The sequence below is a fragment of the Tripterygium wilfordii genome, chromosome 9, assembly GCF_013401445.1.
Source record: "Tripterygium wilfordii isolate XIE 37 chromosome 9, ASM1340144v1, whole genome shotgun sequence".
Lineage (NCBI taxonomy): Eukaryota > Viridiplantae > Streptophyta > Magnoliopsida > Celastrales > Celastraceae > Tripterygium > Tripterygium wilfordii.
In genome coordinates this window covers 7727740-7799828 of record NC_052240.1, presented here as the reverse complement: position 1 = coordinate 7799828, position 72089 = coordinate 7727740, and positions in this window count along the sequence as shown.

Genomic DNA, 72089 nt, shown 5'->3' with positions numbered 1-72089 from the left:
CCAAAAGCTAAACTAGCAAGTTAAGACTTCTAAGAACACTAAATAGAGTATAACGGTCCAATTTGACGCCTTAGGAATGCTCAGTTCTATGCATAGACAAGTTTTTCTCGTTTCGTGTAATTTTATACTTAACTTGGCCTATTGGCTTCTTTACCTAACCAAACGTTGTCCAAAAGCTAAACTAGCAAGTTAAGACTTCTAAGAACACTAAATAGAGTATAACGGTCCAATTTTCAGCCTTAGGAATGCTCAATTCTACGCATAGACAACTTTTTCACGTTTCGTGCAATTTTGAACTTAACTTGGTCTATTGGCTTCTTTACCTAACGAAACGTTGTCGAAAAGCTAAACTAGCAACTTAAGACTTCAAAGAACACTAAATAGAGTATAACGGTCCAATTTGATGCCTTAGGAATGCTCAGTTCTATGCATAGACAAGTTTTTCTCGTTTCGTGCAATTTTAAACTTAACTTGGTCTATTGGCTTCTTTACCTAACGAAGTGTTGTCCAAAAGCTAAACTAGCAAGTTAAGACTTCTAAGAACACTAAGTAGAGTATAACGATCCATTTTGATGCCTTAGGAATGCTCAATTCGATGCATAGACAAGCTTTTCACGTTTCGTGCAATTTTGAACTTAACTTGGTCTATTGGCTTCTTTACCTAACGAAAAGTTGTCCAAAAGATAAACTTGCAAGTTAAGACTTCAAAGAACACTAAATAGAGTATAACGGTCGAATTTGCTGCCTTAGGAATGCTCAATTCTATGCATAGACAACTTTGTCACGTTTCGTGCAATTTTGAACTTAACTTGGTCTATTGGCTTCTTTACCTAACGAAACGTTGTCCAAAAGCTAAATTAGCAAGTTAGGACTTCTAAGAACACTAAATAGAGTATAACGGTCCAATTTGATGTCTTAGGAATGCTCAGTTCTATGCATAGATCAGTTTTTCTTGTTTCGTGCAATTTTAAACTTAACTTGGTCTATTGGCTTCTTTACCTAATGAAACGTTGTCCAAAAGCTAAACTATCAAGTTAAGACTTCTAAGAACACTAAGTTGAGTATAACGGTCCAATTTGATGCCTTAGGAATGCTCAATTCGATGCATAGACAAGCTTTTCACGTTTCGTGCAATTTTGAACTTAACTTGGTCTATTGGCTTCTTTACCTAACGAAACGTTGTCGAAAAGCTAAACTAGCAACTTAAGACTTCTAAGAACACTAAATAGAGTATAACTGTCCAATTTGATGCCTTAGGAATGCTCAATTCTATGCATAGGCAAATTTTTCACGTTTTGTGCAATTTTGAGCTTAACTTGGTCTATTGGCTTCTTTACCTATTGAAACGTTGTCCAAAAGCTAAACTAGCAAGTTAAGACTTCTAAGAATACTAAATAGAGTATAACGGACCAATTTCATGTCTTAAAAATGCTCAGTTCTATGCATAGGCAAGTTTTTCTCGTTTCGTGCAATTTCAAACTTAACTTGGTCTGTTGGCATCTTTACCTAACGAAACGTTGTACAAAAGCTAAAATAGCAAGTTAGGACTTCCAAGAACGCTAAATAGAGTGTAACAGTCCAATTTGACGCCTTAGGAATGCTCAGTTCTATGCATAGACAAGTTTTTCACGTTTCGTGTAATTTTAAACTTAACTTGGTCTATTGGCTTCTTTACCTAACGAAACGTTGTCCAAAAGCTAAACTATCAAGTTAAGACTTCTAAGAACACTAAGTAGAGTATAACGGTCCAATTTCATGCCTTAGGAATGCTCAATTCGATGCATAGACAAGCTTTTCACGTTTCGTGCAATTTTGAACTTAACTTGGTCTATTGGGTTTTTTACCTAACGAAACGTTGTCCAAAAGCTAAACTAGCAAGTTAAGAATTCAAACAACACTAAATAGAGTATAATGGCCCAATTTGACGCCTTAGGAATGCTTAGTTCTCTGCATACACAAGTTTTTCTCGTTTCGTGCAATTTTAAACTTAAGTTGGTCTATTGGCTTCTCTACCTAACGAAACGTTGTCCAAAAGCTAAACTAGCAAGTTAAGAATTCTAAGAACACTAAATAGAGTATAACGGCCCAATTTGACGCCTTAGTAATGCTCAGTTCTATGCATAGACAAGTTTTTCACGTTTCGTGCAATTTTGAACTTAACTTGGTCTATTGGCTTCTTTAACTAACAAAAAGTTGTCCAAAATCTAAACTAGCAAGTTAAGACTTCTAAGAACACTAAATAGAGTATAACGGTCTGATTTGCTGCCTTAGGAATGCTCAATTCTATGCATAGACAAGTTTTTCACGTTTCGTGCAATTTTGATCTTAACTTGGTCTATTGGCTTCTTTACCTAACGAAACATTGTCCAAAAGCTAAACTAGCAAGTTAGGACTTCTAAGAACACTAAATAGAGTATAACGGTCCATATTGTTGCCTTAGGAATGCTCAGTTCTATGCATAGACAAGTTTTTCACGTTTCGTGCAATTTTAAACTTAACTTGGTCTATTGGCTTCTTTACCTAACAAAACGTTGTCCAAAAGCTAAACTATCAAGTTAACACTTCCAAGAACACTAAGTAGAGTATAACGGTCCAATTTGATGCCTTAGGAATGCTCAATTCTATGCATAGACAAGTTTTTCACATTTCGTGCAATTTTGAACTTAACTTGGTCTATTGTCTTCTTTAACTAACAAAAAGTTGTCTAAAAGATAAACTAGCAAGTTAAGACTTCAAAGAACACTAAATAGACTATAACGGTCCAATTTGATGCCTTAGGAATGCTCAATTCGATGCATAGACAAGCTTTTAATGCTTCATGCAATTTTGAACTTAACTTGGTCTATTAGCTTCTTTACCTAACGAAACGTTGTCAAAAAGCTAAACTAGCAACATAGGACTTCTAAAAACACTAAATAGAGTACAACGGTCCAATTTGATGCCTTAGGAATGCTCAATTCTATGCATAGACAAGTTTTTCACGTTTCGTGCAATTTTGAGCTTAACTTGTTCTATTGGGTTCTTTACCTAACGAAACGTTGTCCAAAAGCTAAACTAGCAAGTTAAGACTTCTAAGAACACTAAATAGAGTATAACGGTCCAATTTGATGCCTTAGGAATGCTCAATTCTATGCATAGACAAGTTTTTCACGTTTCGTGCAATTTTGAACTTAACTTGGTCTATTGGCTTCTTTACCTAACGAAACGTTGTCCAAAAGCTAAACTAGCAAGTTAGGACTTCTAAGAACACTAAATAGAGTATAACGGTCCATATTGTTGCCTTAGGAATGCTCAGTTCTATGCATAGACAAGTTTTTCACGTTTCGTGCAATTTTAAACTTAACTTGGTCTATTGGCTTCTCTACCTAACGAAACGTTGTCCAAAAGCTAAACTAGCAAGTTAAGACTTCTAAGAACACTAAATAGAGTATAACGGTCCAATTTGATGCCTTAGGAATGCTCAATTCTATGCATAGACAAGTTTTTCACGTTTCGCGCAATTTTGAACTTAACTTTGTCTATTGGCTTCTTTACCTAACGAAACCTTGTCCAAAAGCTAAATTAGCAAGTAAAGACTTCTAAGAACACTAAATAGAGTATAACGGTCCAATTTGATGCCTTAAGATTGCTCAGTTCCATGCATAGGTAAGTTTTTCCCGTTTCGTGCAATTTTAAACTTAACTTGGTCTATGGGCTTCATTACCTAACGAAACATTGTCCAAAAGCTAAACTAGCAAGTTAGAACTTCTAAGAACACTAAATAGAGTATAACGGTCCAATTTGATGCCTTAAGAATGCTCAGTTCTATGCATAGGCAAGTTTTTCTCGTTTCGTGCAATTTTAAACTTAAGTTGGTCTATTGGCTTATTTACCTAACGAAACGTTGTCCAAAAGCTAAACTAGCAAGTTAGGACTTCTAAGAACACTAAATAGAGTATAACGGTCCATATTGTTGCCTTAGGAATGCTCAGTTCTATGCATAGACAAGTTTTTCACGTTTCGTGCAATTTTAAACTTAACTTGGTCTATTGGCTTCTCTACCTAACGAAACGTTGTCCAAAAGCTAAACTACCAAGTTAAGACTTCTAAGAACACTAAATAGAGTATAACGGTCCAATTTGACACCTTAGGAATGCTCAATTCTATGCATAGACAAGTTTTTCACGTTTCGTGCAATTTTGAACTTAACTTGGTCTATTGGCTTCTTTACCTAATGAAAAGTCGTCCAAAAGCTAAAATAGCAAGTTAAGACTTCTAAGAACACTAAATAGAGTATAACGGTCTAATTTGATGCCTTAGGAATGCTCAATTCTATGCATAGACAAGTTTTTCACGTTTCGTGCAATTTTAAACTTAACTTGGTCTATTGGCGTATTTACCTAACGAAACCTTGTCCAAAAGCAAAATTAGCTAGTTAAGACTTCTAAGAACACTAAATAGAGTATAACTGTCCAATTTGATGCCTTAAGAATGCTCAGTTCTATGCATAGGCAAGTTTTTCTCGTTTCGTGCAATTTTAAACTTAACTTGGTCTATTGGCTTATTTACCTAACGAAACGTTGTCCAAAAGCTAAACTAGCAAGTTAGGACTTCTAAGAACACTAAATAGAGTATAACGGTCCATATTGTTGCCTTAGGAATGCTCAGTTCTATGAATAGACAAGTTTTTCACGTTTCGTGCAATTTTAAACTTAACTTGGTCTATTGGCTTCTCTACCTAACGAAACGTTGTCCAAAAGCTAAACTACCAAGTTAAGACTTCTAAGAACACCAAATAGAGTATAACGGTCCAATTTGACACCTTAGGAATGCTCAATTCTATGCATAGACAAGTTTTTCACGTTTCGTGCAATTTTGAACTTAACTTGGTCTATTGGCTTCTTTACCTAACGAAAAGTCGTCCAAAAGCTAAAATAGCAAGTTAAGACTTCTAAGAACACTAAATAGAGTATAACGGTCCAATTTGATGCCTTAGGAATGCTCAATTCTATGCATAGACAAGTGTCGCAACCGGGGTCACGACGCGGGCCGACGTTGAAAGGATGAAAAATGTTTAGAGTCGCCACCAATTGATTTAAGGTGCAATTGGACACCGTAAAAAACCTGCGAACCAGAGAAAAGGGTACGGGGATCGATTGAGTGTGAGGAAGGTGTTAGGCACCCCACAACTCCCGTTTGAAAACAGTTACCCTAATTAATTTCATGGCTATCTTATGGATACTTGCTCTTTGCAAGATATAATTGTTAAAGTTTGAATTATTACTTTCAACACACTTTATCAATTTATGATAATGTTTGAAAAAAAAATAGCTTGGAATATTACTATCAATTTATGATAGTTTTTATTTGGAGACACACTATAACTTTTGGTTGGTTTAATTTTAAACACCAACTTATGGTGTTAATGATAAAATACCCTACCAACTTTTGGTAGGTTTAATTTTGAACACCAACTTATGGTGTAAATGATAAAATGTCCTACCAACTTTTGGTAGGTTTAATTTTAAATACCAACTTATGGTGTAAATGATAAAATGCCCTACCAACTTTTGATAGGTTTAATTTTGAACACCAACTTATGGTGTTAATGATAAAATGCCCTACCAACTTTTGATAGGTTTAATTTTAAATACCAACTTATGATGTAAATGATCATTTGGAAAAAGTTTCATTTATCGATTTAATCTTTTATTGCCAACTTATGGCAAATTCATAAGTGAAATCAAATAAGGTTCATAATCCAAATAAAGGAAATCAACTTATGATTTCCTTAATTGAAATGACCTATATTCAATTTTAAACTCATATACTTATAATAAATAAATAAAAAAAATCCAAATAATTAATGTTTAAGTTATACATGTTAATGTGAATGATGTACACAACATAAGGGCCAAATATACATATGAAAAATAAAACACAAAGAATAACTCAAACAAGATCCTAAAATTACTCAAACTCTCCTTGATCCCGACCCAAATAGAGTCCAACTCGATCCAAATGGAGTCAAGTCTAGTTTAAGTCCGAACCAAACCCAACCAGTGAAACATAAGAATGGAGTAAATGGATATCCAAACATAATAGCAAACCAAGCCCATATTTAAAGACTCACATACACATATAAACATATATGATAACATCATACACATATTCATCTCCAAACCATGATTACACACATATACAAATATAAACTCACAAACTTATGTACATATATACACATATACCAATGGGCGTCACACCATATATATATATACACACAAAACATATACAAACACATATGAACACATATAGATACAATCGAGTGGATCCATCATTACCCTAGATTAGTTCCTCATGCTAGATTTACACAACCAACAATTAATCTCACAAAATTCTAGAAAGAATATGTGAGAGAATTGTTGTAAAAAAGAAAATAAAAACTCAAGAACTCACTCTCTAATTCTTCTTCTCCTTTTGCCTCTTTCTCCTCTCCTTTAATGTTGTCTTGTGTCCTTCCCTCAATGTTATCTTGTGTTTTCTTCTTTTTTCCTCCTCTTTCCCCTAGCTCTCTATTTATAGGAAATTAGGAGCTATCCATCCATTGAATGGCCAACCATGACAAAATAAGTGGAGTCACCACCATTGAATAACCAATTTGCACTAAGTAAGTGGATTCACCACCATTGAATGTAAATGGATTCACCACCATTGAATTTAAGTGGAATCATCACCATTGAATTTAAGTGGAGTTGCACATCAATTTGCACTAAAATGATGGTGATGCATAGAATGATGTCAAGAGAGATATACATATATGTGCATATATGTATAGGTGGAAATAGTAATGGGTTTGACAAATCATGTGATGGGCTTTCAAATGATAATCAAGAAATTGGTCAAAATGGTAGTGGTCACAAGCAAATTAGTTCTTCATGAAATGGGCCAACAAATGTTGAATATAGGTTGGTATACATTGGGCTAAGATATGAGTATTTGTGGGCTTAAGGATCCAAGAAAGAGAATATTTATGGGCTTATAGGTACAACAAATGTGTTTTTTTGCATTTTTGTGTTTTTTTCATTTTTTGTATTTTTTGGTATTTTAGCCGGACGAAAATCGGGTACTACAGCTGCCCCCCTTTGTATGTCTTTTATGAAATAAAAGGCAAACAAAGGTATAGTCAACCGAGTTTCGTATGAGAATTAAAATGCACGGGATCACTATGGCCATTCCCGGCTTGGCCAAATATTTGTGCAAGAAAATAAAGGGGCACGGGATCACAAGGCCATTCCCGGCTTGGCCAAATATTGGTGCAGGAAAATAAAGGGGCACGGGATCACAAGGCCATTCCCGGCTTGGCCAAATATTTGTGCAAGAAAATAAAGGGGCACGGGATCACAAGGCCATTCCCGGCTTGGCCAAATATTTGTGCAAGAAAATAAAGGGGCACGGGATCACAAGGCCATTCCCGGCTTGGCCAAATATTGGTGCAGGAAAATAAAGCGGCACGGGATCACAAGGCCATTCCCGGCTTGGCCAAATATTGGTGCAGGAAAATAAAGGGGCACGGGATCACAAGGCCATTCCCGGCTTGGCCAAATATTTGTGCACGAAAATAAAGGGGCACGGGATCACAAGGCCATTCCCGGCTTGGCCAAATATTGGTGCAGGAAAATAAAGGGGCACGGGATCACAAGGCCATTCCCGGCTTGGCCAAATATTTGTGCACGAAAATAAAGGGGCACGGGATCACAAGGCCATTCCCGGCTTGGCCAAATATTTTTTTAATCTTTGACTTTTTTTTTTTTGGTGAAAAGGTGCTCGGGATCACTGTAGCCATTCCCGGCTTGGCTGAAAATTTTTTATTTTTGATTTTTTTTATTGTGAAAAAGGTGCTCGGGATCATTGTAGCCATTCCCGACTTGGCTGGAAAAGATTTTTTGATTTTTTTGATTTTTTGATTTTTTTGATTTTTTGATATTTTTTTTTTTTTTGAGAAAAAGATGCTTGGGATCATTATAGTCATTCCCGAATTGCCTGGAAAATTTTTATTTATGCAGCGATGATGCATGCACTGACCTATTTTGCTCAATTATGAATGTCTCATGAATGAATGAATGCATGTTTTCTCAAGGCTTTGCCATCCTCCAACAAGCGCACAATTACGAATTGCTAAACCAAATTTGTTTCTCTGTTAGGGTTGACCTTCTGACTCACTGAGCTTTCAATGTATCTTCTCTAATCTGATTAGTGAAGGCCTTTTTCCATTCTGGATTCTAGCTCTTGGGCTATCTCTTTTCCTTCTCCAATGTGCATTCCCATAATCAATTGATTTTCCCTGAAATTTGCATGTTCGTACGCATCTGAGTTCAAAGCTACCCATTTGTCTGAATTTCTTTATTCAATTTAATATATTTTTTTTTGCACGGCTTAGGAATGTGAGCTTCTCTTTCCTGCTAACACCTACTTCAGCTTCAGGCTTTTCACTCAGATCCTTTCCAGCTTAGGATGCCAAAATCCATCAACTTCCTATCAAAAGTATTGTCATGATGCACTCATTATATTTCCTGTCAAAACTTTGTCAGTGATAAATTCAAAAGTACAGCCATGCTTGTCAATTATTGAAAGCAAATGATAAATTTTTGGAGTATGAAATGAGAATTGAATTGGGATGTGGAAAAGGAGACAACAAGCAACAAAATTGAAGAAATGAATTTCCTCACAATTTGTTTCTTGGAGTATCAAATGAGAATTGAATTGAGATATGTAAAAGGAGACTACAAACCACAAAATTGAAGAAATGAATTTCCTCACAATTTTTATTGAAAAGGATGGGTGGTAATAAAATATTTTAGAATGAAATATGTACAAGAAATTAGGGAGGTCAAAGGCAAGAAGGACAAACCGAACTTATTCAAGATGAAATATGTGATAATTCAAAGATTGTACCAAAATTGCCCCAATTTTGGTGTGCACCCAATTAACAATAATCAAAATTGACTTGTATGAGGCTATCTCTGAATCTTCCATTTCTGCCAACAAACTTCTTCTTTCTATGTAACAGACTAACACCATAGCAAGGTAAAATATCTGATGGTATCAAGAGCACCCCAAAATCTACCCCAGTTTTGGGTGCATGTCCAATTAACTGATCTTCAACCCTTCAATTACGAAATTAATTTTGCACTCCCACCTATGTCAATGTGAGACAAGTTAACAGTCAACTCAGGCAATACTCATCAATTCAACAGATTCGTGATCCAACCATCTTGCAGCCCAAACTAAAATGCCCATAAGGGTTTTTTTTCACTTTAGCAGAATTCTTCTTTTTTTTTTCTTCCCTATTTTTGCCTAGAGCGCCCTTGCGGGTTTTCACTCTAGCGGGAATATTTTTTTTATTTTTTTTCTACCAATAAAACTTAACAACTTCCTTGTCCCGAATGTGCATTTTGAGGGGTTCAACTTCAACTAGCGTCTTCTCAACCTCTTGAACAAACTTTTCCAAGTTAATCATGTAACCTTTATCCTCACTTGGCTTGGCAATTATGTTATCCCCATGCACTTCAATCTCTTTATGCATCATATCATGAAACAGAATGACCTTGGTTTGCTGATAAGTATCTCCTGCATTTTTATACCAAATGGCATGACTTCATAGCAAAAGGTATCACATAAAGTGATGAAAGTAATTTCCTCTTTATCTTCTAGTGCCATCGTGATCTGATTACAATCATCCTTCTTCAGTACTGGTGCAATATTTCCATATCATTCGGGGTATTTTACTACAGCAAGACATCCCGCATCAAATTGCTTCTTTATTTCATCTCTAATCTTCCAAGTTTGCACCAATTCAAATTTCCAACCCCAAATTAACAACCTCATCCATTTGAATTATCTTTTCTTTTTGATTAAACTTGTCTCAACATTTCTGACTATATCTCAGATTCATCCTCAATGTTCAAGTCAAACTCGACATTGTTAATGGGTGCCCCAAAATCTGGTTCATTCGGTTCATCTTTTCATTATCATCAATTTCAATCCTGTTAAAATGGAATATGTGAGATTTGGAATTTTGGAGGTGATGGATGAAATGAAATGAATAGATGTGAGAATTATGAGCAACGATTTTTGTGTATGATAAGCATATCAGAATCATCAGAAACATGAGAACATGCAAAGGCCTTACTATGCGAATTCATCAAAAGATAAAGTAAAGACATGCTCATTACAAAAACCCAATCAGTGGCCATGAGCTGGGTCACAGATCATAGTGCACATGGATATTACTCTTGAAGGCTGTTGATAGAGACTGGCAATTCAAAACTGGTCCAGTTGTTGAGCTTAAAACCTGAAGGACATGGCAAGGCTTAACAGCAAAATTTTGATCATTCCCCATAATAGCAACATGGAATTCCTCAAACTGCTCACATAACTCCCCAAAATTTCTGACTGTTGGATTGCTATGTTTTCACTTCCGTATCATATCCATGACTGCTACCATCATGTGCTCCAGCCTGTGTTGTCCATCTTCTAGTGTTTGTAGCCCCATCTCTAGTCGGGCTATCGCTGCACGCATGCGATCTGATTGTGGAGATGCTGCAATTACTGATGAGGAATCACCAGGTGGTGATGCTGAGGGACCTTCTTGGGTCTGCTTCTTTCCAGCAGAAGTTGTTTTCAAATGGTTGATGCTCTGACGCCATGTCCTTCTTTCTAGCATGGTGACCTGATATCCCAAAGATGCTTGAGGCCGAGGAGGTCGAATGCTTTTGAACAAAAGCAACCTTGTGATAAGCCGTGGGAAAAATAACTTCCCCGCCTTTGTTGGCTTCGTCTCGACAAAATCCTTGGCTTTGAAGATAATGGCCAGATAGATCTTCCCAATATCAAACCACTGCCCTTTATACATAGAGTATAAGACTGACAAGAATTTTCCTCGTCGTTCTTGCTCATGGCTAATAGGGCACAGATTTTTCCTGACAGCATCATCCAGCAACCACATCTTTGAAGGCAAGTAAGCACGGCGTGTAGCGTTGCTGTGCCTATTCTTTTTTCCTCCACACATATCATCAACAATTTTCTGCTTTGACGCACAGATCGGTTGTCGAGATCCAGTGGGCTTATCATCTACTGGTGGATATCCCAAGCAGCAACACAGATCTGCTGTCGTGAATTGAACTTTTATACCATCTAGAATGACCTGATAAACCAGTTGATTCCTAGTCCGCTCACTTCGTGGTAGCTCGATGAGAGTGTGATAGAAGGAGCGAACGATCTGAGGATACACCAGTAAGTCATTTTCTGGATCTGGGTCTACTAGAAACAGCAAGGAATGCTCCCTCAAGTAGCGCATCGCCCATTTGTTGAGTGCTTCTCGCTGTATCGTTTCGTCGATTCTACACTCAGGAATAATTTCAGCTTTGTTGAACAACGCAAGCCTGGACTGTAATCTTGAGGCGATGGTGCGCGAGCCTCTCGGCATAGCTCTTGATCTTTGTGAGAGAACACACTTTTGTCAGGAATGATTGAGATGAAGATGGAGATGGAGATGGAGATGAAGATAGCTCAGAGAGAAAACACACTTTTGCAATTGAGATGGAGATGAAGACGGAAATGGCTCTACATATACGAAGACATTTGCGGTGCCTGTCACATCAGTACTTACTTGACTATCACCATCCACTGTTATTTTCCCGCTTGAGGACAACTCTTTTCTTCCTTCTTTTTTTCAACTAGATAATAATAAAAAACAAAACTGTCACACTCAACTGTTCATTTCCGGGTTGAGGACAAACTTTTTTCTTTCTCTTTTTTCTTTTCTCTTTTTTTTTCAACTTAAATAAAAATAAAACAGAATAATAATAATAAAAAAAAAACTTTCACACTCTCCAAGAAATTACGAATATTTGCACAGTGAGGCAGGGTACATAACAAACGATCAGGATTTAATCCCAGCAGGACCTTCTAAGCTGTCTGATAAGAGATTCCAACGGAGGTGGAGAACATGACTCTAATGGTGATGGTGGTAATGAAGGAGAAACTGACAGCGATGGGGGCGGAGAGCTAAGAGTGGAGGATGACGGTGACGGTGATGATGATGATGAACATAGATCACAAGTCCCCGGAAGCTTTCTTTTGTTTGTTGATGCATCTCTCTTGGTTTCCATCTCTGGTCATGTAACCTTTCAAGCGCTTCACATCTGACAACTTCACTGGCTTTACAATAAAATCCTTTGCTCCTTCTCTCAAGCATCTGTTGATCGAGTCACTACGTTCTCAGATGACATGATTACCACTGGAATCTCTCTCAAGGCAGACGATCTCTTGATTTTCTTCAGCAACTTGTATCTTGTCATTCCAGGAATACAGTAGTCGGTGATAATCAAATCCATCTTCAAACTATCAAACCTAACAGAACAATTATTCTCCTCGTGTAATCCCAGAAACTGAAGTACTATTTATTCCACTATCCACCGCAGTCATTTTACAGGAAGTAATCTTGAGCAACCTTTCAATGACCGTTCTATCAACAAGGTTGTCATCGATAGCCAAAACATGAACCTCCTCAGAATCAGACAAAGAATGATCCATTCCAACTCGATCAACAAGAAAATTAAGAGTCAATTTTCTCAAAACTGCCCCAGTATTTTTTGCTGTTCATTTTTCATTGTTTTATCAATTCACAACTGTAATCTTGTACTATAAGGATGGCAATGACATGAGTGAATTGGTATTTTTCTTTTTTCTTTCTTTTTTGTTTCTCATGCATGACTATGAACTTATTTAGTTTGACAATGACTGTGCCTACGTGAATGCATGAGAGAAGAAACCAATAATGGAAATTACAATTAAAAATGCGTAAAACAAAACATCAACGACAAATGAATAAATCACACAAAAATAGAATATGCCATTACACGGGGTAACCTAAATTTCTGGAGGTTTCGGACATGGATCTAGGGCTTTATAAAGTGCTTGGGTAAGTTTTTCTAACTATTCCGCGAGGTCCCAGATCATGTTGCTTTTAAAATCCCAACTATTGGGACAAAAGCTCCTCCCTTAACTTTTAAGGGAAGTCGATCCGGTGAGGATATCTTCCACTACCCATGCGGAGACGGAATCTCACGAGAATAGTGGTCAACCCTCTCTAATACTAAAGGTAGAGCCCAGCTGGTAGGCTACAGTGAGTGTAAATGTATGAGATGACAAATACTTTACCACAACAAAATAAATCAACATATCTGCCATATAAAGGAAACAAACAATTAATCATACAAAAAGAAGTAACCGTAGCCAATCAGTTTAATCATATGGGCTTGACCCTCTTAGGTTTAAAAACCTGGTGTCCCCAGCAGAGTCGCCAGTTGTCGCAACCGGGGTCACGACGCGGGCCGACGTTGAAAGGATGAAAAATGTTTAGAGTCGCCACCAATTGATTTAAGGTGCAATTGGACACCGTAAAAAACCTGCGAACCAGAGAAAAGGGTACGGGGATCGATTGAGTGTGAGGAAGGTGTTAGGCACCCCACAACTCCCGTTTGAAAACAGTTACCCTAATTAATTTCATGGCTATCTTATGGATACTTGCTCTTTGCAAGATATAATTGTTAAAGTTTGAATTATTACTTTCAACACACTTTATCAATTTATGATAATGTTTGAAAAAAAAATAGCTTGGAATATTACTATCAATTTATGATAGTTTTTATTTGGAGACACACTATAACTTTTGGTAGGTTTAATTTTAAACACCAACTTATGGTGTTAATGATAAAATACCCTACCAACTTTTGGTAGGTTTAATTTTGAACACCAACTTATGGTGTAAATGATAAAATGCCCTACCAACTTTTGGTAGGTTTAATTTTAAATACCAACTTATGGTGTAAATGATAAAATGCCCTACCAATTTTTGATAGGTTTAATTTTGAACACCAACTTATGGTGTTAATGATAAAATGCCCTACCAACTTTTGATAGGTTTAATTTTAAATACCAACTTATGATGTAAATGATCATTTGGAAAAAGTTTCATTTATCGATTTAATCTTTTATTGCCAACTTATGGCAAATTCATAAGTGAAATCAAATAAGGTTCATAATCCAAATAAAGGAAATCAACTTATGATTTCCTTAATTGAAATGACCTATATTCAATTTTAAACTCATATACTTATAATAAATAAATAAAAAAAAATCCAAATAATTAATGTTTAAGTTATACATGTTAATGTGAATGATGTACACAACATAAGGGCCAAATATACATATGAAAAATAAAACACAAAGAATAACTCAAACAAGATCCTAAAATTACTCAAACTCTCCTTGATCCCGACCCAAATAGAGTCCAACTCGATCCAAATGGAGTCAAGTCTAGTTTAAGTCCGAACCAAACCCAACCAGTGAAACATAAGAATGGAGTAAATGGATATCCAAACATAATAGCAAACCAAGCCCATATTTAAAGACTCACATACACATATAAACATATATGATAACATCATACACATATTCATCTCCAAACCATGATTACACACATATACAAATATAAACTCACAAACTTATGTACATATATACACATATACCAATGGGCGTCACACCATATATATATATACACACAAAACATATACAAACACATATGAACACATATAGATACAATCGAGTGGATCCATCATTACCCTAGATTAGTTCCTCATGCTAGATTTACACAACCAACAATTAATCTCACAAAATTCTAGAAAGAATATGTGAGAGAATTGTTGTAAAAAAGAAAATAAAAACTCAAGAACTCACTCTCTAATTCTTCTTCTCCTTTTGCCTCTTTCTCCTCTCCTTTAATGTTGTCTTGTGTCCTTCCCTCAATGTTATCTTGTGTTTTCTTCTTTTTTCCTCCTCTTTCCCCTAGCTCTCTATTTATAGGAAATTAGGAGCTATCCATCCATTGAATGGCCAACCATGACAAAATAAGTGGAGTCACCACCATTGAATAACCAATTTGCACTAAGTAAGTGGATTCACCACCATTGAATGTAAATGGATTCACCACCATTGAATTTAAGTGGAATCATCACCATTGAATTTAAGTGGAGTTGCACATCAATTTGCACTAAAATGATGGTGATGCATAGAATGATGTCAAGAGAGATATACATATATGTGCATATATGTATAGGTGGAAATAGTAATGGGTTTGACAAATCATGTGATGGGCTTTCAAATGATAATCAAGAAATTGGTCAAAATGGTAGTGGTCACAAGCAAATTAGTTCTTCATGAAATGGGCCAACAAATGTTGAATATAGGTTGGTATAAATTGGGCTAAGATATGAGTATTTGTGGGCTTAAGGATCCAAGAAAGAGAATATTTATGGGCTTATAGGTACAACAAATGTGTTTTTTTGCATTTTTGTGTTTTTTTCATTTTTTGTATTTTTTGGTATTTTAGCCGGACGAAAATCGGGTACTACAACAAGTTTTTCACGTTTCGTGCAATTTTAAACTTAACTTGGTCTATTGGCGTATTTACCTAACGAAACCTTGTCCAAAAGCAAAATTAGCAAGTTAAGACTTCTAAGAACACTAAATAGAGTATAACGGTCCAATTTGATGCCTTAAGATTGCTCAGTTCTATGCATAGGTAAGTTTTTCTCGTTTCACGCAATTTTAAACTTAACTTGTTCTATGGGCTTCTTTACCTAACGAAACATTGTCCAAAAGCTAAACTAGCAAGTTAGGACTTCTAAGAACACTAAATAGAGTATAACGGTCCAATTTGATGCCTTAGGAATGCTCAGTTCTATGCATAGACAAGTTTTTCACGTTTCGTGCAATTTTGAACTTAACTTGGTCTATTGGCTTCTTTACCTAACGAAAAGTTGTCCAAAATCTAAACTAGCAAGTTAAGACTTCTAAGAACACTAAATAGAGTATAACGGTCCAATTTTCTGCCTTAGGAATGCTCAATTCTATGCATGGACAAGTTTTTCACGTTTCGTGCAATTTTGAACTTAACTTTGTCTATTGGCTTCTTTACCTAACGAAACGTTGTCCAAAAGCTAAACTACCAAGTTAAGACTTCTAAGAACACTAAATAGAGTATAACGGTCCAATTTTCCACCTTAGAAATGCTCAGTTCTATGCATAGACAAGTTTTTCACGTTTCGTGTAATTTTGAACTTAGCTTGGTCTATTGGCTACTTTACCTAACGAAACGTAGTGCAAAAGCTAATATAGCAAGCTAAGACTTATAAGAACATTAAATAGAGTATAACGGTCCAATTTGATGCCTTAGGAATGCTCAGTTCTATGCATAGACAAGTTTTTCTCGTTTCGTGCAATTTTAAACTTAACTTGGTCTATTGGCTTCTTTACCTAACGAAACGTTGTCCAAAAGCTAAACTAGCATGTTAAGACTTCTAACAACACTAAATAGAGTATAACGGTCCTATTTGACGCCTTAGGAATGCTCAGTTCTATGCATAGACAAGTTTTTCACGTTTCGTGCAATTTTGAACTTAACTTGGTATATTGGCTTCTTTAACTAACAAAAAATTGTCCAAAAGCTAAACTAGCAATTTAAGACTTCTAAGAACACTAAATAGAGCATAACGGTCTGATTTGCTGCCTTAGGAATGCTCAATTCTATGCATAGACAAGTTTTTCACGTTTCGTGTAAATTTGAACTTAACTTGGTCTATTGGCTTCTTTACCTAACGAAACGTTGTCCAAAAGCTAAACTAGCAAGTTAGGACTTCTAAGAACACAAAATAGAGTATAACGGTCCATATTGTTGCCTTAGTAATGCTCAGTTCTATGCATAGACAAGTTTTTCACGTTTCGTACAATTTTAAACTTAACTTGGTCTATTGGCTTCTTTACCTAACAAAACGTTGTCCAAAAGCTAAAATATCAAGTTAACACTTCTAAGAACACTAAGTAGAGTATAACGGTCCAATTTGATGCCTTAGGAATGCTCAATTCTATGCAAAGACAAGTTTTGCACGTTTCGTGCAATTTTGAACTTAACTTGGTCTATTGTCTTCTTTAACTAACAAAAAGTTGTCTAAAAGCTAAACTAGCAAGTTAAGACTTCTAAGAACAATAAATAGACTATAACGGTCCGATTTGCTGCCTTAGGAATGCTCAATTCTATGCATAGACAAGTTTTTCACGTTTCGTGCAATTTTGAACTTAACTTGGTCTATTGGCTTCTTTACCTAACGAAACGTTGTCCAAAAGCTAAATTAGCAAGTTAAGACTTCCAAGAAAACTAAATAGAGTATAACGGTCCAATTTGATGCCTAAGGAATGCTCAGTTCTATGCATAGATCAGTTTTTCTCGTTTCGTGCAATTTTAAACTTAACTTGGTCTATTGGCTTCGTTACCTAACGAAACGTTGTCCAAAAGCTAAACTATCAAGTTAAGACTTCTAAGAACACTAAGTAGAGTATAACGGTCCAATTTGATGCCTTAGGAATGCTCAATTTGATGCATAAACAAGCTTTTCATGCTTCGTGCAATTTTGAACTTAACTTGGTCTATTGGCTTCTTTACCTAACGAAACGTTGTCGAAAAGCTAAACTAGGAAGTTAAGACTTCTAAGAACACTAAATAGAGTATAACGGTCCAATTTGATGCCTTAGGAATGCTCAATTCGATGCATGGACAAGCTTTTCACGTTTCGTGCAATTTTGAACTTAACTTGGTCTATTGGCTTCTTTACCTAACGAAAAGTTGTCCAAAAGCTAAACTAGCAAGTTAAGACTTCTAAGAACACTAAATAGAGTATAACGGTCCAATTTGATGCCTTAGGAATGCTCAATTCTATGCATAGACAAGTTTTTCACGTTTCGTGCAATTTTGAAATTAACTTGGTCTATTAGCTTCTTTACCTAACGAAACCTTGTACAAAAGCTAAATTAGCAAGTTAAGACTTCTAAGAACACTAAATAGAGTATAACGGTCCAATTTGATGCCTTAAGATTGCTCAGTTCTATGCATAGGTAAGTTTTTCTCGTTTCGTGCAATTTTAAACTTAACTTGGTCTATGGGCTTCTTTACCTAACGAAACATTGTCCAAAAGCTAAACTACCAAGTTAGGTCTTCTAAGAACACTAATTAGAGTATAACGGTCCAATTTGATGCCTTAGGAATGCTCAATTCTATGCATAGACAAGTTTTTCACGTTTCGTGCAATTTTGAACTTAACTTGGTCTATTGGCTTCTTTACCTAACGAAACGTTGTCGAAAAGCTAAACTAGCAACTTACGACTTCTAAGAACACTAAATAGAGTATAACGGTCCAATTTGATGCCTTAGGAATGCTCAATTCTATGCATAGACAAGTTTTTCACGTTTCGTGCAATTTTGAGCTTAACTTGGTATATTGGGTTTTTAACCTAACGAAACGTTGTCCAAAAGCTAAACCAGCAAGTTAAGACTTCTAAGAACACTAAATAGAGTATAACGGTCCAATTTGATGGCTTAAGAATGCTCAGTTCTATGCATAGGCAAGTTTTTCTCGTTTCGTGCAATTTTAAACTTAACTTGGTCTATTGGCTTCTTTACCTAACGAAACGTTGTCCAAAAGTTAAACTAGCAAGTTAGGACTTCTAAGAACACTAAATAGAGTATAACGGTCCATATTGTTGCCTTAGGAATGCTCAGTTCTATGCATAGACAAGTTTTTCACGTTTCGTGCAATTTTAAACTTAACTTGGTCTATTGGCTTCTCTACCTAACGAAACGTTGTCCAAAAGCTAAACTACCAATTTAAGACTTCTAAGAACACTAAATAGAGTATAACGGTCCAATTTGATACCTTAGGAATGCTCAGTTCTATGCATAGACAAGTTTTTCACGTTTCGTGCAATTTTGAACTTAACTTGGTCTATTGGCTTCTTTACCTAACGAAAAGTTGTCCAAAAGCTAAACTAGCAAGTTAAGACTTCTAAGAACATTAAAAAGAGTATAACGGTCCAATTTGATGCCTTAGGAATGGTCAGTTCTATGCATAGATAAGTTTTTCTCGTTTCGTGCAATATTAAACTTAACTTGGTCTATTGGCTTCTTTGCCTAACGAAACGTTGTCCAAAAGCTAAACTAGCAAGTTAAGACTTCTAAGAACACTAAATAGAGTATAACGGTCCAATTTGACGCCTTAGAAATGCTCAGTTCCATGCATAGACAAGTTTTTCTCGTTTCGTGCAATTTTAAACTTAACTTGGTCTATGGGCTTCTCTACCTAACGAAACGTTGTCCAAAAGCTAAACTAGCAAGTTATGACTTCTAAAAGCACTAAATAGAGTATAACGGTCCAATTTGACACCTTAGGAATGCTCAGTTCCATGCATAGACAAGTTTTTCACGTTTCGTGCAATTTTGAACTTAACTTGGTCTATTAGCTTCTTTACCTAACGAAAAGTTCTCCAAAAGGTAAACTAGCAAGTTATAACTTCTAAGAACACTAAATAGAGAATAACGGTCCAATTTGCTTCCTTAGGAATGCTCAATTCTATGCATAGACAAGTTTTTCACGTTTCGTGCAATTTTGAACTTAACTTGGTCTATTGGTTTCTTTACCAAACGAAACGTTATCCAAAAGCTAAACTACCAAGTTAAGACTTCTAAGAACACTAAATAGAGTATAACGGTCCAATTTGACACCATAAGAATGCTCAGTTCTATGCATAGACAAGTTTTTCACGTTCCGTGCAATTTTGAACTTAACTTGGTCTATTGGCTACTTTACCTAACGAAACGTTGTCCAAAAGCTAAACTAGCAAGTTAAGACTTCTGACAACATTAAATAGAGTATAACGGTCCAATTTGATGCCTTAGGAATGCTCAGTTCTATGCATAGACAAGTTTTTCTCGTTCCGTGCAATTTTAAACTTAACTTGGTCTATTGGCTTCTTTACCTAACGAAACGTTGTCCACAAGCTAAACTAGCAAGTTAAGACTTCTAAGAACACAAAATGGAGTATAACAGTCAAATTGGATACCTTAGGAATGCTCAGTTCTATGCGTAGACAAGTTTTTCTCGTTTCGTGCAATTTTAAACTTAACTTGGTCTATGGGCTTCTCTACCTAACGAAACGTTGTCCAAAAGCTAAACTAGCAAGTTATGACTTCTAAAAACACTAAATAGAGTATAACGGTCCAATTTGACGCCTTAGGAATGCTCAGTTCTATGCATAGACAAGTTTTTCACGTTTCGTGCAATTTTGAACTTAACTTAGTCTATTGGCTTCTTTAACTAACGAAAAGTTGTCCAAAAGCTAAACCAGCAAGTTAAGAATTCTAAGAACACTAAATAGAGTATAATAGTCGAATTTGATGCCTTAATAATGCTCAGTTCTATGCATAGATCAGTTTTTCTCGTTTCGTCCAATTTTAAACTTAACTTGGTCTATTGGCTTCTTTACCTAACGAAACGTTGTCCAAAAGCTAAACTAACAAGTTAAGACTTCTAAGAACACTAAATAGAGTATAACGATCCAATTTGACACCTTAGGAATGCTCAGTTCAATGCATAGACAAGTTTTTCACGTTTCGTGTAATTTTGAACTTAACTTGGTCTATTGGCTACTTTACCTAACGAAACGTTGTCCAAAAGCTAAACTAGCAAGTTAAGACTTCTAACAACATTAAATAGAGTATAACGGTCCAATTTGATGCCTTAGGAATGCTCAGTTCTATGCATAGAAGAGTTTTTCTCGTTCCGTGCAATTTTAAACATAACTTGGTCTATTGGCTTCTTTAGCTAACGAAACGTTGTCCACAAGCTAAACTAGCAAGTTAAGAATTCTAAGAACACTAAATAGAGTATAACAGTCAAATTGGATACCTTAGGAATGCTCAGTTCCATGCATAGACAAGTTTTTCTCGTTTCGTGCAATTTTAAACTTAACTTGGTCTATGGGCTTCTCTACCTAACGAAACGTTGTCCAAAAGCTAAACTAGCAAGTTATGACTTCTAAAAACACTAAATAGAGTATAACGGTCCAATTTGACACCATAGGAATGCTCAGTTCTATGCATAGACAAGTTTTTCACGTTTCGTACAATTTTGAACTTAACTTGGTCTATTAGCTTCTTTACCTAACGAAAAGTTCTCCAAAAGGTAAACTAGCAAGTTAAGACTTCTAAGAACACTAAATAGAGTATAACGGTCCAATTTGCTTCCTTAGGAATGCTCAATTCTATGCATAGACAAATTTTTCACGTTTCGTGCAATTTTTAACTTAACTTGGTCTATTGGCTTCTTTACCTAACGAAACGTTGTCCAAAAGCTAAACTACCAAGTTAAGACTTTTAAGAACACTAAATAGAGTATAACGGTCCAATTTGACACCTTAAGAATGCTCAGTTCTATGCATAGACAAGTTTTTCACGTTTCGTGCAATTTTGAACTTAACTTGGTCTATTGGCTACTTTACCTAAAGAAACGTTGTCCAAAAGCTAAACTAGCAAGTTAAGACTTCTGACAACATTAAATAGAGTATAACGGTCCAATTTGATGCCATAGGAATGCTCAGTTCTATGCATAGACAAGTTTTTCTCGTTCCGTACAATTTTAAACTTAACTTGGTCTATTGGCTTCTTTACCTAACGAAACGTTGTCCACAAGCTAAACTAGCAAGTTAAGACTTCTAAGAACACTAAATAGAGTATAACAGTCAAATTGGATACCTTAGTAATGCTCAGTTCTATGCATAGACAAGTTTTTCTCGTTTCGTGCAATTTTAAACTTAACTTGGTCTATTGGCTTCTCTACATAACGAAACGTTGTCCAAAAGCTAAACTAGCAAGTTATGACTTCTAAAAACACTAAATAGAGTATAACGGTCCAATTTGACGCCTTAGGAATGCTCAGTTCTATGCATAGACAAGTTTTTCACGTTTCGTGCAATTTTGAACGTAACTTAGTCTATTGGCTTCTTTAACTAACGAAAAGTTGTCCAAAAGCTAAACCAGCAAGTTAAGACTTCTAAGAACAGTAAATAGAGTATAACGGTCCGATTTGCTGCCTTAGAAATGCTCAATTCTATGTATAGACAAGTGTTTCACGTTTCGTGCAATTTTGAACTTAACTTGGTCTGTTAGCTACTTTACCTAACGAAACGTTGTCCAAAAGCTAAACTAGCAAGTTAAGACTTCTAAGAACATTAAATAGAGTATAACGGTTCAATTTGATGCATTAGGAATGCTCAGTTCAATGCATAGACAAGTGTTTCTCGTTTCGTGCAATTTTAAACTTCACTTGGTCTATTGGCTTTTTTACCTAACGAAACGTTGTCCAAAAGCTAAACTAGCAAGTTAAGACTTCTAAGAACACTAAATAGAGTATAACGGCCCAATTTGACGCCTTATGAATGCTCAGTTCTCTGCATAGACAAGTTTTTCTCGTTTCGTGCAATTTTAAACTTAACTTGGCGTATTGGCTTTTCTACCTAACGAAACGTTGTCCAAAAGCTAAACTAGCAAGTTAAGACTTCTAAAAACACTAAATAGAGTATAACGGTCCAATTTGACACCTTAGGAATGCTCAGTTCTATGCATAGACAAGGTTTTCACGTTTCGTGCAATTTTGAACTTAACTTGGTCTATTGGCTTCTTTAACTAACGAAAAGTTGTCCAAAAGCTAAACTAGCAAGTTAAGACTTCTAAGAACACTAAATAGAGTATAACGGTCCAATTTTCTGCCTTAGGAATGCTCAATTCTATGCATAGAAAAGTTTTTCACGTTTCGTGCAATTTTGAAGTTAACTTGGTCTATTGGCTTCTTTACCTAACGAAAAGTTCTCCAAAAGGTAAACTAGCAAGTTAAGACTTCTAAGAACACTAAATAGAGTATAACGGTCCAATTTGCTTCCTTAGGAATGCTCAATTCTATGCATAGACAAATTTTTCACGTTTCGTGCAATTTTTAACTTAACTTGGTCTATTGGCTTCTTTAGCTAACGAGAAGTTGTCCGAAAGCTAAACTAGCAAGTTAAGACTTATAAGAACACTAAATAGAGCATAACGGTTCGATTTGCTGCCTTAGTAATGCTCAATTCTATGCATAGACAAGTTTTTCACGTTTCGTGCAATTTTGAACTTAACTTGGTCTATTGGCTTCTTTACCTAACGAAACGTTGTCCAAAAGCTAAATTAGCAAGTTAAGACTTCTAAGAACACTAAATAGAGTATAACGGTCCAATTTGACGCCTTAGGAATGCTCAGTTCTATGCATAAACAAGGTTTTCACGTTTCGTGCAATTTTGAACTTAACTTGGTCTATTGGCTTCTTTAGCTAACGAAAAGTTGTCCAAAAGCTAAACTAGCTAGTTAAGACTTCTAAGAACACTAAATAGAGTATAACGGTCCATATTGTTGCCTTAGGAATGCTCAGTTCTATGCATAGACAAGGTTTTCAAGTTTCGTGCAATTTTCAACTTAACTTGGTCTATTGGCTTCTTTAACTAACGAAAAGTTGTCCAAAAGCTAAACTAGCAAGTTAAGACTTCTAAGAACACTAAATAGAGTATAACGGCCCAATTTGACGCCTTATGAATGCTCAGTTCTCTGCATAGACAAGTTTTTCTCGTTTCGTGCAATTTTAAACTTAACTTGGCCTATTGGCTTTTCTACCTAACGAAACGTTGTCCAAAAGCTAAACTAGCAAGTTAAGACTTCTAAAAACACTAAATAGAGTATAACGGTCCAATTTGACACCTTAGGAATGCTCAGTTCTATGCATAGACAAGGTTTTCACGTTTCGTGCAATTTTGAACTTAACTTGGTCTATTGGCTTCTTTAACTAACGAAAAGTTGTCCAAAAGCTAAACTAGCAAGTTAAGACTTCTAAGAACACTAAATAGAGTATAACAGTCCAATTTTCTGCCTTAGGAATGCTCAATTCTATGCATAGAAAAGTTTTTCACGTTTCGTGCAATTTTGAACTTAACTTGGTCTATTGGCTTCTTTACCTAACGAAACGTTGTCCAAAAGCTAAACTAGCAAGTTAGGACGTCTAAGAACACTAAATAGAGTATAACGGTCCATATTGTTGCCTTAGGAATGCTCAGTTCTATGCATAGACAAGGTTTTCACGTTTCGTGCAATTTTGAACTTAACTTGGTCTATTGGCTTCTTTAGCTAACGAGAAGTTGTCCGAAAGCTAAACTAGCAAGTTAAGACTTCTAAGAACACTAAATAGAGTATAACGGTTCGATTTGCTGCCTTAGTAATGCTCAATTCTATGCATAGACAAGTTTTTCACGTTTCGTGCAATTTTGAACTTAACTTGGTCTAATGGCTTCTTTACCTAACGAAACGTTGTCCAAAAGCTAAACTAGCAAGTTAAGACTTCTAAGAACACTAAATAGAGTATAACGGCCCAATTTGACGCCTTATGAATGCTCAGTTCTCTGGATAGACAAGTTTTTCTCGTTTCGGGCAATTTTAAACTTAACTTGGCCTATTGGCTTTTCTACCTAACGAAACGTTGTCCAAAAGCTAAACTAGCAAGTTAAGACTTCTAAAAACACTAAATAGAGTATAACGGTCCAATTTGACACCTTTGGAATGCTCAGTTCTATGCGTAAACAAGGTTTTCACGTTTCGTGCAATTTTGAACTTAACTTGGTCTATTGGCTTCTTTAACTAACGAAAAGTTGTCCAAAAGCTAAACTAGCAAGTTAAGACTTCTAAGAACACTAAATAGAGTATAACGGTCCAATTTTCTGCCTTAGGAATGCTCAATTCTATGCATAGAAAAGTTTTTCACGTTTCGTGCAATTTTGAACTTAACTTGGTCTATTGGCTTCTTTACCTAACGAAACGTTGTCCAAAAGCTAAACTAGCAAGTTAGGACGTCTAAGAACACTAAATAGAGTATAACGGTCCATATTGTTGCCTTAGGAATGCTCAGTTCTATGTATAGACAAGGTTTTCACGTTTCGTGCAATTTTGAACTTAACTTGGTCTATTGGCTTCTTTAGCTAACGAGAAGTTGTCCGAAAGCTAAACTAGCAAGTTAAGACTTCTAAGAACACTAAATAGAGTATAACGGTTCGATTTGCTGCCTTAGTAATGCTCAATTCTATGCATAGACAAGTTTTTCACGTTTCGTGCAATTTTGAACTTAACTTGGTCTATTGGCTTCTTTACCTAACGAAACGTTGTCCAAAAGCTAAATTAGCAAGTTAAGACTTCTAAGAACACTAAATAGAGTATAACGGTCCAATTTGACGCCTTAGGAATGCTCAGTTCTATGCATAAACAAGGTTTTCACGTTTCGTGCAATTTTGAACTTAACTTGGTCTATTGGCTTCTTTAACTAACGAAAAGTTGTCCAAAAGCTAAACTAGCAAGTTAAGACTTCTAAGAACACTAAATAGAGTATAACGGTCCAATTTGACGCCTTAGGAATGCTCAGTTCTATGCATAGACAAGGTTTTCACGTTTCGTGCAATTTTGAACTTAACTTGGTCTATTGGCTTCTTTAACTAACGAAAAGTTGTCCAAAAGCTAAACTAGCAAGTTAAGACTTCAAAGAACACTAAATAGAGTATAACGGTCCAATTTGACGCCTTAGGAATGCTCAGTTCTATGCATAAACAAGGTTTTCACGTTTCGTGCAATTTTGAACTTAACTTGGTCTATTGGCTTCTTTAGCTAACGAAAAGTTGTCCAAAAGCTAAACTAGCTAGTTAAGACTTCTAAGAACACTAAATAGAGTATAACGGTCAATATTGTTGCCTTAGGAATGCTCAGTTCTATGCATAGACAAGGTTTTCAAGTTTCGTACAATTTTCAACTTAACTTGGTCTATTGGCTTCTTTAACTAACGAGAAGTTGTCCAAAAGCTAAACTAGCAAGTTAAGACTTCTAAGAACACTAAATAGAGTATAACGGTCCGATTTGCTGCCTTAGGAATGCTCAATTCTATGCATAGACAAGTGTTTCACGTTTCGTGCAATTTTGAACTTAACTTGGTCTATTGGCTACTTTACCTAACGAAACGTTGTCCAAAAGCTAAACTAGCAAGTTAAGACTTCTAAGAACATTAAATAGAGTATAACGGTCCAATTTGATGCATTAGGAATGCTCAGTTCTATGCATAGAAAAGTTTTTCTCGTTTCGTGCAATTTTAAACTTCACTTGGTCTATTGGCTTCTTTACCTAATGAAACGTTGTCCAAAAGCTAAACTAGCAAGTTAAGACTTCTGAGAACACTAAATAGAGAATAACGGCCCAATTTGACGCCTTATGAATGCTCAGTTCTCTCCATAGACAAGTTTTTCTCGTTACGTGCAATTTTAAACTTAACTTGGTCTATTGGCTTGTTTACCTAACGAAACGTTGTCCACAAGCTAAACTAGCAAGTTAAGAATTCTAAGAACACTAAATAGAGTATAACAGTCAAATTGGATACCTTAGGAATGCTCAGTTACATGCATAGACAACTTTTTCTCGTTCCGTGCAATTTTAAACTTAACTTGGTCTATGGGCTTCTCTACCTAACGAAACGTTGTCCAAAAGCTAAACTAGCAAGTTATGACTTCTAAAAGCACTAAATAGAGTATAACGGTCCAATTTGACACCTTAGGAATGCTCAGTTCTATGCATAAACAAGTTTTTCACGTTGCGTGCAATTTTGAACTTAACTTGGTCTATTGGCTTCTTTACCTAACAAAAGGTTGTCCAAAAGGTAAACTAGCAAGTTAAGACTTCTAGGAACACTAAATAGAGAATAACGGTCCAATTTGCTTCCTTAGGAATGCTCAATTCTATGCAAAGACAAGTTTTTCACGTTTCGTGCAATTTTGAACTTAACTTGGTCTATTGGCTTCTTTACCTAACGAAACGTTGTCCAAAAGCTAAATTAGCAAGTTAAGACTTCTAAGAACACTAAATAGAGTATAACGGTCCAATTTGACGCCTTAGGAATGCTCAGTTCTATGCATAGACAACGTTTTCACGTTCCGTGCAATTTTCAACTTAACTTGGTCTATTGGCTTCTTTAGCTAACGAGAAGTTGTCCGAAAGCTAAACTAGCAAGTTAAGACTTCTAAGAACACTAAATAGAGTATAACGGTCCAATTTTCTGCCTTAGAAATGCTCAATTCTATGCATAGACAAGTTTTTCACGTTTCGTGCAATTTTGAACTTAACTTGGTCTATTGGCTTCTTTACCTAACGAAAAGTTGTCCAAAAGCTAAATAGCAAGTTAAGACTTCTAAGAACACTAAATAGAGTATAACGGTCCAATTTGACGCCTTAGGAATGCTCAGTTCTATGCATAAACAAGGTTTTCTCGTTCCGTGTAATTTTAAACTTAACTTGGTCTATTGGCTACTTTACCTAACGAAACGTTGTCCAAAAGCTAAACTAACACGTTAAGACTTCTAAGAACACTAAATAGAGTATAACGGTCCAATTTGATGCCTTAGGAATGCTCAGTTCTATGCATAGACAAGTTTTTCACGTTTCGTGTAATTTTGAACTTAACTTGGTCTATTGGCTACTTTACCTAACGAAACTTTGTCCAAAAGCTAAACTAGCAAGTTAAGACTTGTAAAAACATTAAATAGAGTATAACGGACCAATTTGATGCCTTAGGAATGCTCAGTTCTATGCGTAGACAAGTTTTTCTCGTTTCGTGCAATTTTAAACTTCACTTGGTCTATTGGCTTCTTTACCTAACAAAACGTTGTCCAAAAGCTAAACTAGCAAGTTAAGACTTCTAAAAACACTAAATAGAGTATAACGGCCCAATTTGACGCCTTAGGAATGCTCAGTTCTATGCATAGACAAGTTTTTCTCGTTTCGTGCAATTTTAAACTTAACTTGGTCTATTGGCTTCTCCACCTAACGAAACGTTGTCCAAAAGCTAAACTAGCAAGTTAAGACTTCTAAGAACACTAAATAGAGTATAACGGTCCAATTTGACACCTTAGGAATGCTCAGTTCTATGCATAGACAAGTTTTTCACGTTTCGTGCAATTTTGAACTTAACTTGGTCTATTGGCTACTTTACCTAACGAAACGTTGTCCAAAAGCTAAACTAACACGTTAAGACTTCTAAGAACACTAAATAGAGTATAACGGTCCAATTTGATGCCTTAGGAATGCTCAGTTCTATGCATAGACAAGTTTTTCACGTTTCGTGTAATTTTGAACTTAACTTGGTCTATTGGCTACTTTACCTAACGAAACTTTGTCCAAAAGCTAAACTAGCAAGTTAAGACTTCTAAAAACATTAAATAGAGTATAACGGACCAATTTGATGCCTTAGGAATGCTCAGTTCTATGCGTAGACAAGTTTTTCTCGTTTCGTGCAATTTTATACTTCACTTGGTCTATTGCCTTCTTTACCTAACAAAACGTTGTCCAAAAGCTAAACTAGCAAGTTAAGACTTCTAAGAACACTAAATAGAGTATAACGGTCCAATTTTCTGCCTTAGGAATGCTCAATTCTATGCATAGAAAAGTTTTTCACGTTTCGTGCAATTTTGAACTTAACTTGGTCTATTGGCTTCTTTACCTAACGAAACGTTGTCCAAAAGCTAAACTAGCAAGTTAGGACGTCTAAGAACACTAAATAGAGTATAACGGTCCATATTGTTGCCTTAGGAATGCTCAGTTCTATGCATAGACAAGGTTTTCACGTTTCGTGCAATTTTGAACTTAACTTGGTCTATTGGCTTCTTTAGCTAACGAGAAGTTGTCCGAAAGCTAAACTAGCAAGTTAAGACTTCTAAGAACACTAAATAGAGTATAACGGTTCGAATTTGCTGCCTTAGTAATGCTCAATTCTATGCATAGACAAGTTTTTCACGTTTCGTGCAATTTTGAACTTAACTTGGTCTATTGGCTTCTTTACCTAACGAAACGTTGTCCAAAAGCTAAATTAGCAAGTTAAGACTTCTAAGAACACTAAATAGAGTATAACGGTCCAATTTGACGCCTTAGGAATGCTCAGTTCTATGCATAAACAAGGTTTTCACGTTTCGTGCAATTTTGAACTTAACTTGGTCTATTGGCTTCTTTAACTAACGAAAAGTTGTCCAAAAGCTAAACTAGCAAGTTAAGACTTCTAAGAACACTAAATAGAGTATAACGGTCCAATTTGACGCCTTAGGAATGCTCAGTTCTATGCATAGACAAGGTTTTCACGTTTCGTGCAATTTTGAACTTAACTTGGTCTATTGGCTTCTTTAACTAACGAAAAGTTGTCCAAAAGCTAAACTAGCAAGTTATGACTTCTAAAAGCACTAAATAGAGTATAACGGTCCAATTTGACACCTTAGGAATGCTCAGTTCTATGCATAAACAAGTTTTTCACGTTGCGTGCAATTTTGAACTTAACTTGGTCTATTGGCTTCTTTACCTAACGAAAAGGTTGTCCAAAAGGTAAACTAGCAAGTTAAGACTTCTAGGAACACTAAATAGAGTATAACGGTCCAATTTGCTTCCTTAGGAATGCTCAATTCTATGCATAGACAAGTTTTTCACGTTTCGTGCAATTTTGAACTTAACTTGGTCTATTGGCTTCTTTACCTAACGAAACGTTGTCCAAAAGCTAAATTAGCAAGTTAAGACTTCTAAGAACACTAAATAGAGTATAACGGTCCAATTTGACGCCTTAGGAATGCTCAGTTCTATGCATAGACAACGTTTTCACGTTCCGTGCAATTTTCAACTTAACTTGGTCTATTGGCTTCTTTAGCTAACGAGAAGTTGTCCGAAAGCTAAACTAGCAAGTTAAGACTTCTAAGAACACTAAATAGAGTATAACGGTCCAATTTTCTGCCTTAGAAATGCTCAGTTCTATGCATAGACAAGTTTTTCACGTTTCGTGCAATTTTGAACTTAACTTGGTCTATTGGCTTCTTTACCTAACGAAAAGTTGTCCAAAAGCTAAATAGCAAGTTAAGACTTCTAAGAACACTAAATAGAGTATAACGGTCCAATTTGACGCCTTAGGAATGCTCAGTTCTATGCATAGACAAGTTTTTCTCGTTCCGTGTAATTTTAAACTTAACTTGGTCTATTGGCTACTTTACCTAACGAAACGTTGTCCAAAAGCTAAACTAACACGTTAAGACTTCTAAGAACACTAAATAGAGTATAACGGTCCAATTTGATGCCTTAGGAATGCTCAGTTCTATGCATAGACAAGTTTTTCACGTTTCGTGTAATTTTGAACTTAACTTGGTCTATTGGCTACTTTACCTAACGAAACGTTGTCCAAAAGCTAAACTAGCAAGTTAAGACTTGTAAAAACATTAAATAGAGTATAACGGACCAATTTGATGCCTTAGGAATGCTCAGTTCTATGCATAGACAAGTTTTTCTCGTTTCGTGCAATTTTAAACTTCACTTGGTCTATTGGCTTCTTTACCTAACGAAAACGTTGTCCAAAAGCTAAACTAGCAAGTTAAGACTTCTAAGAACACTAAATAGAGTATAACGGTCCCAATTTGACGCCTTAGGAATGCTCAGTTCTATGCATAGACAAGTTTTTCATCGTTTCGTGCAATTTTGAACTTAACTTGGTCTATTGGCTTACTCTACCTAACGAAACGTTGTCCAAAAGCTAAACTAGCAAGTTAAGACTTCTAAGAACACTAAATAGAGTATAACGGTCCAATTTGAGCCCTTAGGAATGCTCAGTTCTATGCAGTAGACAAGTTTTTCACGTTTCGTGCAATTTTGAACTTAACTTGGTCTATTGGCTACTTTACCTAACGAAACGTTGTCCAAAAGCTAAACTAGCACGTTAAGACTTCTAAGAACACTAAATAGAGTATAACGGTCCAATTTGATGCCTTAGGAATGCTCAGTTCTATGCATAGACAAGTTTTTCACGTTTCGTGTAATTTTGAACTTAACTTGGTCTATTGGCTACTTTACCTAACGAAACGTTGTCCAAAAGCTAAACTAGCAAGTTAAGACTTCTAAGAACACTTAAATAGAGTATAACGGTCCATATTGATGCCTTAGGAATGCTCAGTTCTATGCATAGACAAGGTTTTCATCGTTTCGTGCAATTTTGATACTTAACTTGGTCTATTGGCCTTCTTTAGCCTAACGAGAACGTTGTCCGAAAGCTAAACTAGCAAGTTAAGACTTCTAAGAACACTAAATAGAGTATAACGGTCCGATTTGCTGCCTTAGTAATGCTCAATTCTATGCATAGACAAGTTTTTCACGTTTCGTGCAATTTTGAACTTAACTTGGTCTATTGGCTTCTTTACCTAACGAAACGTTGTCCAAAAGCTAAACTAGCAAGTTAAGGACTTCTAAGAACACTAAATAGAGTATAACGGTCCATATTTGACGCCTTAGGAATGCTCAGTTCTATGCATAAACAAGGTTTTCACGTTTCGTGCAATTTTGAACTTAACTTGGTCTATTGGCTTCTTTAACTAACGAAAAGTTGTCCAAAAGCTAAACTAGCAAGTTAAGACTTCTAAGAACACTAAATAGAGTATAACGGTCCAATTTGACGCCTTAGGAATGCTCAGTTCTATGCATAGACAAGGTTTTCACGTTTCGTGCAAGTTTGAACTTAACTTGGTCTATTGGCTTCTTTAACTAACGAAAAGTTGTCCAAAAGCTAAACTAGCAAGTTAAGACTTCTAAGAACACTAAATAGAGTATAACGGTCCAATTTGACGCCTTAGGAATGCTCAGTTCTATGCATAAACAAGGTTTTCACGTTTCGTGCAATTTTGAACTTAACTTGGTCTATTGGCTTCTTTAGCTAACGAAAAGTTGTCCAAAAGCTAAACTAGCTAGTTAAGACTTCTAAGAACACTAAATAGAGTATAACGGTCAATATTGTTGCCTTAGGAATGCTCAGTTCTATGCATAGACAAGGTTTTCAAGTTTCGTGCAATTTTCAACTTAACTTGGTCTATTGGCTTCTTTAACTAACGAAAAGTTGTCCAAAAGCTAAACTAGCAAGTTAAGACTTCTAAGAACACTAAATAGAGTATAACGGTCCGATTTGCTGCCTTAGGAATGCTCAATTCTATGCATAGACAAGTGTTTCACGTTTCGTGCAATTTTGAACTTAACTTGGTCTATTGGCTACTTTACCTAACGAAACGTTGTCCAAAAGCTAAACTAGCAAGCTAAGACTTCTAAGAACATTAAATAGAGTATAACGGTCCAAATTGATGCATTAGGAATGCTCAGTTCTATGCATAGAAAAGTTTTTCTCGTTTCGTGCAATTTTAAACTTCACTTGGTCTATTGGCTTCTTTACCTAATGAAACGTTGTCCAAAAGCTAAACTAGCAAGTTAAGACTTCTGAGAACACTAAATAGAGAATAACGGCCCAATTTGACGCCTTATGAATGCTCAGTTCTCTCCATAGACAAGTTTTTCTCGTTACGTGCAATTTTAAACTTAACTTGGTCTATTGGCTTGTTTACCTAACGAAACGTTGTCCAAAAGCTAAACTAGCAAGTTAAGAATTCTAAGAACACTAAATAGAGTATAACAGTCAAATTGGACACCTTAGGAATGCTCAGTTACATGCATAGACAACTTTTTCTCGTTCCGTGCAATTTTAAACTTAACTTGGTCTATGGGCTTCTCTACCTAACGAAACGTTGTCCAAAAGCTAAACTAGCAAGTTATGACTTCTAAAAGCACTAAATAGAGTATAACGGTCCAATTTGACACCTTAGGAATGCTCAGTTCTATGCATAAACAAGTTTTTCTCGTTGCGTGCAATTTTGAACTTAACTTGGTCTATTGGCTTCTTTACCTAACAAAAGGTTGTCCAAAAGGTAAACTAGCAAGTTAAGACTTCTAAGAACACTAAATAGAGAATAACGGTCCAATTTGCTTCCTTAGGAATGCTCAATTCTATGCAAAGACAAGTTTTTCACGTTTCGTGCAATTTTGAACTTAACTTGGTCTATTGGCTTCTTTACCTAACGAAACGTTGTCCAAAAGCTAAATTAGCAAGTTAAGACTTCTAAGAACACTAAATAGAGTATAACGGTCCAATTTGACGCCTTAGGAATGCTCAGTTCTATGCATAGACAACGTTTTCACGTTCCGTGCAATTTTCAACTTAACTTGGTCTATTGGCTTCTTTAGCTAACGAGAAGTTGTCCGAAAGCTAAACTAGCAAGTTAAGACTTCTAAGAACACTAAATAGAGTATAACGGTCCAATTTTCTGCCTTAGAAATGCTCAATTCTATGCATAGACAAGTTTTTCACGTTTCGTGCAATTTTGCACTTAACTTGGTCTATTGGCTTCTTTACCTAACGAAAAGTTGTCCAAAAGCTAAATAGCAAGTTAAGACTTCTAAGAACACTAAATAGAGTATAACGGTCCAATTTGACGCCTTAGGAATGCTCAGTTCTATGCATAAACAAGGTTTTCTCGTTCCGTGTAATTTTAAACTTAACTTGGTCTATTGGCTACTTTACCTAACGAAACGTTGTCCAAAAGCTAAACTAACACGTTAAGACTTCTAAGAACACTAAATAGAGTATAACGGTCCAATTTGATGCCTTAGGAATGCTCAGTTCTATGCATAGACAAGTTTTTCACGTTTCGTGTAATTTTGAACTTAACTTGGTCTATTGGCTACTTTACCTAACGAAACTTTGTCCAAAAGCTAAACTAGCAAGTTAAGACTTCTAAAAACATTAAATAGAGTATAACGGACCAATTTGATGCCTTAGGAATGCTCAGTTCCATGCGTAGACAAGTTTTTCTCGTTTCGTGCAATTTTAAACTTCACTTGGTCTATTGGCTTCTTTACCTAACAAAACGTTGTCCAAAAGCTAAACTAGCAAGTTAAGACTTCTAAAAACACTAAATAGAGTATAACGGCCCAATTTGACGCCTTAGGAATGCTCAGTTCTATGCATAGACAAGTTTTTCTCGTTTCGTGCAATTTTAAACTTAACTTGGTCTATTGGCTTCTCCACCTAACGAAACGTTGTCCAAAAGCTAAACTAGCAAGTTAAGACTTCTAAGAACACTAAATAGAGTATAACGGTCCAATTTGACACCTTAGGAATGCTCAGTTCTATGCATAGACAAGTTTTTCACGTTTCGTGCAATTTTGAACTTAACTTGGTCTATTGGCTACTTTACCTAACGAAACGTTGTCTAAAAGCTAAACTAACACGTTAAGACTTCTAAGAACACTAAAAAGAGTATAACGGTCCAATTTGATGCCTTAGGAATGCTCAGTTCTATGCATAGACAAGTTTTTCACGTTTCGTGTAATTTTGAACTTAACTTGGTCTATTTTCTACTTTACCTAACGAAACTTTGTCCAAAAGCTAAACTAGCAAGTTAAGACTTCTAAAAACATTAAATAGAGTATAACGGACCAATTTGATGCCTTAGGAATGCTCAGTTCTATGCGTAGACAAGTTTTTCTCGTTTCGTGCAATTTTAAACTTCACTTGGTCTATTGGCTTCTTTACCTAACAAAACGTTGTCCAAAAGCTAAACTAGCAAGTTAAGACTTCTAAAAACACTAAATAGAGTATAACGGCCCAATTTGACGCCTTAGGAATGCTCAGTTCTCTGCATAGACAAGTTTTTCTCGTTTCGTGCAATTTTAAACTTAACTTGGTCTATTGGCTTCTCCACCTAACGAAACGTTGTCCAAAAGCTAAACTAGCAAGTTAAGACTTCTAAGAACACTAAATAGAGTATAACGGTCCAATTTGACACCTTAGGAATGCTCAGTTCTATGCATAGACAAGTTTTTCACGTTTCGTGCAATTTTGAACTTAACTTGGTCTATTGGCTTCTTTACCTAACGAAACGTTGTCCAAAAGCTAAATTAGCAAGTTAAGACTTCTAAGAACACTAAATAGAGTGTAACGGTCCAATTTGACGCCTTAGGAATGCTCAGTTCTATGCATAGACAAGTTTTTCACGTTTCGTGCAATTTTGAACTTAACTTGGTCTATTGGCTTATTTAGCTAAAAAAGAGTTGTCCAAAAGCTAAACTAGCTAGTTAAGACTTCAAAGAACACTAAATAGAGTATAACGGTCCATATTGTTGCCATAGGAATGCTCAGTTCTATGCATAGATAAGGTTTTCAAGTTTCGTGCAATTTTCAACTTTACTTGGTCTATTGGCTTCTTTAACTAACGAAAAGTTGTCCAAAAGCTAAACTAGCAAGTTAAGACTTCTAAGAACACTAAATAGAGTATAACGGTCCGATTTGCTGCCTTAGGAATGCTCAATTCTATGCATAGACAAGTGTTTCACGTTTCGTGCAATTTTGAACTTAACTTGGTCTATTGGCTACTTTACCTAACGAAACGTTGTCCAAAAGCTAAACTAGCAAGTTAAGACTTCTAAGAACATTAAATAGAGTATAACGGTCCAATTTGATGCATTAGGAATGCTCAGTTCTATGCATAGACAAGTTTTTCTCGTTTCGTGCAATTTTAAACTCCACTTGGTCTATTGGCTTCTTCACCTAACGAAACGTTGTCCAAAAGCTAAACTAGCAAGTTAAGACTTCTGATAACACTAAATAGAGTATAACGGCACAAGTTGACGCCTTATGAATGCTCAGTTCTCTCCATAGACAAGTTTTTCTCGTTACGTGCAATTTTAAACTTAACTTGGTCTATTGGCTTCTTTACCTAACGAAACGTTGTCCACAAGCTAAACTAGCAAGTTAAGAATTCTAAGAACACTAAATAGAGTATAACAGTCAATTTGACACCTTAGGAATGCTCAGTTCTATGCATAAACAAGTTTTTCACGTTTCGTGCAATTTTGAACTTAACTTGGTCTATTGGCTTCTTTACCTAACAAAAAGTTGTCCAAAAGGTAAACTAGCAAGTTCAAACTTCTAAGAACACTAAATAGAGAATAACGGTCCAATTTGCTTCCCTAGGAATGCTCAATTCTATGCATAGACAAGTTTTTCACGTTTCGTGCAATTTTGAACTTAACTTGGTCTATTGGCTTCTTTACCTAACGAAACGTTACCAAAAGCTAAATTTGCAAGTTAAGACTTCTAAGAACACTAAATAGAGTATAACGGTCCAATTTGACGCCTTAGGAATGCTCAGTTCTATGCATAGACAACGTTTTCACGTTTCGTGCAATTTTCAACTTAACTTGGTCTATTGGCTTCTTTAGCTAACGAGAAGTTGTCCGAAAGCTAAACTAGCAAGTTAAGACTTCTAAGAACACTAAATAGAGTATAACGGTCCGATTTTCTGCCTTAGAAATGCTCAATTCTATGCATAGACAAGTTTTTCACGTTTCGTGCAATTTTTAACTTAACTTGGTCTATTGGCTTCTTTACCTAACGAAATGTTGTACAAAAGCTAAATTAGCAAGTTAAGACTTCTAAGAAAACTAAATAGAGTATAACGGTCCAATTTGATGCCTTAGGAATGCTCAGTTCTATGCATAGATCAGTTTTTCTCGTTCCGTGTAATTTTAAACTTAACTTGGTCTATTGGCTTCTTTACCTAACGAAACGTTGTCGAAAAGCTAAACTAGGCCTTAGGAATGCTCAGTTCTATGCATAGATCAGTTTTTCTCGTTCCGTGTAATTTTAAACTTAACTTGGTCTATTGGCTTCTTTACCTAACGAAACGTTGTCGAAAAGCTAAACTAGCAAGTTAAGACTTCTGAGAACACTAAATAGAGTATAACGGTCCAATTTGATGACTTAAGAATGCTCAGTTCTATGCATAGGCAAGTTTTTCTCGTTTCGTGCAATTTTAAACTTACCTTGGTCTATTGGCTTCTTTACCTAACAAAACGTTGTCCAAAAGCTAAACTAGCAAGTTAGGACTTCTAAGAACACTAAATAGAGTATAACGGTCCATATTTTTACCTTAGGAATGCTCAGTTCTATGCATATACAACGTTTTCACGTTTCGTGCAATTTTCAACTTAACTTGGTCTATTGGCTTCTTTAACTAACGAAAAGTTGTCCAAAAGCTAAACTAGCAAGTTAAGACTTCTAAGAACACTAAATAGAGTATAACGGTCCGATTTGCTGCCTTAGGAATGCTCAATTCTATGCATAGATAAGTTTTTCACGTTTCGTGCAATTTTGAACTTAAATTGGTCTATTGGCTTCTTTACCTAACGAAATGTTGTCCAAAAGCTAAATTAGCAAGTTAAGACTTCTAAGAAAACTAAATAGAGTATAACGGTCCAATTTGATGCCTTAGGAATGCTCAGTTCTATGCATAGACAAGTTTTTCACGTTTCGTGTAATTTTAAACTTAACTTGGTCTATTGGCTACTTTACCTAACGAAACGTTGTCCAAAAGCTAAACTAGCAAGTTAAGACTTCTAAAAACATTAAATAGAGTATAACGGTCCAATTTGATGCCTTAGGAATGCTCAGTTCTATGGGTAGACAAGTTTTTCTCGTTTCGTGCAATTTTAAACTTCAGTTGGTCTATTGGCTTTTTTACCTAACGAAACGTTGTCCAAAAGCTAAACTAGCAAGTTAAGACTTCTAAAAACACTAAATAGAGTATAATGGCCCAATTTGACGCCTTAGGAATGCTCAGGTCTCTGCATAGACAAGTTTTTCTCGTTTCGTGCAATTTTAAACCTAACTTGGTCTATTGGCTTCTCCACCTAACGAAACGTTGTCCAAAAGCTAAACTAGCAAGTTAAGACTTCCAAGAACACTAAATAGAGCATAACGGTCCAATTTGACACCTTAGGAATGCTCAGTTCTATGCATAGACAAGTTTTTCACGTTTCGTGTAATTTTGAACTTAACTTGGTCTATTGGCTTCTTTACCTAACGAAAAGTTGTCCAAAAGGTAAACTAGCAAGTTAAGACTTCTAAGAACACTAAATAGAGAATAACGGTCCAATTTGCTTCCTTAGGAATGCTCAATTCTATGCATAGACAAGTTTTTCACGTTCCGTGCAATTTTGAACTTAACTTGGTCTATTGGCTTATTTACCTAACGAAACGTTGTCCAAAAGCTAAATTAGCAAGTTAAGACTTCTAAGAACACTAAATAGAGTATAACGGTCCAATTTGACGCGTTAGGAATGCTCAGTTCTATGCATAGACAAGGTTTTCACGTTTCGTGCAATTTTGAACTTAACTTGGTCTATTGGCTTATTTAGCTAACGAAGAGTTGTCCAAAAGCTAAACTAGCTAGTTAAGACTTCTAAGAACACTAAATAGAGTATAACGGTCCATATTGTTGCCTTAGGAATGCTCAGTTCTATGCATAGACAAGGTTTTCAAGTTTCGTGCAATTTTCAACTTTACTTGGTCTATTGGCTTCTTTAACTAACGAAAAGTTGTCCAAAAGCTAAACTAGCAAGTTAAGACTTCTAAGAACACTAAATAGAGTATAACGGTCCGATTTGCTGCCTTAGGAATGTTCAATTCTATGCATAGACAAGTGTTTCACGTTTCGTGCAATTTTGAACTTAACTTGGTCTATTGGCTACTTTACCTAACGAAACGTTGTCCAAAAGCTAAACTAGCAAGTTAAGACTTCTAAGAACACTAAATAGAGTATAACGGTCCAATTTGATGCATTAGGAATGCTCAGTTCTATGCATAGACAAGTTTTTCTCGTTTCGTGCAATTTTCAACTTAACTTGGTCTATTGGCTTCTTTAACTAACGAAAAGTTGTCCAAAAGCTAAACTAGCAAGTTAAGACTTCTAAGAACACTAAATAGAGTATAACGGTCCGATTTGCTGCCTTAGGAATGCTCAATTCTATGCATAGACAATTTTTCACGTTTCGTGCAATTTTGAACTTAAATTGGTCTATTGGCTTCTTTACCTAACAAAATGTTGTCCAAAAGCTAAATTAGCAAGTTAAGACTTCTAAGAAAACTAAATAGAGTATAACGGTCCAATTTGATGCCTTAGGAATGCTCAGTTCTATGCATAGACAAGTTTTTCACGTTTCGTGTAATTTTAAACTTAACTTGGTCTATTGGCTACTTTACCTAACGAAACGTTGTCCAAAAGCTAAACTAGCAAGTTAAGACTTCTAAAAACATTAAATAGAGTATAACGGTCCAATTTGATGCCTTAGGAATGCTCAGTTCTATGGGTAGACAAGTTTTTCTCGTTTCGTGCAATTTTAAACTTCAGTTGGTCTATTGGCTTTTTTACCTAACGAAACGTTGTCCAAAAGCTAAACTAGCAAGTTAAGACTTCTAAAAACACTAAATAGAGTATAATGGCCCAATTTGACGCCTTAGGAATGCTCAGGTCTCTGCATAGACAAGTTTTTCTCGTTTCGTGCAATTTTAAACCTAACTTGGTCTATTGGCTTCTCCACCTAACGAAACGTTGTCCAAAAGCTAAACTAGCAAGTTAAGACTTCTAAGAACACTAAATAGAGTATAACGGTCCAATTTGACACCTTAGGAATGCTCAGTTCTATGCATAGACAAGTTTTTCACGTTTCGTGTAATTTTGAACTTAACTTGGTCTATTGGCTTCTTTACCTAACGAAAAGTTGTTCAAAAGGTAAACTAGCAAGTTAAGACTTCTAAGAACACTAAATAGAGTATAACGGTCCAATTTGACACCTTAGGAATGCTCAGTTCTATGCATAGACAAGTTTTTCACGTTTCGTGTAATTTTGAACTTAACTTGGTCTATTGGCTTCTTTACCTAACGAAAAGTTGTCCAAAAGGTAAACTAGCAAGTTAAGACTTCTAAGAACACTAAATAGAGAATAACGGTCCAATTTGCTTCCTTAGGAATGCTCAATTCTATGCATAGACAAGTTTTTCACGTTTCGTGCAATTTTGAACTTAACTTGGTCTATTGGCTTATTTACCTAACGAAACGTTGTCCAAAAGCTAAATTAGCAAGTTAAGACTTCTAAGAACACTAAATAGAGTATAACGGTCCAATTTGACGCCTTAGGAATGCTCAGTTCTATGCATAGACAAGGTTTTCACGTTTCGTGCAATTTTGAACTTAACTTGGTCTATTGGCTTATTTAGCTAACGAAGAGTTGTCCAAAAGCTAAACTAGCTAGTTAAGACTTCTAAGAACACTAAATAGAGTATAACGGTCCATATTGTTGCCTTAGGAATGCTCAGTTCTATGCATAGACAAGGTTTTCAAGTTTCGTGCAATTTTCAACTTTACTTGGTCTATTGGCTTCTTTAACTAACGAAAAGTTGTCCAAAAGCTAAACTAGCAAGTTAAGACTTCTAAGAACACTAAATAGAGTATAACGGTCCGATTTGCTGCCTTAGGAATGCTCAATTCTATGCATAGACAAGTGTTTCACGTTTCGTGCAATTTTGAACTTAACTTGGTCTATTGGCTACTTTACCTAACGAAACGTTGTCCAAAAGCTAAACTAGCAAGTTAAGACTTATAAGAACACTAAATAGAGTATAACGGTCCAATTTGATGCATTAGGAATGCTCAGTTCTATGCATAGACAAGTTTTTCTCGTTTCATGCAATTTTATACTTCACTTGGTCTATTGGCTTCATTACCTAACGAAACGTTGTCCAAAAGCTAAACTAGCAAGTTAAGACTTCTGACAACACTAAATAGAGTATAACGGTCCAATTTGACACCTTAGGAATGCTCAGTTCTATGCATAGACAAGTTTTTCACGTTTCGTACAATTTTGAACTTAACTTGGTCTATTAGCTTCTTTACCTAACGAAAAGTTCTCCAAAAGGTAAACTAGCAAGTTAAGACTTCTAAGAACACTAAATAGAGAATAACGGTCCAATTTGCTTCCTTAGGAATGCTCAATTCTATGCATAGACAAGTTTTTCACGTTTCGTGCAATTTTGAACTTAACTTGGTCTATTGGCTTCTTTACCTAACAAAACGTTGTCCAAAAGCTAAACTACCAAGTTAAGACTTCTAAAAACACTAAATAGAGTATAACGGTCCAATTTGACACCTTAAGAATGCTCAGTTCTATGCATAGACAAGTTTTTCATGTTTCGTGCAATTTTGAACTTAACTTGGTCTATTGGCTACTTTACCTAACGAAACGTTGTCCAAAGAGCTAAACTAGCAAGTTAAGACTTCTAACAAAACTAAATAGAGTATAACGGTCCAATTTGATGCCTTAGGAATGCTCAGTTCTATGCATAGACAAGTTTTTCACGTTTCGTGTAATTTTGAACTTAACTTGGTCTATTGGCTACTTTACCTAACGAAACGTTGTCCAAAAGCTAAACTACCAAGTTAAGACTTCTAAAAACACTAAATAGAGTATAACGGTCCAATTTGACACCTTAAGAATGCTCAGTTCTATGCATAGACAAGTTTTTCATGTTTCGTGCAATTTTGAACTTAACTTGGTCTATTGGCTACTTTACCTAACGAAACGTTGTCCAAAGAGCTAAACTAGCAAGTTAAGACTTCTAACAAAACTAAATAGAGTATAACGGTCCAATTTGATGCCTTAGGAATGCTCAGTTCTATGCATAGACAAGTTTTTCACGTTTCGTGTAATTTTGAACTTAACTTGGTCTATTGGCTACTTTACCTAACGAAACGTTGTCCAAAAGCTAAACTAGCAAGTTAAGACTTCTAAAAACATTAAATAGAGTATAACGGTCCAATTTGATGCCTTAGGAATGCTCAGTTCTATGCGTAGACAGGTTTTTCTCGTTTCGTGCAATTTTCAACTTCACTTGGTCTATTAGCTTCTTTACCTAACGAAACGTTGTCCAAAAGCTAAACTAGCAAGTTAAGACTTCTAAAAACACTACATAGAGTATAACGGCCCAATGTGATGACTTAAGAATGCTCAGTTCTATGCATAGGCAAGTTTTTCTCGTTTCGTGCAATTTTAAACTTAACTTGGTCTATTGGCTTCTCCACCTAACGAAACGTTGTCCAAAAGCTAAACTAGCGAGTTAAGACTTCTAAGAACACTAAATAGAGTATAACGGTCCAATTTGACACCTTAGGAATGCTCAGTTCTATGCATAGACAAGTTTTTCACGTTTCGTACAATTTTGAACTTAACTTGGTCTATTAGCTTCTTTACCTAACGAAAAGTTCTCCAAAAGGTAAACTAGCAAGTTAAGACTTCTAAGAACACTAAATAGAGAATAACGGTCCAATTTGCTTCCTTAGGAATGCTCAATTCTATGCATAGACAAGTTTTTCACGTTTCGTGCAATTTTGAACTTAACTTGGTCTATTGGCTTCTTTACCTAACGAAACGTTGTCCAAAAGCAAAACTACCAACTTAAGACTTCTAAGAACACTAAATAGAGTATAACGGTCTAATTTGACACCTTAAGAATGCTCAGTTCTATGCATAGACAAGTTTTTCATGTTTCGTGCAATTTTGAACTTAACTTGGTCTATTGGCTTCTTTACCTAATGAAACGTTGTCCAAAGAGCTCAACTAGCAAGTTAAGACTTCTAAGAAAACTAAATAGAGTATAACGGTCCAATTTGATGCCTTAGGAATGCTCAGTTCTATGCATAGACAAGTTTTTCACGTTTCGTGTAATTTTGAACTTAACTTGGTCTATTGGCTACTTTACCTAACGAAACGTTGTCCAAAAGCTAAACTAGCGAGTTAAGACTTCTAAAAACATTAAATAGAGTATAACGGTCCAATTTGATGCCTTAGGAATGCTCAGTTCTATGCGTAGACAAGTTTTTCTCGTTTCGTGCAATTTTAAACTTCACTTGGTCTATTGGCTTCTTTACCTAACGAAACGTTGTCCAAAAGCTAAACTAGCAAGTTAAGACTTCTAAAAACACTAAATAGAGTATAACGGCCCAATTTGACGCCTTAGGAATGCTCAGTTCTCTGCATAGACAAGTTTTTCTCGTTTCGTGCAATTTTAAACTTAACTTGGTCTATTGGCTTATCCACCTAACGAAACGTTGTCCAAAAGCTAAACTAGCGAGTTAAGACTTCTAAGAACACTAAATAGAGTATAACGGTCCAATTTGACACCTTAGAAATGCTCAGTTCTATGCATAGACAAGTTTTTCACGTTTCTTGCAATTTTGAACTTAACTTGGTCTATTGGCTTCTTTACCTAACGAAATGTTGTACAAAAGCTAAATTAGCAAGTTAAGACTTCTGAGAACACTAAATAGAGTATAACGGTCCAATTTGATGACTTAAGAATGCTCAGTTCTATGCATAGGCAAGTTTTTCTCGTTTCGTGCAATTTTAAACTTAACTTGGTCTATTGGCTTCTTTACCTAACGAAACGTTGTCCAAAAGCTAAACTAGCAAGTTAGGACTTCTAAGAACACTAAATAGAGTATAACGGTCCAATTTGATGCCTTAGGAATGCTCAGTTCTATGCATAGATCAGTTTTTCTCGTTCCGTGTAATTTTAAACTTAACTTGGTCTATTGGCTTATTTACCTAACGAAACGTTGTCGAAAAGCTAAACTAGCAAGTTAAGACTTCTGAGAACACTAAATAGAGTATAACAATCCAATTTGATGACTGAAGAATGCTCAGTTCTATGCATAGGCAAGTTTTTCTCGTTTCGTGCAATTTTAAACTTAACTTGGTCTATTGGCTTCTCCACCTAACGAAACGTTGTCCAAAAGCTAAACTAGCGAGTTAGGACTTCTAAGAACACTAAATAGAGTATAACGGTCCAATTTGATGCCTTAGGAATGCTCAGTTCTATGCATAGATCAGTTTTTCTCGTTCCGTGTAATTTTAAATTTAACTTGGTCTATTGGCTTGTTTACCTAACGAAACGTTGTCGAAAAGCTAAACTAGCAAGTTAAGACTTCTGAGAACAGTAAATAGTGTATAACGGTCCAATTTGATGACTTAAGAATGCTCAGTTCTATGCATAGGCAAGTTTTTCTCGTTTCGTGCAATTTTAAACTTAACTTGGTCTATTGGCTTCTCCACCTAACGAAACGTTGTCCAAAAGCTAAACTAGTGAGTTAAGACTTCTAAGAACACTAAATAGAGTATAACGGTCCAATTTGACACCTTAGGAATGCTCAGTTCTATGCATAGACAAGTTTTTCACGTTTCGTACAATTTTGAACTTAACTTGGTCTATTAGCTTCTTTACCTAACGAAAAGTTCTCCAAAAGGTAAACTAGCAAGCTAAGACTTCTAAGAACACTAAATAGAGAATAACGGTCCAATTTGCTTCCTTAGGAATGCTCAATTCTATGCATAGACAAGTTTTTCACGTTTCGTGCAATTTTGAACTTAACTTGGTCTATTGGCTTCTTTACCTAACGAAACGTTGTCCAAAAGCTAAACTACCAAGTTAAGACTTCTAAGAACACTAAATAGAGTATAACGGTCCAATTTGACACCTTAAGAATGCTCAGTTCTATGCATAGACAAGTTTTTCATGTTTCGTGCAATTTTGAACTTAACTTGGTCTATTGGCTACTTTACCTAACCAAACGTTGTCCAAAGAGCTAAACTAGCAAGCTAAGACTTCTAAGAAAACTAAATAGAGTATAACGGTCCAATTTGATGCCTTAGGAATGCTCAGTTCTATGCATAGACAAGTTTTTCACGTTTCGTGTAATTTTGAACTTAACTTGGTCTATTGGCTACTTTACCTAATGAAACGTTGTCCAAAAGCTAAACTAGCAAGTTAAGACTTCAAAAAACATTAAATAGAGTATAACGGTCCAATTTGATGCCTTAGGAATGCTCAGTTCTATGCGTAGACAAGTTTTTCTCGTTTCGTGCAATTTTAAACTTCACTTGGTCTATTGGCTTCTTTACCTAACGAAACGTTGTCCAAAAGCTAAACTAGCATGTTAAGACTTCTAAAAACACTAAATAGAGTATAACGGCCCAATTTGACGCCTTAGGAATGCTTAGTTCTCTGCATAGACAAGTTTTTCTCGTTTCGTGCAATTTTAAACTTAACTTGGTCTATTGGCTTCTCCACCTAACGAAACGTTGTCCAAAAGCTAAACTAGCGAGTTAAGACTTCTAAGAACACTAAATAGAGTATAACGGTCCAATTTGACACCTTAGGAATGCTCAGTTCTATGCATAGACAAGTTTTTCACGTTTCTTGCAATTTTGAACTTAACTTGGTCTGTTGGCTTCTTTACCTAACGAAATGTTGTACAAAAGCTAAATTAGCAAGTTAAGACTTCTGAGAACATTAAATAGAGTATAACGGTCCAATTTGATGACTTAAGAATGCTCAGTTCTATGCATAGGCAAGTTTTTCTCGTTTCGTGCAATTTTAAACTTAACTTGGTCTATTGGCTTCTTTACCTAACGAAACGTTGTCCAAAAGCTAAACTAGCAAGTTAGGACTTCTAAGAACACTAAATAGAGTATAACGGTCCAATTTGATGCCTTAGGAATGCTCAGTTCTATTCATAGATCAGTTTTTCTCGTTCCGTGTAATTTTAAACTTAACTTGGTCTATTGGCTTCTTTACCTAACGAAACGTTGTCGAAAAGCTAAACTAGCAAGTTAAGACTTCTGAGAACACTAAATAGAGTATAACGGTCCAATTTGATGACTTAAGAATGCTCAGTTCTATGCATAGGCAAGTTTTTCTCGTTTCGTGCAATTTTAAACTTAACTTGGTCTATTGGCTTCTCCACCTAACGAAACGTTGTCCAAATGCTAAACTAGCGAGTTAAGACTTCTAAGAACACTAAATAGAGTATAACGGTCCAATTTGACACCTTAGGAATGCTCAGTTCTATGCATAGACAAGTTTTTCACGTTTCGTACAATTTTGAACTTAACTTGGTCTATTAGCTTTTTTACCTAACGAAAAGTTCTCCAAAAGGTAAACTAGCAAGTTAAGACTTCTAAGAACACTAAATAGAGAATAACGGTCCAATTTGCTTCCTTAGGAATGCTCAATTCTATGCATAGACAAGTTTTTCACGTTTCGTGCAATTTTGAACTTAACTTGGTCTATTGGCTTCTTTACCTAACGAAACGTTGTCCAAAAGCTAAACTACCAAGTTAAGACTTCTAAGAACACTAAATAGAGTATAACGGTCCAATTTGACACCTTAAGAATGCTCAGTTCTATGCATAGACAAGTTTTTCATGTTTCGTGCAATTTTGAACTTAACTTGGTCTATTGGCTACTTTACCTAACCAAACGTTGTCCAAAGAGCTAAACTAGCAAGCTAAGACTTCTAAGAAAACTAAATAGAGTATAACGGTCCAATTTGATGACTTAAGAATGCTCAGTTCTATGCATAGGCAAGTTTTTCTCGTTTCGTGCAATTTTAAACTTAACTTGGTCTATTGGCTTCTTTACCTAACGAAACGTTGTCCAAAAGCTAAACTAGCAAGTTAGGACTTCTAAGAACACTAAATAGAGTATAACGGTCCAATTTGATGCCTTAGGAATGCTCAGTTCTATTCATAGATCAGTTTTTCTCGTTCCGTGTAATTTTAAACTTAACTTGGTCTATTGGCTTCTTTACCTAACGAAACGTTGTCGAAAAGCTAAACTAGCAAGTTAAGACTTCTGAGAACACTAAATAGAGTATAACGGTCCAATTTGATGACTTAAGAATGCTCAGTTCTATGCATAGGCAAGTTTTTCTCGTTTCGTGCAATTTTAAACTTAACTTGGTCTATTGGCTTCTCCACCTAACGAAACGTTGTCCAAATGCTAAACTAGCGAGTTAAGACTTCTAAGAACACTAAATAGAGTATAACGGTCCAATTTGACACCTTAGGAATGCTCAGTTCTATGCATAGACAAGTTTTTCACGTTTCGTACAATTTTGAACTTAACTTGGTCTATTAGCTTTTTTACCTAACGAAAAGTTCTCCAAAAGGTAAACTAGCAAGTTAAGACTTCTAAGAACACTAAATAGAGAATAACGGTCCAATTTGCTTCCTTAGGAATGCTCAATTCTATGCATAGACAAGTTTTTCACGTTTCGTGCAATTTTGAACTTAACTTGGTCTATTGGCTTCTTTACCTAACGAAACGTTGTCCAAAAGCTAAACTACCAAGTTAAGACTTCTAAGAACACTAAATAGAGTATAACGGTCCAATTTGACACCTTAAGAATGCTCAGTTCTATGCATAGACAAGTTTTTCATGTTTCGTGCAATTTTGAACTTAACTTGGTCTATTGGCTACTTTACCTAACCAAACGTTGTCCAAAGAGCTAAACTAGCAAGCTAAGACTTCTAAGAAAACTAAATAGAGTATAACGGTCCAATTTGATGCCTTAGGAATGCTCAGTTCTATGCATAGACAAGTTTTTCACGTTTCGTGTAATTTTGAACTTAACTTGGTCTATTGGCCACTTTACCTAATGAAACGTTGTCCAAAAGCTAAACTAGCAAGTTAAGACTTCTAAAAACATTAAATAGAGTATAACGGTCCAATTTGATGCCTTAGGAATGCTCAGTTCTATGCGTAGACAAGTTTTTCTCGTTTCGTGCAATTTTAAACTTCACTTGGTCTATTGGCTTCTTTACCTAACGAAACGTTGTCCAAAAGCTAAACTAGCATGTTAAGACTTCTAAAAACACTAAATAGAGTATAACGGCCCAATTTGACGCCTTAGGAATGCTCAGTTCTCTGCATAGACAAGTTTTTCTCGTTTCGTGCAATTTTAAACTTAACTTGGTCTATTGGCTTCTCCACCTAACGAAACGTTGTCCAAAAGCTAAACTAGCGAGTTAAGACTTCTAAGAACACTAAATAGAGTATAACGGTCCAATTTGACACCTTAGGAATGCTCAGTTCTATGCATAGACAAGTTTTTCACGTTTCTTGCAATTTTGAACTTAACTTGGTCTGTTGGCTTCTTTACCTAACGAAATGTTGTACAAAAGCTAAATTAGCAAGTTAAGACTTCTGAGAACATTAAATAGAGTATAACGGTCCAATTTTATGACTTAAGAATGCTCAGTTCTATGCATAGGCAAGTTTTTCTCGTTTCGTGCAATTTTAAACTTAACTTGGTCTATTGGCTTCTTTACCTAACGAAACGTTGTCCAAAAGCTAAACTAGCAAGTTAGGACTTCTAAGAACACTAAATAGAGTATAACGGTCCAATTTGATGCCTTAGGAATGCTCAGTTCTATTCATAGATCAGTTTTTCTCGTTCCGTGTAATTTTAAACTTAACTTGGTCTATTGGGTTCTTTACCTAACGAAACGTTGTCGAAAAGCTAAACTAGCAAGTTAAGACTTCTGAGAACACTAAATAGAGTATAACGGTCCAATTTGATGACTTAAGAATGCTCAGTTCTATGCATAGGCAAGTTTTTCTCGTTTCGTGCAATTTTAAACTTAACTTGGTCTATTGGCTTCTCCACCTAACGAAACGTTGTCCAAATGCTAAACTAGCGAGTTAAGACTTCTAAGAACACTAAATAGAGTATAACGGTCCAATTTGACACCTTAGGAATGCTCAGTTCTATGCATAGACAAGTTTTTCACGTTTCGTACAATTTTGAACTTAACTTGGTCTATTAGCTTTTTTACCTAACGAAAAGTTCTCCAAAAGGTAAACTAGCAAGTTAAGACTTCTAAGAACACTAAATAGAGAATAACGGTCCAATTTGCTTCCTTAGGAATGCTCAATTCTATGCATAGACAAGTTTTTCACGTTTCGTGCAATTTTGAACTTAACTTGGTCTATTGGCTTCTTTACCTAACGAAACGTTGTCGAAAAGCTAAACTAGCAAGTTAAGACTTCTGAGAACACTAAATAGAGTATAACGGTCCAATTTGATGACTTAAGAATGCTCAGTTCTATGCATAGGCAAGTTTTTCTCGTTTCGTGCAATTTTAAACTTAACTTGGTCTATTGGCTTCTCCACCTAACGAAACGTTGTCCAAATGCTAAACTAGCGAGTTAAGACTTCTAAGAACACTAAATAGAGTATAACGGTCCAATTTGACACCTTAGGAATGCTCAGTTCTATGCATAGACAAGTTTTTCACGTTTCGTACAATTTTGAACTTAACTTGGTCTATTAGCTTTTTTACCTAACGAAAAGTTCTCCAAAAGGTAAACTAGCAAGTTAAGACTTCTAAGAACACTAAATAGAGAATAACGGTCCAATTTGCTTCCTTAGGAATGCTCAATTCTATGCATAGACAAGTTTTTCACGTTTCGTGCAATTTTGAACTTAACTTGGTCTATTGGCTTCTTTACCTAACGAAACGTTGTCCAAAAGCTAAACTACCAAGTTAAGACTTCTAAGAACACTAAATAGAGTATAACGGTCCAATTTGACACCTTAAGAATGCTCAGTTCTATGCATAGACAAGTTTTTCATGTTTCGTGCAATTTTGAACTTAACTTGGTCTATTGGCTACTTTACCTAACCAAACGTTGTCCAAAGAGCTAAACTAGCAAGCTAAGACTTCTAAGAAAACTAAATAGAGTATAACGGTCCAATTTGATGCCTTAGGAATGCTCAGTTCCATGCATAGACAAGTTTTTCACGTTTCATGTAATTTTGAACTTAACTTGGTCTATTGGCCACTTTACCTAATGAAACGTTGTCCAAAAGCTAAACTAGCAAGTTAAGACTTCTAAAAACATTAAATAGAGTATAACGGTCCAATTTGATGCCTTAGGAATGCTCAGTTCTATGCGTAGACAAGTTTTTCTCGTTTCGTGCAATTTTAAACTTCACTTGGTCTATTGGCTTCTTTACCTAACGAAACGTTGTCCAAAAGCTAAACTAGCATGTTAAGACTTCTAAAAACACTAAATAGAGTATAACGGCCCAATTTGACGCCTTAGGAATGCTCAGTTCTCTGCATAGACAAGTTTTTCTCGTTTCGTGCAATTTTAAACTTAACTTGGTCTATTGGCTTCTCCACCTAACGAAACGTTGTCCAAATGCTAAACTAGCGAGTTAAGACTTCTAAGAACACTAAATAGAGTATAACGGTCCAATTTGACACCTTAGGAATGCTCAGTTCTATGCATAGACAAGTTTTTCACGTTTCGTACAATTTTGAACTTAACTTGGTCTATTAGCTTTTTTACCTAACGAAAAGTTCTCCAAAAGGTAAACTAGCAAGTTAAGACTTCTAAGAACACTAAATAGAGAATAACGGTCCAATTTGCTTCCTTAGGAATGCTCAATTCTATGCATAGACAAGTTTTTCACGTTTCGTGCAATTTTGAACTTAACTTGGTCTATTGGCTTCTTTACCTAACGAAACGTTGTCGAAAAGCTAAACTAGCAAGTTAAGACTTCTGAGAACACTAAATAGAGTATAACGGTCCAATTTGATGACTTAAGAATGCTCAGTTCTATGCATAGGCAAGTTTTTCTCGTTTCGTGCAATTTTAAACTTAACTTGGTCTATTGGCTTCTCCACCTAACGAAACGTTGTCCAAATGCTAAACTAGCGAGTTAAGACTTCTAAGAACACTAAATAGAGTATAACGGTCCAATTTGACACCTTAGGAATGCTCAGTTCTATGCATAGACAAGTTTTTCACGTTTCGTACAATTTTGAACTTAACTTGGTCTATTAGCTTTTTTACCTAACGAAAAGTTCTCCAAAAGGTAAACTAGCAAGTTAAGACTTCTAAGAACACTAAATAGAGAATAACGGTCCAATTTGCTTCCTTAGGAATGCTCAATTCTATGCATAGACAAGTTTTTCACGTTTCGTGCAATTTTGAACTTAACTTGGTCTATTGGCTTCTTTACCTAACGAAACGTTGTCCAAAAGCTAAACTACCAAGTTAAGACTTCTAAGAACACTAAATAGAGTATAACGGTCCAATTTGACACCTTAAGAATGCTCAGTTCTATGCATAGACAAGTTTTTCATGTTTCGTGCAATTTTGAACTTAACTTGGTCTATTGGCTACTTTACCTAACCAAACGTTGTCCAAAGAGCTAAACTAGCAAGCTAAGACTTCTAAGAAAACTAAATAGAGTATAACGGTCCAATTTGATGCCTTAGGAATGCTCAGTTCTATGCATAGACAAGTTTTTCACGTTTCGTGTAATTTTGAACTTAACTTGGTCTATTGGCCACTTTACCTAATGAAACGTTGTCCAAAAGCTAAACTAGCAAGTTAAGACTTCTAAAAACATTAAATAGAGTATAACGGTCCAATTTGATGCCTTAGGAATGCTCAGTTCTATGCGTAGACAAGTTTTTCTCGTTTCGTGCAATTTTAAACTTCACTTGGTCTATTGGCTTCTTTACCTAACGAAACGTTGTCCAAAAGCTAAACTAGCATGTTAAGACTTCTAAAAACACTAAATAGAGTATAACGGCCCAATTTGACGCCTTAGGAATGCTCAGTTCTCTACATAGACAAGTTTTTCTCGTTTCGTGCAATTTTAAACTTAACTTGGTCTATTGGCTTCTCCACCTAACGAAACGTTGTCCAAAAGCTAAACTAGCGAGTTAAGACTTCTAAGAACACTAAATAGAGTATAACGGTCCAATTTGACACCTTAGGAATGCTCAGTTCTATGCATAGACAAGTTTTTCACGTTTCTTGCAATTTTGAACTGAACTTGGTCTGTTGGCTTCTTTACCTAACGAAATGTTGTACAAAAGCTAAATTAGCAAGTTAAGACTTCTGAGAACATTAAATAGAGTATAACGGTCCAATTTTATGACTTAAGAATGCTCAGTTCTATGCATAGGCAAGTTTTTCTCGTTTCGTGCAATTTTAAACTTAACTTGGTCTATTGGCTTCTTTACCTAACGAAACGTTGTCCAAAAGCTAAACTAGCAAGTTAGGACTTCTAAGAACACTAAATAGAGTATAACGGTCCAATTTGATGCCTTAGGAATGCTCAGTTCTATTCATAGATCAGTTTTTCTCGTTCCGTGTAATTTTAAACTTAACTTGGTCTATTGGGTTCTTTACCTAACGAAACGTTGTCGAAAAGCTAAACTAGCAAGTTAAGACTTCTGAGAACACTAAATAGAGTATAACGGTCCAATTTGATGACTTAAGAATGCTCAGTTCTATGCATAGGCAAGTTTTTCTCGTTTCGTGCAATTTTAAACTTAACTTGGTCTATTGGCTTCTCCACCTAACGAAACGTTGTCCAAATGCTAAACTAGCGAGTTAAGACTTCTAAGAACACTAAATAGAGTATAACGGTCCAATTTGACACCTTAGGAATGCTCAGTTCTATGCATAGACAAGTTTTTCACGTTTCGTACAATTTTGAACTTAACTTGGTCTATTAGCTTTTTTACCTAACGAAAAGTTCTCCAAAAGGTAAACTAGCAAGTTAAGACTTCTAAGAACACTAAATAGAGAATAACGGTCCAATTTGCTTCCTTAGGAATGCTCAATTCTATGCATAGACAAGTTTTTCACGTTTCGTGCAATTTTGAACTTAACTTGGTCTATTGGCTTCTTTACCTAACGAAACGTTGTCCAAAAGCTAAACTACCAAGTTAAGACTTCTAAGAACACTAAATAGAGTATAACGGTCCAATTTGACACCTTAAGAATGCTCAGTTCTATGCATAGACAAGTTTTTCATGTTTCGTGCAATTTTGAACTTAACTTGGTCTATTGGCTACTTTACCTAACCAAACGTTGTCCAAAGAGCTAAACTAGCAAGCTAAGACTTCTAAGAAAACTAAATAGAGTATAACGGTCCAATTTGATGCCTTAGGAATGCTCAGTTCTATGCATAGACAAGTTTTTCACGTTTCGTGTAATTTTGAACTTAACTTGGTCTATTGGCTACTTTACCTAACGAAACGTTGTCCAAAAGCTAAACTAGCAAGTTAAGACTTCTAAAAACATTAAATAGAGTATAACGGTCCAATTTGATGCCTTAGGAATGCTCAGTTCTATGCGTAGACAAGTTTTTCTCGTTTCGTGCAATTTTAAACTTCACTTGGTCTATTGGCTTCTTTACCTAACGAAACGTTGTCCAAAAGCTAAACTAGCAAGTTAAGACTTCTAAAAACACTAAATAGAGTATAACGGCCCAATTTGACGCCTTAGGAATGCTCAGTTCTCTGCATAGACAAGTTTTTCTCGTTTCGTGCAATTTTAAACTTAACTTGGTCTATTGGCTTCTCCACCTAACGAAACGTTGTCCAAAAGCTAAGCTAGCGAGTTAAGACTTCTAAGAACACTAAATAGAGTATAACGGTCCAATATGACACCTTAGGAATGCTCAGTTCTATGCATAGACAAGTTTTTCACGATTCTTGCAATTTTGAACTTAACTTGGTCTATTGGCTTCTTTACCTAACGAAATGTTGTACAAAAGCTAAATTAGCAAGTTAAGACTTCTGAGAACACTAAATAGAGTATAACGGTCCAATTTGATGACTTAGGAATGCTCAGTTCTATGCATAGGCAAGTTTTTCTCGTTTCGTGCAATTTTAAACTTAACTTGGTCTATTGGCTTCTTTACCTAACGAAACGTTGTCCAAAAGCTAAACTACCAAGTTAAGACTTCTAAGAACACTAAATAGAGTATAACGGTCCAATTTGACGCCTTAGGAATGCTCAGTTCTATGCATAGACAAGGTTTTCACGTTTCGTGCAATTTTGAACTTAACTTGGTCTATTGGCTTATTTAGCTAACGAAGAGTTGTCCAAAAGCTAAACTAGCTTGTTAAGACTTCCAAGAACACTAAATAGAGTATAACGGTCCATATTGTTGCCTTAGGAATGCTCAGTTCTATGCATAGACAAGGTTTTCAAGTTTCGTGCAATTTTCAACTTTACTTGGTCTATTGGCTTCTTTAACTAACGAAAAGTTGTCCAAAAGCTAAACTAGCAAGTTAAGACTTCTAAGAACACTAAATAGAGTATAACGGTCCGATTTGCTGCCTTAGGAATGCTCAATTCTATGCATAGACAAGTGTTTCACGTTTCGTGCAATTTTGAACTTAACTTGGTCTATTGGCTACTTTACCTAACGAAACGTTGTCCAAAAGCTAAACTAGCAAGTTAAGACTTATAAGAACATTAAATAGAGTATAACGGTCCAATTTGACACCTTAGGAATGCTCAGTTCTATGCAAAGACAAGGATTTCACGTTTCGTGCAATTTTGAATTTAACTTGGTCTATTGGCTTCTTTAACTAACGAAAAGTTGTCCAAAAGCTAAACTAGCAAGTTAAGACTTCTAAGAACACTAAATAGAGTATAACGGTCCGATTTGCTGCCTTAGGAATGCTCAATTCTATGCATAAAAAAGTTTTTCACGTTTCGTGCAATTTTGAACTTAACTTGGTCTATTGGCTTCTTTACCTAACGAAACGTTGTCCAAAAGCTAAACTAGCAAGTTAAGACTTATAAGAACATTAAATAGAGTATAACGGTCCAATTTGACGCCCTAGGAATGCTCAGTTCTATGCATAGACAGCGTTTTCAAGTTTCGTGCAATTTTCAACTTAACTTGGTCTATTGGCTTCTTTACCTAACGAGAAGTTGTCCGAAAGCTAAACTAGCAAGTTAAGACTGCTAAGAACACTAAATAGAGTATAACGGTCCGATTTGCTGCCTTAGGAATGCTCAATTCTATGCATAGACAAGTTTTTCACGTTTCGTGCAATTTTGAACTTAACTTGGTCTATTGGCTTCTTTACCTAACGAAACGTTGTCCAAAAGCTAAATTAGCAAGTTAAGACTTCTAAGAACACTAAATAGAGTATAACGGTCCAATTTGACGCCTTAGGAATGCTCAGTTCTATGCATAGACAAGGTTTTCACGTTTCGTGCAATTATGAACTTAACTTGGTCTATTGGCTTCTTTAGCTAACGAAAAGTTGTCCAAAAGCTAAACTAGCTAGTTAAGACTTCTAAGAACACTAAATAGAGTATAACGGTCCATATTGTTGCCTTAGGAATGCTCAGTTCTATGCATAGACAGCGTTTTCAAGTTTCATGCAATTTTCAACTTAACTTGGTCTATTGGCTTCTTTACCTAACGAAACGTTGTCCAAAAGCTAAATTAGCAGGTTAAGACTTCTAAGAACACTAAATAGAGTATAACGGTCCAATTTGACGCCTTAGGAATGCTCAGTTCTATGCATAGACAAGGTTTTCACGTTTCGTGCAATTTTGAACTTAACTTGGTCTATTGGCTTCTTTAGCTAACGAAAAGTTGTCCAAAAGCTAAACTAGCTTGTTAAGACTTCCAAGAACACTAAATAGAGTATAACGGTCCATATTGTTGCCTTAGGAATGCTCAGTTCTATGCATAGACAAGGTTTTCACGTTTCGTGCAATTTTGAACTTAACTTGGTCTATTGGCTTCTTTAGCTAACGAGAAGTTGTCCGAAAGCTAAACTAGCAAGTTAAGACTGCTAAGAACACTAAATAGAGTATAACGGTCCGATTTGCTGCCTTAGGAATGCTCAATTCTATGCATAGACAAGTTTTTCACGTTTCGTGCAATTTTGAACTTAACTTGGTCTATTGGCTTCTTTACCTAACGAAACGTTGTCCAAAAGCTAAATTAGCAAGTTAAGACTTCTAAGAACACTAAATAGAGTATAACGGTCCAATTTGACGCCTTAGGAATGCTCAGTTCTATGCATAGACAAGGTTTTCACGTTTCGTGCAATTATGAACTTAACTTGGTCTATTGGCTTCTTTAGCTAACGAAAAGTTGTCCAAAAGCTAAACTAGCTAGTTAAGACTTCTAAGAACACTAAATAGAGTATAACGGTCCATATTGTTGCCTTAGGAATGCTCAGTTCTATGCATAGACAGCGTTTTCAAGTTTCGTGCAATTTTCAACTTAACTTGGTCTATTGGCTTCTTTACCTAACGAAACGTTGTCCAAAAGCTAAATTAGCAGGTTAAGACTTCTAAGAACACTAAATAGAGTATAACGGTCCAATTTGACGCCTTAGGAATGCTCAGTTCTATGCATAGACAAGGTTTTCACGTTTCGTGCAATTTTGAACTTAACTTGGTCTATTGGCTTCTTTAGCTAACGAAAAGTTGTCCAAAAGCTAAACTAGCTAGTTAAGACTTCTAAGAACACTAAATAGAGTATAACGGTCCATATTGTTGCCTTAGGAATGCTCAGTTCTATGCATAGACAACGTTTTCAAGTTTCGTGCAATTTTCAACTTAACTTGGTCTATTGGCTTCTTTAACTAACGAAAAGTTGTCCAAAAGCTAAACTAGCAAGTTAAGACTTCTAAGAACACTAAATAGAGTATAACGGTCCGATTTGCTGCCTTAGGAATGCTCAATTCTATGCATAGACAAGTGTTTCACGTTTCGTGCAATTTTGAACTTAACTTGGTCTATTGGCTACTTTACCTAACGAAACGTTGTCCAAAAGCTAAACTAGCAAGTTAAGACTTATAAGAACATTAAATAGAGTATAACGGTCCAATTTGATGCATTAGGAATGCTCAGTTCTATGCATAGACAAGTTTTTCTCGTTTCGTGCAATTTTAAACTTCACTTGGTCTATTGGCTTCTTTACCTAACGAAACGTTGTCCAAAAGCTAAACTACCAAGTTAAGACTTCTAAGAACACTAAATAGAGTATAACGGCCCAATTTGACGCCTTATGAATGCTCAGTTCTCCGCATAGACAAGTTTTTCTCGTTTCGTGCAATTTTAAACTTAACTTGGTCTATTGGCTTCTATACCTAACGAAACGTTGTCCAAAAGCTAAACTAGCAAGTCAAGACTTCTAAGAACACTAAGTAGAGTATAAAGGTCCAATTTGATGCCTTAGGAATGCTCAATTCGATGCACAGACAAGTTTTTCATGTTTCGTGCAATTTTGAACTTAATTTGGTCTATTGGCTTCTTTACCTAACGAAAAGTTGTCCAAAAGCTAAACTAGCTAGTTAAGACTTCTAAGAACACTAAATAGAGTATAACGGTCCATATTGTTGCCTTAGGAATGCTCAGTTCTATGCATAGACAACGTTTTCAAGTTTCGTGCAATTTTCAACTTAACTTGGTCTATTGGCTTCTTTAACTAACGAAAAGTTGTCCAAAAGCTAAACTAGCAAGTTAAGACTTCTAAGAACACTAAATAGAGTATAACGGTCCGATTTGCTGCCTTAGGAATGCTCAATTCTATGCATAGACAAGTGTTTCACGTTTCGTGCAATTTTGAACTTAACTTGGTCTATTGGCTACTTTACCTAACGAAACGTTGTCCAAAAGCTAAACTAGCAAGTTAAGACTTATAAGAACATTAAATAGAGTATAACGGTCCAATTTGATGCATTAGGAATGCTCAGTTCTATGCATAGACAAGTTTTTCTCGTTTCGTGCAATTTTAAACTTCACTTGGTCTATTGGCTTCTTTACCTAACGAAACGTTGTCCAAAAGCTAAACTACCAAGTTAAGACTTCTAAGAACACTAAATAGAGTATAACGGCCCAATTTGACGCCTTATGAATGCTCAGTTCTCCGCATAGACAAGTTTTTCTCGTTTCGTGCAATTTTAAACTTAACTTGGTCTATTGGCTTCTATACCTAACGAAACGTTGTCCAAAAGCTAAACTAGCAAGTCAAGACTTCTAAGAACACTAAGTAGAGTATAAAGGTCCAATTTGATGCCTTAGGAATGCTCAATTCGATGCACAGACAAGCTTTTCATGTTTCGTGCAATTTTGAACTTAATTTGGTCTATTGGCTTCTTTACCTAACGAAACGTTGTCGAAAAGCTAAACTAGCAAGTTAAGACTTCTGAGAACACTAAATAGAGTATAACGGTCCAATTTGATGCCTTAATAATGCTCAGTTCTATGCATAGGCAAGTTTTTCTCGTTTCGTGCAATTTTAAACTTAACTTGGTCTATTGGCTTCTTTACCTAACGAAACGTTGTCCAAAAGCTAAACTAGCAAGTTAGGACTTCTAAGAACACTAAATAGAGTATAACGGTACATATTGTTGCCTTAGGAATGCTCAGTTCTATGCATAGACAACGTTTTCACGTTTCGTGCAATTTTCAACTTAACTTGGTCTATTGGCTTCTTTAACTAATGAAAAGTTGTCCAAAAGCTAAACTAGCAAGTTAAGACTTCTAAGAACACTAAATAGAGTATAACGGTCCGATTTGCTTCCTTAGGAATGCTCAATTCTATGCATAGACAAGTTTTTCACGTTTCGTGCAAATTTGAACTTAACTTGGTCTATTGGCTTCTTTACATAACGAAACGTTGTCGAAAAGCTAAACTAGCAACTTAAGTCTTCTAAGAACACTAAATAGAGTATAACGGTTCAATTTGATGCCTTAGGAGTGCTCAGTTCCATGCATAGGCAAGTGTTTCACGTTTCGTGGAATTTTGAGCTTAACTTGGTCTATTGGCTTCTTTACCTAACGAAACGTTGTCCAAAAGCTAAACTAGCAAGTTAAGACTTCTAAGAACACTAAATAGAGTATAACGGTCCGATTTGCTGCCTTAGGAATGCTCAATTCTATGCATAGAAAAGTTTTTCACGTTTCGTGCAATTTTGAACTTAACTTGGTCTATTGGCTTCTTTACCTAACGAACCGTTGTCCACAAGCTAAACTAGCAAGTTAAGACTTCTAAGAACACTAAATAGAGTATAACGGTGCGATTTGCTGCCTTAGGAATGCTCAATTCTATGCATAGACAAGTTTTTCACGTTTCGTGCAAATTTGAACTTAACTTGGTCTATTGGCTTCTTTACCTAACGAAACGTTGTCGAAAAGCTAAACTAGCAACTTAAGTCTTCCAAGAACACTAAATAGAGTATAACGGTCCCATTTGATGCCTTAGGAGTGCTCAATTCTATGCATAGGCAAGTTTTTCACGTTTCGTGCAATTTTGAGCTTAACTTGGTCTATTGGCTTCTTTACCTAACGAAACGTTGTCCAAAAGCTAAACTAGCAAGTTAAAACTTGCAAGAACACTAAATATAGTATAACGGTCCGATTTGCTGCCTTAGGAATGCTCAATTCTATGCCTAGACAAGTTTTTCACGTTTCGTGCAATTTTGAACTTAACTTGGTCTATTGGCTTCTTTACCTAACGAAACGTTGTCGAAAAGCTAAACTAGCAACTTAAGTCTTCTAAGAACACTAAAGAGAGTATAACGGTCCAATTTGATGCCTTAGGAGTGCTCAATTCTATGCATAGGCAAGTTTTTCATGTTTCGTGCAATTTTGAGCTTAACTTGGTCTATTGGCTTCTTTACCTAACGAAACGTTGTCCAAAAGCTAAAATAGCAAGTTAGGACTTCTAAGAGCGCTAAATAGAGTATAACGGCCCAGTTTGACGCCTTAGGAATGCTCAGTTCTCTGCATAGACAAGTTTTTCTCGTTTCGTGCAATTTTAAACTTAACTTGGTCTATTGGCTTCTCTACCTAACGAAACGTTGTCCAAAAGCTAAACTAGCAAGTTACGACTTCTAAGAACACTAAATAGAGTATAACGGTTCAATTTGACACCTTAGGAATGCTCAGTTCTATGCATAGACAAGTTTTTCACGTTTCGTGCAATTTTGAACTTAACTTGGTCTATTGGCTTCTTTACCTAACGAAAAGTTATCCAAAAGGTAAACTAGCAAGTTAAGACTTCTAAGAACACTAAATAGAGAATAACGGTCCAATTTGCTTCCTTAGTAATGCTCAATTCTATGCGTAGACAAGTTTTTCACGTTTCGTGCAATTTTGAACTGAACTTGGTCTATTGGCTTCTTTACCTAACGAAACGTTGTCCAAAAGCTAAATTAGCAAGTTAAGACTTCTAAGAACACTAAATAGAGTATAACGGTCCAATTTGACGCCTTAGGAATGCTCAGTTCTATGCATAGACAAGTTTTTCACGTTTCGTGCAATTTTGAGCTGAACTTGGTCTATTGGCTTCTTTACCTAACGAAACGTTGTCCAAAAGCTAAAATAGCAAGTTAGGACTTCTAAGAGCGCTAAATAGAGTATAACGGTCCAATTTGATGCCTTAGGAATGCTCAGTTCTATGCATAGACAAGTTTTTCACGTTTCGTGTGATTTTGAACTTAACTTGGTCTATTGGCTACTTTACCTAACGAAACGTTGTCCAAAAGCTAAACTAGCAAGTTAAGACTTCTAGGAACATTAAATAGAGTATAACGGTCCAATTTGTTGCCTTAGGAATGCTCAGTTCTATGCATAGACAAGTTTTTCTCGTTTCGTGCAGTTTTAAACATCACTTGGTCTATTGGCTTCTTTACCTAACGAAACGTTGTCCAAAAGCTAAAATAGCAAGTTAAGACTTCTAAGAAAACTAAATAGAGTATAACGACCCAATTTGACGCCTTAGGAATGCTCAGTTCTCTGCATAGACAAGTTTTTCTCGTTTCGTGCAATTTTAAACTTAACTTGGTCTATTGGCTTCTCCACCTAACGAAACGTTGTCCAAAAGGTAAACTAGCAAGTGAAGACTTCTAAGAACACTAAATAAAGTATAACGGTCCAATTTGACACCTTAGGAATGCTAAGTTCTATGCATAGACAAGTTTTTCACGTTTCGTGCAATTTTGAACTTTACTTGGTCTATTGGCTTCTTTACCTAACGAAAAGTTGTCCAAAAGGTAAACTAGCAAGTTAAGACTTCTAAGAACACTAAATAGAGAATAACGGTCCAATTTGCTTCCTTAGGAATGCTCAATTCTATGCATAGACAAGTTTTTCACGTTTCGTGCAATTTTGAACTTAACTTGGTCTATTGGCTTCTTTACCTAACGAAACGTTGTCCAAAAGCTAAATTAGCAAGTTAAGACTTCTAAGAACACTAAATAGAGTATAACGGTCCAATTTGACGCCTTAGGAATGCTCAGTTCTATGCATAGACAAGTTTTTCATGTTTCGTGCAATTTTGAGCTGAACTTGGTCTATTGGCTTCTTTACCTAACGAAACGTTGTCCAAAAGCTAAAATAGCAAGTTAGGACTTCTAAGAGCGCTAAATAGAGTATAACGGTCCAATTTGATGCCTTAGGAATGCTCAGTTCTATGCATAGACAAGTTTTTCACGTTTCGTGTGATTTTGAACTTAACTTGGTCTATTGGCTACTTTACCTAACGAAACGTTGTCCAAAAGCTAAACTAGCAAGTTAAGACTTATAAGAACATTAAATAGAGTATAACGGTCCAATTTGATGCATTAGGAATGCTCAGTTCTATGCATAGACAAGTTTTTCTCGTTTCGTGCAATTTTAAACTTCACTTGGTCTATTGGCTTCTTTACCTAACGAAACGTTGTCCAAAAGCTAAACTACCAAGTTAAGACTTCTAAGAACACAAAATAGAGTATAACGGCCCAATTTGACGCCTTATGAATGCTCAGTTCTCCGCATAGACAAGTTTTTCTCGTTTCGTGCAATTTTAAACTTAACTTGGTCTATTGGCTTCTATACCTAACGAAACGTTGTCCAAAAGCTAAACTAGCAAGTCAAGACTTCTAAGAACACTAAGTAGAGTATAAAGGTCCAATTTGATGCCTTAGGAATGCTCAATTCGATGCACAGACAAGCTTTTCATGTTTCGTGCAATTTTGAACTTAATTTGGTCTATTGGCTTCTTTACCTAACGAAACGTTGTCGAAAAGCTAAACTAGCAAGTTAAGACTTCTGAGAACACTAAATAGAGTATAACGGTCCAATTTGATGCCTTAATAATGCTCAGTTCTATGCATAGGCAAGTTTTTCTCGTTTCGTGCAATTTTAAACTTAACTTGGTCTATTGGCTTCTTTACCTAACGAAACGTTGTCGAAAAGCTAAACTAGCAAGTTAGGACTTCTAAGAACACTAAATAGAGTATAACGGTACATATTGTAGCCTTAGGAATGCTCAGTTCTATGCATAGACAACGTTTTCACGTTTCGTGCAATTTTCAACTTAACTTGGTCTATTGGCTTCTTTAACTAATGAAAAGTTGTCCAAAAGCTAAACTAGCAAGTTAAGACTTCTAAGAACACTAAATAGAGTATAACGGTTCGATTTGCTTCCTTAGGAATGCTCAATTCTATGCATAGACAAGTTTTTCACGTTTCGTGCAAATTTGAACTTAACTTGGTCTATTGGCTTCTTTACCTAACGAAACGTTGTCGAAAAGCTAAACTAGCAACTTAAGTCTTCTAAGAACACTAAATAGAGTATAACGGTTCAATTTGATGCCTTAGGAGTGCTCAGTTCCATGCATAGGCAAGTTTTTCACGTTTCGTGGAATTTTGAGCTTAACTTGGTCTATTGGCTTCTTTACCTAACGAAACGTTGTCCAAAAGCTAAACTAGCAAGTTAAGACTTCTGAGAACACTAAATAGAGTATAACGGTCCAATTTGATGCCTTAATAATGCTCAGTTCTATGCATAGGCAAGTTTTTCTCGTTTCGTGCAATTTTAAACTTAACTTGGTCTATTGGCTTCTTTACCTAACGAAACGTTGTCGAAAAGCTAAACTAGCAAGTTAGGACTTCTAAGAACACTAAATAGAGTATAACGGTACATATTGTAGCCTTAGGAATGCTCAGTTCTATGCATAGACAACGTTTTCACGTTTCGTGCAATTTTCAACTTAACTTGGTCTATTGGCTTCTTTAACTAATGAAAAGTTGTCCAAAAGCTAAACTAGCAAGTTAAGACTTCTAAGAACACTAAATAGAGTATAACGGTTCGATTTGCTTCCTTAGGAATGCTCAATTCTATGCATAGACAAGTTTTTCACGTTTCGTGCAATTTTGAACTTAACTTGGTCTATTGGCTTCTTTACCTAACGAACCGTTGTCCACAAGCTAAACTAGCAAGTTAAGACTTCTAAGAACACTAAATAGAGTATAACGGTGCGATTTGCTGCCTTAGGAATGCTCAATTCTATGCATAGACAAGTTTTTCACGTTTCGTGCAAATTTGAACTTAACTTGGTCTATTGGCTTCTTTACCTAACGAAACGTTGTCGAAAAGCTAAACTAGCAACTTAAGTCTTCAAAGAACACTAAATAGAGTATAACGGTCCCATTTGATGCCTTAGGAGTGCTCAATTCTATGCATAGGCAAGTTTTTCACGTTTCGTGCAATTTTGAGCTTAACTTGGTCTATTGGCTTCTTTACCTAACGAAACGTTGTCCAAAAGCTAAACTAGCAAGTTAAAACTTGCAAGAACACTAAATATAGTATAACGGTCCGATTTGCTGCCTTAGGAATGCTCAATTCTATGCCTAGACAAGTTTTTCACGTTTCGTGCAATTTTGAACTTAACTTGGTCTATTGGCTTCTTTACCTAACGAAACGTTGTCGAAAAGCTAAACTAGCAACTTAAGTCTTCTAAGAACACTAAAGAGAGTATAACGGTCCAATTTGATGCCTTAGGAGTGCTCAATTCTATGCATAGGCAAGTTTTTCACGTTTCGTGCAATTTTGAGCTTAACTTGGTCTATTGGCTTCTTTACCTAACGAAACGTTGTCCAAAAGCTAAAATAGCAAGTTAGGACTTCTAAGAGCGCTAAATAGAGTATAACGGCCCAGTTTGACGCCTTAGGAATGCTCAGTTCTCTACATAGACAAGTTTTTCTCGTTTCGTGCAATTTTAAACTTAACTTGGTCTATTGGCTTCTCTACCTAACGAAACATTGTCCAAAAGCTAAACTAGCAAGTTACGACTTCTAAGAACACTAAATAGAGTATAACGGTTCAATTTGACACCTTAGGAATGCTCAGTTCTATGCATAGACAAGTTTTTCACGTTTCGTGCAATTTTGAACTTAACTTGGTCTATTGGCTTCTTTACCTAACGAAAAGTTGTCCAAAAGGTAAACTAGCAAGTTAAGACTTCTAAGAACACTAAATAGAGAATAACGGTCCAATTTGCTTCCTTAGGAATGCTCAATTCTATGCGTAGACAAGTTTTTCACGTTTCGTGCAATTTTGAACTGAACTTGGTCTATTGGCTTCTTTACCTAACGAAACGTTGTCCAAAAGCTAAATTAGCAAGTTAAGACTTCTAACAACACTAAATAGAGTATAACGGTCCAATTTGACGCCTTAGGAATGCTCAGTTCTATGCATAGACAAGTTTTTCACGTTTCGTGCAATTTTGAGCTGAACTTGGTCTATTGGCTTCTTTACCTAACGAAACGTTGTCCAAAAGCTAAAATAGCAAGTTAGGACTTCTAAGAGCGCTAAATAGAGTATAACGGTCCAATTTGATGCCTTAGGAATGCTCAGTTCTATGCATAGACAAGTTTTTCACGTTTCGTGTGATTTTGAACTTAACTTGGTCTATTGGCTACTTTACCTAACGAAACGTTGTCCAAAAGCTAAACTAGCAAGTTAAGACTTCTAGGAACATTAAATAGAGTATAACGGTCCAATTTGTTGCCTTAGGAATGCTCAGTTCTATGCATAGACAAGTTTTTCTCGTTTCGTGCAGTTTTAAACATCACTTGGTCTATTGGCTTCTTTACCTAACGAAACGTTGTCCAAAAGCTAAACTAGCAAGTTACGACTTCTAAGAACACTAAATAGAGTATAACGGTTCAATTTGACACCTTAGGAATGCTCAGTTCTATGCATAGACAAGTTTTTCACGTTTCGTGCAATTTTGAACTTAACTTGGTCTATTGGCTTCTTTACCTAACGAAAAGTTGTCCAAAAGGTAAACTAGCAAGTTAAGACTTCTAAGAACACTAAATAGAGAATAACGGTCCAATTTGCTTCCTTAGGAATGCTCAATTCTATGCGTAGACAAGTTTTTCACGTTTCGTGCAATTTTGAACTGAACTTGGTCTATTGGCTTCTTTACCTAACGAAACGTTGTCCAAAAGCTAAATTAGCAAGTTAAGACTTCTAACAACACTAAATAGAGTATAACGGTCCAATTTGACGCCTTAGGAATGCTCAGTTCTATGCATAGACAAGTTTTTCACGTTTCGTGCAATTTTGAGCTGAACTTGGTCTATTGGCTTCTTTACCTAACGAAACGTTGTCCAAAAGCTAAAATAGCAAGTTAGGACTTCTAAGAGCGCTAAATAGAGTATAACGGTCCAATTTGATGCCTTAGGAATGCTCAGTTCTATGCATAGACAAGTTTTTCACGTTTCGTGTGATTTTGAACTTAACTTGGTCTATTGGCTACTTTACCTAACGAAACGTTGTCCAAAAGCTAAACTAGCAAGTTAAGACTTCTAGGAACATTAAATAGAGTATAACGGTCCAATTTGTTGCCTTAGGAATGCTCAGTTCTATGCATAGACAAGTTTTTCTCGTTTCGTGCAGTTTTAAACATCACTTGGTCTATTGGCTTCTTTACCTAACGAAACGTTGTCCAAAAGCTAAAATAGCAAGTTAAGACTTCTAAGAAAACTAAATAGAGTATAACGACCCAATTTGACGCCTTAGGAATGCTCAGTTCTCTGCATAGACAAGTTTTTCACGTTTCGTGCAATTTTGAACTTTACTTGGTCTATTGGCTTCTTTACCTAACGAAAAGTTGTCCAAAAGGTAAACTAGCAAGTTAAGACTTCTAAGAACACTAAATAGAGAATAACGGTCCAATTTGCCTCCTAAGGAATGCTCAATTCTATGCATAGACAAGTTTTTCACGTTTCGTGCAATTTTGAACTTAACTTGGTCTATTGGCTTCTTTACCTAACGAACCGTTGTCCACAAGCTAAACTAGCAAGTTAAGACTTCTAAGAACACTAAATAGAGTATAACGGTGCGATTTGCTGCCTTAGGAATGCTCAATTCTATGCATAGACAAGTTTTTCACGTTTCGTGCAAATTTGAACTTAACTTGGTCTATTGGCTTCTTTACCTAACGAAACGTTGTCCAAAAGCTAAACTAGCAAGTTAGGACTTCTAAGAACACTAAATAGAGTATAACGATACATATTGTTGCCTTAGGAATGCTCAGTTCTATGCATAGACAACGTTTTCACGTTTCGTGCAATTTTCAACTTAACTTGGTCTATTGGCTTCTTTAACTAATGAAAAGTTGTCCAAAAGCTAAACTAGCAAGTTAAGACTTCTAAGAACACTAAATAGAGAATAACGGTCCAATTTGCTTCCTTAGGAATGCTCAATTCTATGCATAGACAAGTTTTTCACGTTTCGTGCAATTTTGAACTTAACTTGGTCTATTGGCTTCTTTACCTAACGAAACGTTGTCCAAAAGCTAAATTAGCAAGTTAAGACTTCTAAGAACACTAAATAGAGTATAACGGTCCAATTTGACGCCTTAGGAATGCTCAGTTCTATGCATAGACAAGTTTTTCACGTTTCGTGCAATTTTGAGCTGAACTTGGTCTATTGGCTTCTTTACCTAACGAAACGTTGTCCAAAAGCTAAAATAGCAAGTTAGGACTTCTAAGAGCGCTAAATAGAGTATAACGGTCCAATTTGATGCCTTAGGAATGCTCAGTTCTATGCATAGACAAGTTTTTCACGTTTCGTGTGATTTTGAACTTAACTTGGTCTATTGGCTACTTTACCTAACGAAACGTTGTCCAAAAGCTAAACTAGCAAGTTAAGACTTCTAGGAACATTAAATAGAGTATAACGGTCCAATTTGTTGCCTTAGGAATGCTCAGTTCTATGCATAGACAAGTTTTTCTCGTTTCGTGCAGTTTTAAACATCACTTGGTCTATTGGCTTCTTTACCTAACGAAACGTTGTCCAAAAGCTAAAATAGCAAGTTAGGACTTCTAAGAGCGCTAAATAGAGTATAACGGTCCAATTTGATGCCTTAGGAATGCTCAGTTCTATGCATAGACAAGTTTTTCACGTTTCGTGTGATTTTGAACTTAACTTGGTCTATTGGCTACTTTACCTAACGAAACGTTGTCCAAAAGCTAAACTAGCAAGTTAAGACTTCTAGGAACATTAAATAGAGTATAACGGTCCAATTTGTTGCCTTAGGAATGCTCAGTTCTATGCATAGACAAGTTTTTCTCGTTTCGTGCAGTTTTAAACATCACTTGGTCTATTGGCTTCTTTACCTAACGAAACGTTGTCCAAAAGCTAAAATAGCAAGTTAAGACTTCTAAGAAAACTAAATAGAGTATAACGACCCAATTTGACGCCTTAGGAATGCTCAGTTCTCTGCATAGACAAGTTTTTCTCGTTTCGTGCAATTTTAAACTTAACTTGGTCTATTGGCTTCTCCACCTAACGAAACGTTGTCCAAAAGGTAAACTAGCAAGTTAAGACTTCTAAGAACACTAAATAAAGTATAACGGTCCAATTTGACACCTTAGGAATGCTCAGTTCTATGCATAGACAAGTTTTTCACGTTTCGTGCAATTTTGAACTTTACTTGGTCTATTGGCTTCTTTACCTAACGAAAAGTTGTCCAAAAGGTAAACTAGCAAGTTAAGACTTCTAAGAACACTAAATAGAGAATAACGGTCCAATTTGCTTCCTTAGGAATGCTCAATTCTATGCATAGACAAGTTTTTCACGTTTCGTGCAATTTTGAACTTAACTTGGTCTATTGGCTTCTTTACCTAACGAAACGTTGTCCAAAAGCTAAATTAGCAAGTTAAGACTTCTAACAACACTAAATAGAGTATAACGGTCCAATTTGACGCCTTAGGAATGCTCAGTTCTATGCATAGACAAGTTTTTCACGTTTCGTGCAATTTTGAGCTGAACTTGGTCTATTGGCTTCTTTACCTAACGAAACGTTGTCCAAAAGCTAAAATAGCAAGTTAGGACTTCTAAGAGCGCTAAATAGAGTATAACGGTCCAATTTGATGCCTTAGGAATGCTCAGTTCTATGCATAGACAAGTTTTTCACGTTTCGTGTGATTTTGAACTTAACTTGGTCTATTGGCTACTTTACCTAACGAAACGTTGTCCAAAAGCTAAACTAGCAAGTTAAGACTTCTAGGAACATTAAATAGAGTATAACGGTCCAATTTGTTGCCTTAGGAATGCTCAGTTCTATGCATAGACAAGTTTTTCTCGTTTCGTGCAGTTTTAAACATCACTTGGTCTATTGGCTTCTTTACCTAACGAAACGTTGTCCAAAAGCTAAAATAGCAAGTTAAGACTTCTAAGAAAACTAAATAGAGTATAACGACCCAATTTGACGCCTTAGGAATGCTCAGTTCTCTGCATAGACAAGTTTTTCTCGTTTCGTGCAATTTTAAACTTAACTTGGTCTATTGGCTTCTCCACCTAACGAAACGTTGTCCAAAAGGTAAACTAGCAAGTTAAGACTTCTAAGAACACTAAATAAAGTATAACGGTCCAATTTGACACCTTAGGAATGCTCAGTTCTATGCATAGACAAGTTTTTCACGTTTCGTGCAATTTTGAACTTTACTTGGTCTATTGGCTTCTTTACCTAACGAAAAGTTGCCCAAAAGGTAAACTAGCAAGTTAAGACTTCTAAGAACACTAAATAGAGAATAACGGTCCAATTTGCCTCCTAAGGAATGCCCAATTCTATGCATAGACAAGTTTTTCACGTTTCGTGCAATTTTGAACTTAACTTGGTCTATTGGCTTCTTTACCTAACGAACCGTTGTCCACAAGCTAAACTAGCAAGTTAAGACTTCTAAGAACACTAAATAGAGTATAACGGTGCGATTTGCTGCCTTAGGAATGCTAAATTCTATGCATAGACAAGTTTTTCACGTTTCGTGCAAATTTGAACTTAACTTGGTCTATTGGCTTCTTTACCTAACGAAACGTTGTCCAAAAGCTAAACTAGCAAGTTAGGACTTCTAAGAACACTAAATAGAGTATAACGATACATATTGTTGCCTTAGGAATGCTCAGTTCTATGCATAGACAACGTTTTCACGTTTCGTGCAATTTTCAACTTAACTTGGTCTATTGGCTTCTTTAACTAATGAAAAGTTGTCCAAAAGCTAAACTAGCAAGTTAAGACTTCTAAGAACACTAAATAGAGAATAACGGTCCAATTTGCTTCCTTAGGAATGCTCAATTCTATGCATAGACAAGTTTTTCACGTTTCGTGCAATTTTGAACTTAACTTGGTCTATTGGCTTCTTTACCTAACGAAACGTTGTCCAAAAGCTAAATTAGCAAGTTAAGACTTCTAAGAACACTAAATAGAGTATAACGGTCCAATTTGACGCCTTAGGAATGCTCAGTTCTATGCATAGACAAGTTTTTCACGTTTCGTGCAATTTTGAGCTGAACTTGGTCTATTGGCTTCTTTACCTAACGAAACGTTGTCCAAAAGCTAAAATAGCAAGTTAGGACTTCTAAGAGCGCTAAATAGAGTATAACGGTCCAATTTGATGCCTTAGGAATGCTCAGTTCTATGCATAGACAAGTTTTTCACGTTTCGTGTGATTTTGAACTTAACTTGGTCTATTGGCTACTTTACCTAACGAAACGTTGTCCAAAAGCTAAACTAGCAAGTTAAGACTTCTAGGAACATTAAATAGAGTATAACGGTCCAATTTGTTGCCTTAGGAATGCTCAGTTCTATGCATAGACAAGTTTTTCTCGTTTCGTGCAGTTTTAAACATCACTTGGTCTATTGGCTTCTTTACCTAACGAAACGTTGTCCAAAAGCTAAAATAGCAAGTTAGGACTTCTAAGAGCGCTAAATAGAGTATAACGGTCCAATTTGATGCCTTAGGAATGCTCAGTTCTATGCATAGACAAGTTTTTCACGTTTCGTGTGATTTTGAACTTAACTTGGTCTATTGGCTACTTTACCTAACGAAACGTTGTCCAAAAGCTAAACTAGCAAGTTAAGACTTCTAGGAACATTAAATAGAGTATAACGGTCCAATTTGTTGCCTTAGGAATGCTCAGTTCTATGCATAGACAAGTTTTTCTCGTTTCGTGCAGTTTTAAACATCACTTGGTCTATTGGCTTCTTTACCTAACGAAACGTTGTCCAAAAGCTAAAATAGCAAGTTAAGACTTCTAAGAAAACTAAATAGAGTATAACGACCCAATTTGACGCCTTAGGAATGCTCAGTTCTCTGCATAGACAAGTTTTTCTCGTTTCGTGCAATTTTAAACTTAACTTGGTCTATTGGCTTCTCCACCTAACGAAACGTTGTCCAAAAGGTAAACTAGCAAGTTAAGACTTCTAAGAACACTAAATAAAGTATAACGGTCCAATTTGACACCTTAGGAATGCTCAGTTCTATGCATAGACAAGTTTTTCACGTTTCGTGCAATTTTGAACTTTACTTGGTCTATTGGCTTCTTTACCTAACGAAAAGTTGTCCAAAAGGTAAACTAGCAAGTTAAGACTTCTAAGAACACTAAATAGAGAATAACGGTCCAATTTGCTTCCTTAGGAATGCTCAATTCTATGCATAGACAAGTTTTTCACGTTTCGTGCAATTTTGAACTTAACTTGGTCTATTGGCTTCTTTACCTAACGAAACGTTGTCCAAAAGCTAAATTAGCAAGTTAAGACTTCTAAGAACACTAAATAGAGTATAACGGTCCAATTTGACGCCTTAGGAATGCTCAGTTCTATGCATAGACAAGTTTTTCACGTTTCGTGCAATTTTGAGCTGAACTTGGTCTATTGGCTTCTTTACCTAACGAAACGTTGTCCAAAAGCTAAAATAGCAAGTTAGGACTTCTAAGAGCGCTAAATAGAGTATAACGGTCCAATTTGATGCCTTAGGAATGCTCAGTTCTATGCATAGACAAGTTTTTCACGTTTCGTGTGATTTTGAACTTAACTTGGTCTATTGGCTACTTTACCTAACGAAACGTTGTCCAAAAGCTAAACTAGCAAGTTAAGACTTCTAGGAACATTAAATAGAGTATAACGGTCCAATTTGTTGCCTTAGGAATGCTCAGTTCTATGCATAGACAAGTTTTTCTCGTTTCGTGCAGTTTTAAACATCACTTGGTCTATTGGCTTCTTTACCTAACGAAACGTTGTCCAAAAGCTAAAATAGCAAGTTAAGACTTCTAAGAAAACTAAATAGAGTATAACGACCCAATTTGACGCCTTAGGAATGCTCAGTTCTCTGCATAGACAAGTTTTTCTCGTTTCGTGCAATTTTAAACTTAACTTGGTCTATTGGCTTCTCCACCTAACGAAACGTTGTCCAAAAGGTAAACTAGCAAGTTAAGACTTCTAAGAACACTAAATAAAGTATAACGGTCCAATTTGACACCTTAGGAATGCTCAGTTCTATGCATAGACAAGTTTTTCACGTTTCGTGCAATTTTGAACTTTACTTGGTCTATTGGCTTCTTTACCTAACGAAAAGTTGTCCAAAAGGTAAACTAGCAAGTTAAGACTTCTAAGAACACTAAATAGAGAATAACGGTCCAATTTGCCTCCTAAGGAATGCTCAATTCTATGCATAGACAAGTTTTTCACGTTTCGTGCAATTTTGAACTTAACTTGGTCTATTGGCTTCTTTACCTAACGAACCGTTGTCCACAAGCTAAACTAGCAAGTTAAGACTTCTAAGAACACTAAATAGAGTATAACGGTGCGATTTGCTGCCTTAGGAATGCTCAATTCTATGCATAGACAAGTTTTTCACGTTTCGTGCAAATTTGAACTTAACTTGGTCTATTGGCTTCTTTACCTAACTAAACGTTGTCGAAAAGCTAAACTAGCAACTTAAGTCTTCTAAGAACACTAAATAGAGTATAACGGTCCCATTTGATGCCTTAGGAGTGCTCAATTCTATGCATAGGCAAGTTTTTCACGTTTCGTGCAATTTTGAGCTTAACTTGGTCTATTGGCTTCTTTACCTAACGAAACGTTGTCCAAAAGCTAAACTAGCAAGTTAAAACTTGCAAGAACACTAAATATAGTATAACGGTCCGATTTGCTGCCTTAGGAATGCTCAATTCTATGCCTAGACAAGTTTTTCACGTTTCGTGCAATTTTGAACTTAACTTGGTCTATTGGCTTCTTTACCTAACGAAACATTGTCGAAAAGCTAAACTAGCAACTTAAGTCTTCTAAGAACACTACAGAGAGTATAACGGTCCAATTTGCCTCCTAAGGAATGCTCAATTCTATGCATAGACAAGTTTTTCACGTTTCGTGCAATTTTGAACTTAACTTGGTCTATTGGCTTCTTTACCTTACGAACCGTTGTCCACAAGCTAAACTAGCAAGTTAAGACTTCTAAGAACACTAAATAGAGTATAACGGTGCGATTTGCTGCCTTAGGAATGCTATATTCTATGCATAGACAAGTTTTTCACGTTTCGTGCAAATTTGAACTTAACTTGGTCTATTGGCTTCTTTA